We start from the raw sequence: 59,692 nt of genomic DNA on the forward strand, positions 1-59,692 counted from the left end.
CATCCATATTTAGTGTGAAACATCATTGGGGAAGGACAATTATTTTATGTATAAATGAGATAGGTCCGACCCCTAGGGGCTGGGAGTTGGGGCGACAAAAGGGCAAATTTTCTTAATTTAAGATTTAAAATCCTACTCCTCCTTCATCCTTGAGTTGATTTCATCCATATTTGTTGTGAAACTTCATTAGGGAAGGACAATCATATTTTATATAAATGAGCCTGGTCCGACCCCTAGGGTCAGAGGGGCGGGGCCCCAAAAGGGCAAATTTTCTTAATTTTAGCTTTAAAATCCTACTCCTCCTTCATCCTTGGATGGATTTCATCCATATTTGGTGTGAAACATTATTGGGGAAGGGCAATCATATTTTATATAAATGAGCCTGGTCCGACCCCTAGGGGCTGAGGGGTGGGGCCCCAAAAGGGCAAATTTTCTTAATTTAAGCTTTAAAATCCTACTCCTCTTTCATCCTTGGATTGATTTCATCCATATTTAGTGTGAAACATCATTGGGGAAGGACAATCATATTTTATATAAATGAGCCTGGTCCGACCCCTAGGGGCTGAGGGGTGGGGCTCCAAAAGAGCAAATTTTCGTAATTTTATTTTTAAGATCCTACTCCTCCTTCATCCTTAGATGGAGTTCATCCGTATTTGGTATGAAACATCATTTGGGAAAGACAATAATTTTTTATATAAATGAGTTAGGTCTGACCCCTAGGGATGAGGGGCGGGGCCCCAAAAGGGCCAATTTTCTTATTTTAGCTTTAACATTCTACTACTCCTTCAACCTTTGTATGGATTTCATTCATATTTGGTATGAAACATCATTGGGGAAGGACAAGCATATTTTATATAAATGAGCCTGGTCAGACTCCTAGGGGCTGAGGGGTGGGGCCCAAAAAATGGCAAATTTTCTTATTTTAAGCTTTAAAATCCTACTCCTCCTTCATCCTCGGATGGATTTCATCCATATTTGGTATGATACATCATTTGGGAAAGACAATCATTTTTCATATAAATGAGATAGTTCCGACCCCTAGGGGCAGAGGGGCGGGGCCCCAAAAGGGCAAATTTTCTTAATTTAATTAAGCTTTAAAATCTTACTCCTCCTTCATCCTTAGATGGATTTCATCCATATTTGGGGTGAAACATCATTGGAGGACAATCATAATTTTATATGTTATATGAACGAGTTAGGTCTGACCCCTGGGGACAGAGGGGTGGGGCTCAGAAGCTTAAGGGGGAACTTCAATGAAATTTATCTTTAAAATCCTACTCCTCCTTAACTCTTGAGTGGCTTTTTTCCATATTTGGTGTAAAACATCATTAGGGAAGGACAATCATATTTTATATTAAGATTTTGGTTATCCAAGATGGCCACGAGCACACTTCATGTTTTCAGGTTTCGGTCTCCGATCTCACTGAAAATGGGTCTATATATAGGGGTTTTAAAGGATGGCGAACAACATGCAAACATATTTGTAAAGATTTTGGTATTCCAAAATGGCCGCTGGCCCACTTCCTGTTTTCAGGTTTCAGTCTCTGATCTCAACGAAAATTGATCTATAATGGTTTCAAGGGATGGCAAACAATATGCAAACATGGGGATGGAACCGCGGGGGTCCAGAATGGGAGCTTTGCTGAAATTTGGCTTTAAAATCTTACTCCTCCTTAATCCTTGAATGGGTTACAACTATATATGGATGAAAGGCTACCAAGTTTGTTCAACAAATGACCTTTACCTATTTCAGAAACTTACATATTCAACAAAGGAGTTTCTTGTACTGCTTATATTAATTATTAACCACTACTTTATACTGTGACTTTGTTGTTTTGTGCCATGAGTCAGATGACCGTTAAGGCCCATGGGCCTCTTGTTTTTACAATGCAATGGTAATAAGCGCTACTGAATACATTATGGAAGCTGATATGTTATTTTACTGCCGATGGTGAGTTCTCGACTTTTGCTAGTAAGTTATTTTTTAAAAGTTACAAAAGACACGAGCTTTAGGGAGTGTCTTTTGTAACTTTAAAAAAAATAACTTACGAGTGTGGAATAAATTCAATATTCAACAACCATGAGTAGTGTAAACCTGTTTCTACCACAATCATATTCATTTTTAGCCAATAGAAATACGTTGGGGATATGGCAAAGTGTATTTACCGAAATTTGCAAATAAGGTGTAATAATATTTTCATCAGCAAAGATACACTAATTAGTATTCAAAAGTCATTGCTTAATAAAGAATCCATCGATATCAAATTCTTCTTATTGGGAACATCTTAAGGATTTAATAGTACTCATTTAACGTCTTATTGAGTTCAAATATTCAAAGTTGCTTCCAGAAAATAAAACTCAATGTCAGACTACATGACAATTGTGTACATGTAAAAGCATTTGCACGACACTGCATCGTCTATTTCCCGCCAGATAATTATCAAGCCATTACTATCAATATCAAGTTCGTTTCATAAACGTTAAATCTACGAAACTCATCAGTGAAATTTTTGTCTGTCAAGATGTATTATTAGTACTTAAGGTCAATTTAACATGTATGAAAATATGGGATAATAAGATAAAAAAAATGGAGAACATAATTAACACATGGAAAATGAGAAATTTGTCATTGGAAGGAAAAACTCTAATCATTAAATCACTTATTTGTTCTCAACTAACATATGAACTGGCACAAAATACCATACCTGAAGAATTTCAGAAAAAAATAAACCAGTTAATATTTGAATTCCTGTGGGGATGTAAAACAAATAAGGTTGCAAAAGAAACTGTTTATCTACAAAAAAATCAAGGCGGATTAAATATGACTGATGTGGATATAATGTTAACAATTAATAGAGTGAAACTTGTATACAAAATAATACATAGTGAAACCCAGTCCTGGAACATACTAGGAAAGTATTTTTTGCAAAGATATGACAGAATTTATGACATAAAATTTTTCTTGTGTAGATGTAGCAATACAAATAATTTAGAGTTAAATAAGATTCCGACAATTTATCAAGAAGGAATCTTTCACTGGCAGAAACTGTTAAAAGAAAGACAAATAAGCACGTCTGAAGATGTCCTTAATGAAAACTTATTTGGGAATAATAATTTACTATTCAAAAACAGCCCCATTTTCTTTAAAAATTGGGCAAAGAGTGGAATAACAAAATTGGAACATATTTGGGATACAGAGCAAAACGACTTCATTTCATCGGAACAATTACTGGAAAAGTTAAAAACTAAAAATAACTGGATATCAGAATTTGCAAAAATCAGAAGGGCAATCCCTTCAGAATGGAAAACTTTACTGCGAAACAATAATGAAAATGATAATAAAATTCTCCAAATCTCAGATGACCTAGTAGTTAAATATAAAAACAGTCTTCTGATTTTAAACAAGCATTTTAACAAGTGTATTAAGTTGATAATTTTTAACAAAGGTAATGAAATAAAATCCATCAAAAAATGGAATGAAAAATTTATTCTAAATTGGAATGCAACCTGGCTATCTTTAAATGATAAAATAATCGATAGAAAAATCAAGGATTTTCAATGGAGAAGTTATCATAGAATTTTAACGACTGAGTATAAACTTAAATTAATGCAAAAATCAAATGGTCTATGTAATCTATGTAAGAACGAAGAAGAAACACAATATCACCTCTTTAGCAATTGTTTTTTCAATGAATCAATATGGAACAAAATGGAAAAATTAATTAACGATTCCATTGCAACAAGCAATATTAATGGACAAAACTATATCAATCTATACGAAAAAGAAAGAATTTTCGGAATCTGTAATTATGCGGATCATATAAATAAATGGTGTAATTTTGTAATATTCAACACCAAATGGCAAATTTGGAAAGCAAGGAATCTAAAGAAATTTGAAAATGAGGAACAAAACGCAGATTCTGTAGTGAAGGAGATAAAAAAACAATTGAAACTTAAAGCAGATAATTTACTTACATGTACAAATATTATTAAAAATCCTGTAATCATTGTTTTAATAAAGGCCTTAAAATTACATCTAAATAGCTAGTTAAATATGGTCAATTATATATTTTACTTTTTTTTTATGTTAAATTTAAGAAGGTTGTATGTAAAATAATGAAGTGTGTGGTGAAATTGACAGAAAACAATTCTAGGGAATGAAAGAATAATGGATTGTTGAATGACAGAACTCAATGCTATTAAATGAGTGAAAGGGTGAGATTCCAAAATGTGTGATTTTCTGTGAAATTTAAGAAGGCTGTATGTAAAATATTGAAGTGTGTGGTGAAATTGACAGAAACAATCTATGGAATGAAATATAATGGATTGTTGAATGACAGAACTCAGTACTACTATATGAGCGAAAGGGTGAGATTCCAAAATGTAATATTTATACAAATATTAATTGATATTGATACAAAATAGTAATTCATAAAGTATGAGAGAATGAAATAAGAATGTTGTATATGTATCTGTATTTGCTGATTATTGAATAAAAATATATTTAGAAAGAAAAAAAAAAAACATGTATGAAAACTCACGTATATTGACACAACAACTACGACGCATACGCTTTCCAACATCAGTTTTGGACATCAAGCGGAGATCACAACATAGAATGACGTCATTTGATTATTGATGACGTTGACAATGATGACCTGACACTGAGAAAGAAGTAGTTTGGTCAAAGTTCACTGTGTCAGCCAATCAGAATGCTTACAGAGTGTGGTATAAACATATTGTTAATCAACAGCTGCCATGTTTATTTAATGTCCTGAGAGTTGAATAACACCGCCTATTGAAATAACATTTTAATTACAACATATTTAAATTGTTTGTAGATGTACTATGCCAGTTCCTTACATATGTGCTTGCTTTCTTTGTCCACAGGAATGGCATTTAGATTTCAGGGTCGGCAGAAAAAAGCAGGTTTGTTCGTTGTTTTTAAGAAGCTAGTTAGAAGCTTGTGATAATTAAATTCTGCTCACCACTTTGAACTTATGAATTTTACCTTGCTTGAATCACTTGTACTTCTGGCAAATACTCTCCTGGCTTATGATATCCCACTATGTTTTTGACAGCAAATTTGAAAGTTTTACTTGATAATAGCATCAACATTTTCATTGAATATATCTTTGTTTAGTATTGTTCAAATCTTCACTATTTCAACAAAAAATTATTTTGTTGTGTTTAAATTTAGAGATTCCATGCGCTCTGTGACTGTAATTTTTTGGCACCTAGTATGATCTGAACAAAAGATGAAAATTCTGAAGATTTACTTGTTTTGATTACATATTCACATTATTTTCTTCTCTATCGACATAAAAATCTCATGAAATTTTAGTCTTCAATTGGTCATGAAAGATTAATAGTCACATACCTAAACTTGAAGGCATGAGAACATTTCTTGTAGCCACGAAAATCTAGTAAAACATGTCATGAATACCATATGTTTATAATGTATTCACACATTTTGAAATTAAGATAACATAATGGTTTTCAGGTTGATGTACCATTTATCTCAATGAAATCAGCTATGTCCTTGGCACCATATGTTACAGAGATCGTTATGTATACTGTCCCCAAGCTATACATTTGAGCACCCAGTTGTACCATATGTGAAGTCATGGCCATCAATTGGTAAAGCACCGGCTAGTGTTCGGATGGTCTCGGTATACCTGTATAGCGGTTATATAGTTCATTTGTTTCACATGCGTGACTTTGGCTCGGATATGGGTACAGCGTACATATATATATTGTACCTGCTTAATCATATTGATCAACGATTTGTAATTACAACCGTATCAATTAAAATACTAAATAATGACGTGGAATTTGTCAATATTTTATGTTAAATATTTCATAAGAAATGTAGAACAATACATTTATGCCATATTTTGCTTCTTGGTTATGTATTAGAATTAGCCTGAGTGAATTGTCCCTTTAAATACATACATAAGGCATAAAAAAACAAGAATTTTACATTGCATAAAGTCGATGTAACTAATGTTTATAAGGCATCATGAATGTTTTTCACAGCTTAATTAATTCATCAAATCTTACGGTTTTATATATATTACTGAAGAAAAAAATATCATGTCAAAATTTTTGCCGAATTACGGCATATATTACTTTAATGTAACTAAGGCCTTTTTCGTTTATTCAGAACAACCGGTTCGACCGTTGGTTAAAGTCATTATTTCAAGTATAAAACCTGACGGACCCGCAGTTTTTTATACAGGCCTGTGAGGGCTTCGTCAAGGCTCATCTGAAAACAATTTAAAATCAACAGGTCCGTCTTTAATTAATAACCAAACAACTAGGTCCAACCAGTCGAACCGTATAATTGAAAACGGCCTAACTGTACAGATTTGTGTGAATTTGACAGTGATATTTTAAGTTATTATATATCACAAAAACAAAACAGACTAGTCAAGCCGTTTAAAATGTTTTATTTAATCTGATGACATGTCACTATTTCTTGGTAACAAACAAAGTGTTTCCCAAAATAAGTCAACTTTGGGACTTCTTGATCCTTCAAGCCAGATGATTTAACAAGATGCCCAAAGGGCCTTAACTGTCATCTGACTACCTTGGCAATAGTAAAATTAATTATATATGGTGTCACTTTGTCAGGACCATGTCAGGATCATTTTCAATATCTTTCAACAAATTTTATTTCAAACAAGAGGCCCAACGGCCTTAACATATAGGAAATTAATTAGATATAGTGTCATGGTAGCCATCTTCGATTTGGGATCAACCAGAGATGTAACAATACTTTGTCGGGACCATGTCAGGATCATTTCATGCAAGTTTCAGCCAAATTGCATCGGTAAAACTTGAGAAGAATTTCAAAATGTTTTTTCAAGATGGCGGCTGTGGCGGCCATCTTGGATTTCGGATCGACCCGAAAAATAACAACACTTAATCAGGAACATGTCAGGATCATTTCATGCAAGAATCTGCCAAATCCCAATGGTAGAACTTGAGAAGAAGTTCAAAATGTGTTTTCAAGATGGCGGCTGTGGCAGCCATCTCAGATTTCGGATTGACCCGAAAAATAACAACACTTTGTCGGGACAATGTCAGGATAATTTCATGCAAGTTTCAGCCAAATCGCACTGGTAGAACTTGAGAAGAAGTTCAAAATGTGTTTTCAAGATGGCTGTGTGACGGCCATCTTGGATTTCGGATCAACCCGAAAAATAACAACACTTTGACGGGATCATGTCAGGATCATTTCATGCAAGTTTCAGCCAAATTGCACTGGTAGAACTTGAGAAGTTCAAATTGTGTTTTCAAGATGGCGGCTGTGGCGGCCATCTTGGATTTCAGATCGATCCGAAAAATAACAACGCTTTGTCGGGACCATGTCAGGATCATTTGATGCAAGTTTCAGCCCAATTGCACCGGTAGAACTTGAGAAGAAGTTCAAATTGTGTATTCAAGATGGCGGCTGTGGCGGCCATCTTGGATTTTGGATTGACCCGAAAAATAACAACACTTTGTCAGGACCATGTCAGGATCATTTCAAGCAAGTTTCAGCTAAATCGCATAGGTAGAACTTGAGAAGAAGTTCAAATTGTGTTGTCAAGATGGTGGCTGTGGCGGCCATCTATGATTTTGGATCAACCCGAAAAACAACAACACTTGGTCAGGACCATCTCAGGATCATTTCAGGTAAGTTTCAGCTCAAACCCACTGGTCAAACTTGAGAAGAAGATTGAAATGTGAAAAGTTTACGGACGGTGCATGGCGGACGGCGCACAATGACGGACGAAGCATGATGGCTATAGGTCATCCTGACCCTTCGGGTCAGATGACCTAAAAAACCAATAAATTGATGATGTATAGTGAATATTGAGCAACTGAACGGAGTTTAAACACTATGATAGCAAGCACAGAGAATTAAACAAGTATAAACTACATAAGATATAAACCAGTTACACACACACAAAAAAATAAACAAGATTCATAAGGTGGAAATGTCTTGTGTCGCACATTCTTAAGGACTTCATAATATCTTCTAGTCTTGCAAATTGGTAACAAAGAGTTAATAAGAAAGATTCTCAGTTGTTTACCATTATCTATAATCACCGGTTAGGATATAAGTAAATAATTATGGTAAATCTCATGGGTTTATGGAGCAAAATATATACACAATGGGACTAATTCACGTACCATGTGATACCTGATATCGTTTAATTTGTGCGGGACTATTATGTCTAGTAGTGATGGAAGGTATTTCTTTGTAAATGTAATCTTCCCGCTGCACGGGATATCATTTTTTAACATCATTCCATTACCGATAGAAACAAAAGTCTCGCATAAATTAAATGTTATCGGGTATCACATGGTACGTGAATTAGTCCCATTGAAATTTTTTAAGAATATTTGACATTTTCATAGTTTTTTTTCTCATGTCAAAAATTTCTTGTTTGTCATGGTTTCATGGGTTTTGTGGTGACATTCGCAACTATAAAGGCCTCTGGTAACTTAACAACTCAGCTAAGTATCACAATTAATGCAAAAAGAAGGAAAATTATAAAGCTTTCTTATCAAATAAAATAAATTACTAACAGACAAAAGCATGGGACTAAAATCAGAAATGGGAAAATATCACTCCAGAAAAAATGGCTATTTCTAAAAACATTACAAAGAGGTCAAGTAATTGGAAAAGCTAAATAGACTTCAAGCAAATAAAACAATATAGCACTAATATATAACTCTTAAATTTCTTTGGTAAGCATATATATATAAAGCAATATGTATCAACGTGAAATATAATATTTTACAAAACGAATGTAATTAATTAAAAGCATATTATGTTTTCTGTCACAATATTTTAGCAATTATCGGTATATCAGTATGATAATAACACGATATATATGCTCAAAAGAGGTACAAAATGACACCAGTAACATGGTAGCACTTTCATAACAAAAGGACAGTTCATACACTAGTGATAAAATATTTAGAAATGGGACCTTCCACGAAACTTACTTCAGCCTACCAACTGCAGTCTGGGTCAGCTAAACGTATACAACAACTACCATGTAATGTTAATTGTTAACAAAAGTTGTTTGATGCTTAGGCTCTAACTTTACTTGAATGTATACATGTATTTTTCATTTTGTTTTCTGAAGATTTTCTAAAGTTTTTGCAAGATTATATGTAATAAACACAAACGCTAAGATACTGTTTCTCAAATGACTTCTACAACCTACATATTGAAGGATTTCAACGACAAAAGTGACTTAAGTATTACATACACTCAAGTGAGTTTGGAATGAATGAATAGCACTAAATCACGTACTGTAGTACCTGAACTGTATTTAGCCGTAATTAGCGTCAAGGGTGCATAACCCTCTTGCTGCCAGAACTCTGAAATATGTGACATCACTGCCAGAACTAATGACGTAACGTCAAGTTCATGACGTTGTTTATTTACATGCAGCTGCAGGTGCAGGACCAGTTCAGTATTGACAATCCCAATCATTTACGTCATCAACCACAATGATATTTTACAATGAAATAAAGAGAAGAACTAGGACTGTACAATGTGCATTATTTATTATATTTGTTAAGCACGCTTGAAGTTTCGCTAAGTGCTATTTCCTAAACATTTTTTTCCTGAACACAGTCCAGCCGCACATGGCCTATGTGACAAAATTTCTCTTGGATCTTAGGCCTAAAATAAACCCCATTAGTACCACTTACATGTACTTTATATTGACATTTACAATAGGGGTATTGAACTCCTTTCTTCTTTTAATGTTGCAAGCAATAATGACGATTTGTCAATGAATACAAATATGATAATGATTTATTGATCTTTTGATTCTCCTTGTCGCGTCATATTTGTATATATTTTAAAAAAAAAATTATTGAAAGGTTTGTAATAGTAATTTGTAGTTTCAAAGATTTACCGTGGGGATGCCATTGGAAACAAAATGTCAGTTTTCCAGACGCCATAAACAAGGACCATTATGTTTCTGCACTGTACATGTAGCTTCCAAGTGTTTTCAGAGAAATAAAAGCAGCTGTATCCGACTTGGCCAAAACGGGTCAAATATTTTGTACTTTTGTCTTTCTATAATAGAAAATGATAATTATCATATATGCAAAGCAAACTCGCGTTTTCTTATGAGCGCGGAGACATTAAAATTAAGTTAAGTTAACAAATGCGCTTAGGTTTAGCCTATGCGTATTTCATGTTTAGACTACACTGTGTGTCTAGGAACTCTACACTTTCCATGCTCCAACAGAGTTCAACTTTTATGTCCTGATGAATGGAGTTTGTTTGGTATGTGAATTCTTGCAAACCAAGCAAACTACCAGTCCATATACCAAAACCATCATCAATGAAACGCTTATAAAAATATGGTTTTGCTGGGTAGGAGTGTAATTTCTCATCCCACTTCCGCATTTATTCACAAAAAATTCCTACTAAGACGTGACCCAATCACCACATCCTTATTCTGAATATAATGGCAATCTCCAAAACCAAAGTTTTTATGGCCTAAAACTGTCTCTATCATTTGTAAGGCATATGATGTGGGGATAACAGGATTCGACCTCTTCTCTAATGCGTCTTTACAAGCTCCCATACTTTCCTGTCTCGGTATCGATGGGTACAGCTTACAAACATCGAAACAGAAAAGTATAGCACCTTCCGGGATGTTCTCCTTAACACTGTTTAACTTTCTGATAAAGTCTGTAGTATATCTAAGATAGCTAGGAGATTCCGTCACATACTGATCCAGTTCAAACTCTACAACCTCAGCCATCTTCTCTGTCGCTGTTCCGATACCACTCACAATAGTACGGTAAGGATTATCTTTCTTATACAGTTTTGGGTAACCTTTTAAAGATCCAGGCCCGACATATATAGGTATAAGGTATTGTTGCATGTCATTTTTTTTACGAACTGCTTGACTGCTTTAAGTGAAGTTTGAGTATGATCTGATTCTACTTTTGTACACGTGGTGTTCTTTGCCATTTCCTCCTCAAGCCCGCGAATGTTGGCACCTTATCTACAACAACTATACCAGATCCCTTGTCTATCTGACGGACAATAATGTTATAATTTAATAACAAGAGGCCCAAGGGCCTTAACGGTCATCTGACTACCTTGGCAATAGCTGTATAGGGAATTAGATATATGGTGTCATGGTTAAAATATAAAAACACTTGGTCATGACCATGTAAGGATCATTTCATGCAAGTTTCAGTCAAACTGCATGGGTAGAACTTTAGAAGAAGTTCAAAATGTGTTTTCAAGATGGCAGCTTTGGTGGCCATATTGGTTTTTGGGTCAACCCGTCAAACAACACTTTGTTGGGACAATGTCAGTATCCTTAAAATTAATCAGACAAGTTCCAGCAAAATCGCACTGGAAGAACTTAAGAATAAGTTCAAAATATATTTTCAAGATGGCGGGAGTGGTGGCCATCTTGGATTTCAGATCAACATAAAATATAAAAACACTTGGTCAGGACCATGACAAGGATCATTTCATATGCAAGTATCAGCTAAATCACACTGGCAGAATTTGAAGTTCAACATTCAAGATATAAGCCTAATTGACCCCTGACCTTGAAAGAAAGTCAAGGTCATTCATTTCAATAACTTTGGTAACCCTTCATCCCAGCATGCCACAGGCCAAATATGAGTACTCTGGGCCTTATGGTTATTGAGAAGAAGTCGTTCAAAGATTTCAGCCTATTTGACCCCTGTGACCTTGAAAGTAGGTCTAGGTAATTAATTTTCACAACTTTGGTAGTCCTTAATCCCAGCATGCTACAGGCAAAATATGAGTACTCTGGGCCTTATTGTTATTGAGAAGAAGTCGTTCAAAGATTTTAGCCTTTTTGAACCCTGTGACCTTGAAAGTAGGTCAAGGTCATTAATTTTCACAACTTTGGTAGCCCTTCATCCCAGCATGCTACAGGCCAAATATGAGTACTCTGGGCCTTACAGTTATTGAGAAGAAGTCGTTCAAAGATTTCAGCCTATTTGAGCCTTGTGACCTTGAAAGTAGGTCAAGGTCAATAATGTTCACAACTTTGGTAGCCCTACATCCCAGCATGCTACAGGCCAAATATGAGTACTCTGGGCCTTATGGTTATTGAGAAGAAGTCGTTCAAAGATTTGAGCCTATTTGACCCCTGTGACCTTGAAAGTAGGTCTAGGTAATTAATTTTCACAACTTTGGTAGTCCTTAATCCCAGCATGCTACAGGCAAAATATGAGTACTCTGGGCCTTATTGTTATTGAGAAGAAGTCATTCAAAGATTTTAGCCTTTTTGAACCCTGTGACCTTGAAAGTAGGTCAAGGTCATTAATTTTCACAACTTTTGTAGCTCTTCATCCCAGCATGCTACGGGCCAAATATGAGTAATCTGGGCCTTATGGCTATTGAGAAGAAGTCATTCAAAGATTTGAGCCTATTTGACCCCTGTGACCTTGAAAGTTGGTCAAGGTCATTAATTTTCACAACTTTGGTAGCCCTTCATCCCAGCATGCTACAGGCCAAATATGAGTACTCTGGGCCTTATGGCTATTGAGAAGAAGTCGTTCAAAGATTTGAGCCTATTTGACCCCTGTGACCTTGAAAGTAGGTCAAGGTCATAAATTTTCACAACTTTGGTAGCCCTACATCCCAGCATGCTACAGATCAAATATGAGTACTCTGGGCCTTATGGTTATTGAAAAGAAGTCGTTCAAAGATTTCAGCCTATTTGACCCCTGTGACCTTGAAAGTAGGTCTAGGTAATTAATTTTCACAACTTTGGTAGTCCTTAATCCCAGCATGCTACAGGCAAAATATGAGTACTCTGGGCCTTATTGTTATTGAGAAGAAGTCATTCAAAGATTTTAGCCTTTTTGAACCCTGTGACCTTGAAAGTAGGTCAAGGTCATTAATTTTCACAACTTTTGTAGCTCTTCATCCCAGCATGCTACGGGCCAAATATGAGTACTCTGGGCCTTATGGCTATTGAGAAGAAGTCGTTCAAAGATTTGAGCCTATTTGACCCCTGTGACCTTGAAAGTTGGTCAAGGTCATTAATTTTCACAACTTTGGTAGCCCTTCATCCCAGCATGCTACAGGCCAAATATGAGTACTCTGGGCCTTATGGCTATTGAGAAGAAGTCGTTCAAAGATTTGAGCCTATTTGACCCCTGTGACCTTGAAAGTAGGTCAAGGTCATAAATTTTCACAACTTTGGTAGCCCTTCATCCCAGCATGCTACAGATCAAATATGAGTACTCTGGGCCTTATGGTTATTGAGAAGAAGTCGTTCAAAGATTTCAGCCTTTTTGACCCCTGTGACCTTGAAAGTAGGTCTAGGTCATTAATTTTCACAACTTTGGTAGCCCTTCATCCCAGCATGCTACAGGCCAAATATGAGTACTCTGAGCTTTACAGTTCTTGAGAAGAAGTCGTTCAAAGATTTCAGCCTATTTGAGCCCTGTGACCTTGAAAGTAGGTCAAGGTCATAAATTTTCACAACTTTGGTAGCCCTTCATCCCAGCATGCTACAGGCCAAATATGAGTACTCTGGGCCTTATGGTTATTGAGAAGAAGTCGTTCAAAGATTTCAGCCTTTTTGACCCCTGTGACCTTGAAAGTAGGTCAAGGTCAATAATTTTCACAACTTTGGTAGCCCTTCATCCCAGCATGCTACAGGCCAAATATGAGTACTTTAGGCCTTATGGTTATTGAGTAGAAGCCGTTTGAATGGAAAGTTTACGCACGGCGCACGGCGGACGCCGACGGACGGTGCATGATGACGATAGGTCTTTCGGGTCAGATGACCTAACAACTAAAAACTTACTTATATTTAGAGTCTCTGGGAATAAAGAATTAACTAAAGATCATTAATAAAAAACATCTTAATATCTGATTTAAGAAATTTAAAAAGCCTGTAAGACATATAAAAGCCCTGCCTCAATATCAGACCAGTATCAATCTCTTGATATATTGGTTTGTGGGTATAAAATTGAAACTTGATGATTCAGTTGTAATATAAACATATTTAACAACAAGAGGCCCATGGGCCTTAACGGTCACCTGAGTTAGAATATATAATGAAACAAATAATGAAACAAATTAAAGACATATAAACACTATATGCTGGAAGTTGGTCAGTGATTTATAAATTTGACTTTTTAGACTATGAAGAGCATTTGCTTTCATCAAACCTGTGAACTTAGAGGTATTTTTTGAAATTTTAATCATTTTGACCCTGTTTGGTCCTGCCCTTCTGTTTCCCCAGGGGGTCATCGAGGACGGATATGGATGTTAAAATGCTATATCTTAGGCTAATAATTATGGTCAAGTTTCTAATTTCCTACGAAAATTGGGCAAATAATGTTCACAAATATGTTTTTCCTATATAAACTAAAGTAAACTTGACCCCTCCCCATGGGGTAAAATGAGACCCCAAGGTCATATAATTCACATTTTTTATAAAACACCTTAAGACCTTTCCATCCATAATTATTTGATTCTACTATATCCAGAATTTTAGAAGATTTTTGAAGTTTTAGCCTATTTGATCCTTTTTTTGCCCCGCCCCTCTGCCCCCCAGGGGGTCGGCCTAGACCAATATGGATATGATATTAAAATGCTATATCAGGCTAATAATTCTAACCATGTTTGACTAATTTCCAATGAAAATTGAGCAAAAAATGCTCATAAATGTGTTTTCCCTATATAAACTATAGTAAACTTGACCCCCTCCCCAGGATTTTAGGATCTTATTTTTTCTTTTCTTACTAACTGACTTTATCTTTCCTAATGCCTCCCTTGGCACCACCTCACTTTTGGCCTCGAGTTGAGCTTTCGCCCCTGTGAGGAAGGCCCTGGGTTCTGTCCCCTGGCCGAGACACACCAAAGTCTGTAAAAGTGGTAGTTTCTGCTCCTGCTTAGCGCTCAGCAAACGGGGAGTGGAACGACTGGTTCGCCCGTTGTCAGTATAATGTGACTGGGCGGGGTGTGTTGCTTGGTGTCTTCGGCGGCATGCTTCAGTGATATAGCACTATAAAAAGGGCAATAGTTCCACTATACAAGAAGACATAACATGAATTTACCGCAGTCTCCCAAAACACTCACCTCGCACAACATACACGCAACACACCGCATACATGGGAGGCCGTCCTTACATGACCATAGCCGTTAATAGGACGTTAATTAATCAAACAAACAAACAAACCCCAGGGGGAAACGTGAGACCCCAGGGTCATATAATTCACAATTTTTGTAGAGGACCTTAAGACCTTTCTATTTATGAAAAGTATTTGATTCTACCATTTCCAGAATTTCAGAAGAAGATTTTTGAAGTTTTAGCCTATTTGACCCCTTTTGACCCCGCCCCTAAGGCCCCTGGGGGTCAGTCATAGAAAATTTGTTAATAGGATTAAATGGCCATCTCATACTGATAGTTCTGACAACATTTGACTCATTTCCTATTACAAATGACCAAATAATGCGCAAAAATGAGTTTTCCCAATATAAACTATAGTAAACTTAACCCCCTCCCCAGGGGGATACTAGAGACCCCAGGGTCATATAATTCACAATTTTTGTAAAGGACCTTAAGACCTTTCTATCTATGAAGAGTATTTGATTCTACCACATCTGTGAGTAGAGAAGAAGATTTTTGAAATTTTACTCAATTTTACCCCTTTTGGCCCGTCCCACAGCCCCCGGGGGGATAGGGACCATATAATTCACGATTTTGATTGGCCTTATGCCTTAGAAGGTTTGTGCAAAATTTCATTGAAATTGCTTCAACAGTTTTGGAGAAGAAGTCGAAAATGTAAATTGTTTACAGACATACGACGGACGACGGACAACGGACGACGGACAAAAGGCGATTAGAATAGGTCACTTGAGACTTCGTCTCAGGTGACCTAATAAAAGCCAAAACATACCATTAAGGCAAAATAGCTGCCATTTGTTGTATATACCACACACAACCGATTAACAATGGAGAATGGCGCTCCTGAATCAAATATGGGACAAGACACAATGTGATTGAACTGAACTAACAATGTAATACATTTGTACAATTTGTACATATGTATGCAACCCCATTCCATGTCATTTTATGTACGCACAATAGATACTGTTCATCTATCAACAACAGTTTGACTAAAATTGTGAACAACATTACAGTTTATGTTTGTTTTTGTCCTCTCAATAGCCAGTCAGTTAAAGATGTACGTGACAGGTCTGAGAAATGAAGTGAAGCAGGAGTACCACAAGTGGCCACCTACTACCAGTACCTAGCAACTGTCCAATTTGAGATTCAAACTTATATACAATTATGGCCCTATGAGGAGGGAAACATATACATGCACCTGGTAGAATTTTCTCACTGGAAAGTGTTGTTTTCTCGATGGCAGAGCCCAAGTTATCTCTTTCCAGCAATAACTCTTTCCATGGAGATAATTCTAGAAGTATCCCGACACAAAGGGACATAATTATTTTATTTGTTCAGTATAATAAAATACTTATGTCACGATGTGTCGGGATACATCTAGAATTGTCTCCCTCGAGAATATAACTCTTTCCAGGGAGACAATATTAATCTACCGATAGATGTATTCCTCCATAGAGGGCCATACTTGTTTAACATATGTTTGTAAGCTGGGATCATAGAGGGCCATACTTGTTTAACATATGTTTGTAAGCTGGGATCATCTAACAATATACAAATGTGTAGGCTAATACAACAAAACATATTGAATTAATAATACTCGGTATACCGATACTGTGCTCTAGCTTTAACAAATATATAGAATAACAATAGGTCATCCTGACCCTTCGGGTCAGATGATCTAAAAACTGTAATTATATTGCTAAAAAAAGGCAAGAATGAATTAAAGTTTAAAGTAAATTACCAATATTTTTTATCTTTAAAGATGCTCCACCGCCAACAGAGCATAAACGATACTCATAATTTGAACAATAACTGAAGTATAATTGTGTTTATATGTGTCTAATTAACACAAAAATGCATATTAAATCATATATTTTGCTTTTAGTGTGTGCACAATCAGTATTTAATTCCACATATATAGGGAATAGTGCCATCAAGTTTTTTCAGGATGCAATTTATTATCTTTAATATTTTTATCTTGAAGTAAAATAAGAAGCTCAAACTTTTCAATAATGGTAATGATGTAAAGTAAGTAACTTTTGTAACTGAAGAAAAATACCAATTCTTTTGCTCCTGTTTTTGATAGAGAACAAGAGGCCCAAAGGGCCTAAACGGTCATCTGACTACCTTGGCAATAGTAAAATTAATTTCATATGGTGTCACTTTGTCAGGACCATGTCAGGATCATTTTCCATTTCCTTCAACAAATTTTATTTCAAACAAGAGGCCCAAGGGCCTTAAAATGTAAGAAATTAATCAGATATAGTGTCATGGTAGCCTTCTTCTATTTGGGATCAACCAGAGATGTAACAACACTTTGTCGAACCATGTCAGGATCATCTCATGCAGATGAAGTTGCAGCCAAATCACATAGGTAGAACTTGAGAAGAAGTTCAAAATGTGTTTTCAAGATGGTGGCTGTGGCGGCCATCTTGGATTTCGGATCGACCCGAAAAATAACAACACTTTGTCGGGACCATGTCAGGATCATTTCATGCAAGTTTCAGCCAAATCGCACCAGTAGAAATTGAGAAGAAGTTCAAAATGTGATTTCACGATGGCGGCTGTGGCGGCCATCTTGGATTTTGGATCGACCCGAAAAATAACAACACTTTGTCGGGACCATGTCAGGATCATTTCATGCAAGTTTCAGCCAAATCGCATAGGTAGAACTTGAGAAGAAGTTCAAAATGTGTTTTCAAGATGGCGGCTGTGGTGGTCATCTTGGATTTCGGATCGACCCGAAAAATAACAACACTTTGTCGGGACCATGTCAGGATCATTTCATGCAAGTTTCAGCCAAATCGCATAGGTAGAACTTGAGAAGAAGTTCAAAATGTGTTTTCAAGATGGCGGCTGTGGCGGCCATCTTGGATTTCGGATCGACCCGAAAAATAACAACACTTTGTTGGAACCATGTCAGGATCATTTCATGCAAGTTTCAGCCAAATCGCACTGGTAGAACTTGAGAAGAAGTTCAAAATGTGTTTTCAAGATGGCGGCTGTGGCTGCCATCTTGGATTTCGGATCGACCCGAAAAATAACAACACTTTGTCGGGACCTTGTCAGGATCATTTCATGTAAGTTTCAGCCAAATCGCACTGGTAGAACTTGAGAAGAAGTTCAAAATGTTAAAAGTTAACGCACGGCGGACGGCACACGGCGGACGACGACAGACAAAACATGACGACTATAGGTCATCCTGACCCTTCGGTTCAGATGACCTAAAAAATACTGTTCGTCAGCAGTGGAGCATCTTTTACTAATTTCCCTGAGATTGTGGAAATAAATTTTGGCAGCTTGAAACCATTGTCAGAGCATGCACCTTATCAAATATTGCTCAATATGATATGATTAGCAGCCCAAGTAACCATAAAGCTATATAATATTACATATTAGCAAGCCATTCTGGTTTTTTTTTTGGTCATGGATGATATATTTCTGATACACAAAAGACCGATCTCCGAAATAAATAGCTAGATTTTGTTATCTGAATTTGTTAGCAAAATTTCCTTTTGTTGAAATGGCTTTAAATGAAAATTGTGAAATTGTTTATCCACAAAAATGACATGCTATTGATAATGTGTAAAGCATGATTGCTCTGGAATAGTATATAAACATGACTATATCTACCACTGTGAAACACAGTAGTATTGTTATATTTGTTCAAATTTGCACTTAAAACATGTAGAGAAAATTCAACATGCATTAATATTTTTGTTTAACATTCACTGATGAGTTTGATGTTGAAGTCTGTGATGTGGTGATTATGTCCCTGATCTATCCAACTTGTGATGTTGACTGTGTCATAGATAAACTGAAGACATTTCAGGAGAAAAAAGACTGACCAATCACAGATACTTCTTTTAAAGATAACAAATGAACGACTCCTGACTTCAAAACCCGTCTTATGATGTGCATCACAGGACTAAACTACCCTGTCTCATCTTATGCACAAGTTGTCTCACAATGCGCCTTCAGTTTTACTGTGACATAGTCCAAGGGTGGATACAATGACAGTGATTTAACCCCTCGAGTATCATGGATGAGTACAAATATCATGATAGAACATCTACATAGTATGTCCCATATGAAGTTTTGGACTTCTAAGACCTGAAATATCACACAAATGCTGGGATGATGGCTCTCTCTTTCTCTCTCACACCTAAGAACTAGAATTTCCTGACTGTCCCTCGCGAATCTTTTGTTCTATAAGTTGTAGAATTTCCTCGTATCCTGGTTTTGAGGCCTGCATTTCTGCTGTGTTTTCAAAAATGTCTTTTGTGTCCCACTTCGCACCATTTTCCAGTAAGTAGCGAACAGAATTCAGCTTCTTGGTACTCACTGCCTGCAACCAAACCAAATCCAATCAATATCATAATTACCTCCCTTTAATACTACATAGTTCTTATCAGCTAAAACTGTGGCTAAAATACATGAATGTATTTTCTTTCATATCTACGGGTGTAGTACTGGCTGGTCTAGGGCAATATACTCCTGCCTCCTGAGGCTGTATTGCATGACTACCCATGCAATAAAGCCTTGTGATGTCACAGAGTCAACAAAATTTCTATTTCCTCGGTAAAATTTTAACATTTTTTTCACAAACTTGACTGGTTTTACTATAAAGATGCAAACAACAGAATTTTTTTTGAAAATGTCAAGTAATTTTTCATGTATAGAAAATTGACTTTCAGCTGTGGATTTCTTCGAATTTATTTCGAAATGGCAGGATATTATAGTTGTAACATTGCAATGAAACGTCGAGGTATGAAAGAAAAATACTCTTTCATAAGTGGATATGAAGGATAGGGATATTCAAGCCTCGGGTTTTACTACATTTTGTGACCCTTGGGTAGAATATCCCTATCCTTCATATCCACATATGAAAGAGTCTTATAGTATGTAATACTGGTGACCATTCATTGAAACTACTTTAACTGGAACAGCCTAGATGTCTTCTAAAACAATTTAAATTACAATAAATCAAACGTTAATCTTCATATCACGAGACATCTTATGTTTCCCCTCATTATCCTTATTACTGCGCATTAATTGACTATCACAGTACCTGACAGTAAAAAAGCGAAATTAATCTTCACTTTTAACATATTAGGTTCCACGGTGTTCAGTGTTGCTCATCTTAGGTCATGGACGTTTTCTTTTGTTTTTTAAGAAACTTTTGTCATTTGTCTCGGAAAGATAGTGGGCATTTTAACCCTAGCTCTACTGCATTGTTGTGATGATGGTGGGCTAAAAATGGCTATTTATTAATGTTTTCAATACATTTGCAAAATTTTATTGACAATGACTTAATTTCTGAATTAAAAAAAACTCTATTGTACTTGTAGTTGAAACTTTTTGTGATGATTAGTTTTCACAAAATCTTAATCCCCATGAAAAATGTGAATTTTATTCACACACAAAAATAAGCTGGTTTACTTTTGCGTATTTGTCCTGTTTAACCTAACATAAACACACTTTTTATATACAGTAAAACCCCTCTAACTCGAACATGGATTCCTCGAATACCCCCTATTCGCGAACGGGTCGTACGGTCCCGACCGTTTCCCTATATAATCTATGTAACAAAACCCTGGATAGCTCGAACAGCTATTCGTCGAATACCCCGTATATCTCGAACAGAAATATATCCCCTTTTCAGCAAATACATAGCATCTACCCATGCATTCGTCGAACAGGTGTTCGACCCTTGATAATTTTTACCTGTGTCACACCTGACTGCATCGACCATCACGGATAATAACTCACGACCTGTAATTATACAGGTGTCGTATCAAGCCTTTTGGTAATTAAGGGATTAAAGGTGTCAGCATTACCTTCCTACACGATCGCCAGTCGTTGTTTGATGCAAACTTAATTTGAATATTTCAGAAAAGGCATCAAATAATCGATGTCTCTCTCTTAATAATCTTCACTTAAATACGAATATACGGAAGATGTTGATTCGTGTTAATAGAAAAAAAATTTCTTTTAAATTTCTGTGGGTTTTTTTTTTCAAAAGACATAAACGATACCAAAATTTGATAAAGCTAAGTAACAAGAGACCCAGAGGGCCTGTATCGCTCACCTGGTTTGTAATGCCAAGTAATGTTCTGAATACAGGTTCATTGTTTCTTTTTTGAAGGAATTTAAAGGATTTACTTCTATTTCCCCTATTGGGCCCCACCCCTCCTGCCCCCAGGGGGTCAGAGCCAAAGTTCTGTTCTCCTTCCCCAAAGGATGTTTATGGCCAAATTTGGTCACAATCCAAGCAAAACTCTAGGACAAGTAGCGATTTATAGGATTTACCTCTATTTCCCCTATTGGGCCCCACCCGTCCTGCCCCCGGGGGGCCAGAGCCAAAATTTATACAAGTTCTGTTCCCCTTTCCCCATGGATGTTTGTGGCCAAATTTGGTTACATTCCATGCAGAACTCTATGACTAGTAGCGATTTAAAGGATTTACCTCTATTTCCTCTATTGGGCCCCACCTCTCCTGCCCCCAGGGTGTCAGAGCAAAAATTTATACAAGTTCTGTTCCCCTTCCACCAAGGGTGTTTGTGGCCAAATTTGGTTAAAATACGTGCAGAACTCTATGACTAGTAGCGATTTAAAGGATTTACCTCTATTTCCCCTATTGGGCCCCGCCCCTCCTGCCCCCAGGGGATCAGAGCCAAAATTTATACAAGTTCTGTTTCCCTTCCCGCAAGGATGTCAGGCCAAATTTGGTTACAATACGTGCAGAACTCTATGACTAGAAGCGATTTAAAGGATTTACCTCTATTTCCCCTATTCGGCCCTGCCCGTCCTGCCTCCGGGGGGTCAGAGCCAAAATTTATACAAGTTCTGTTCCCCCTCCCCCAAGGATGCTTGTGGCCAAATTTGGTTACAATCCATGCACAACTCTATGACTAGTAGCGATTTAAAGGATTTACCTCTATTTCCTTTATCGGGCCCCACCTCTCCTGCCCCCAGGGTGCCAGGGCAAAAATTTATACAAGTTCTGTTCCCCTTCCACCCAGGGTGTTTGTGGCCAAATTTGGTTACAATACGTGCAGAACTCTATGACTAATAGCGATTTAAAGGATTTACCTCTATTTCCCCTATTGGGCCCCGCCCCTCCTGCCCCCAGGGGATCAGAGCCAAAATTTATACAAGTTCTGTTTCCCTTCCCGCAAGGATGTCTGTGGCCAAATTTGGTTACAATACGTGCAGAACTCTATGACTAGAAGCGATTTTAAGGATTTACCTCTATTTCCCCTATTGGGCCCCCACCTCCTGTCCCCGGAGGGTCAGAGCCAAAATTTATACAAGTTCTGTTCCCCCTCCCCCAAGGATGCTTGTGGCCAAATTTGGTTACATTCCATGCAGAACTCTATGACTAGTAGCGATTTAAAGGAAATGTTGACGGACGGACGGATGGACGGACGACGGACGCCGCGCCATGACATAAGCTCACCGGCCCTTTGGGCCAGGTGAGCTAAAAATCACATTGACCCATGTTCGTTTTTATCGGTGCGTTTCGTATCTTTTTCCGCATATTGTATTTTTGTAACTTTCCTTATGAACACATGTAACCTAACGCTTTTACAAGGTAGACATAGGTATCGTTGTTTGTTCGTAACAATGCTGTTTAATAACTTTATAGTGTGTATATATTTTGTAATGGTGTTAAATGATTTTTGATAATTAAATCATCAAAATTGTACACATTGTCTGTTTTAAACAATACGGTATATTGTACCACGTTTGACGATTGTTTACATTTCGTCAGTATTTTCAAACCCTCATTTTATGTAATACATATTTTTTTCAACTTGATATTGCTATCAAAAATACTTTCATAAAACATCCAAAATGCTGAAATTACTGTCATTAAAATGTCATTGCAATGCATTGTTTGTCATAGGGAGACCGGACATTTTGACTGTCAACAATCGATCATGACCAACCTCGGATGAGTCGAATACCCTGTATTTCTCGAATTATTGATCTGGTCCCCTGCTGTTCGAGTTATAGGTGTTTTACTGTACTTCAGCCTAATTAATTACTGGCGCAGTATACATTATGGTACACAACAATGATTTACCACGTGTAATGGTGTCCTTTTGTCGTAGTCCGACACGTTGAGGTCCGCTCCTGCAGCCCTCCAGGCCTGTAGAGTGCTCACTTCGTCTCGGGCAGCCGCACTGACAAACAAACAATTTGTAATGTTTGTAAACACAATTGAAAAATAAAATATCCAAACGTATTATCATTTTTGTATTCCTGATAACAATAAACTGGTCCTACTGCGAGAAAAAATCTTTAAAAAAATCATCAACCTCAAACAAGAGGCCCAAAGGGCCTTAACGGTCATCTGACTACCTTGGCAACAGTAAAATTAATTTCATATGGTGTCACTTTGTCAGGACCATGTCAGGATCATTTTCAATTTCTTTTAACAAATTTTATTTCAAACAAGGACATAGTCATTCAGATCCCCCGCCAATGGAGATATCAAAGCTGAAGTAAGTTTGATTGTGGAGACTTATGTGTATGAAAAAAACCCAGGAAAAAGGAAGTTGAGCTAAAGAATGATGGAGTATAATTCAAGTAGAGCGGAGCTGCAATTGTTGAATCAGGCATACAGCCTTGACATTTATATTAGACTATATACACAAAGATGGGTGGAGTTTTGCAAAGTAACATTTATCATTTACCATGATATTTTCAGCAATGTTTCCATGGTAACGGAAAAGTGCAAAAAATGAAAACCTAAAAATAGCAAAAGGTACTACTAGACCATAAAAAGAATGTGTCTATGAAGTTTCATGGAAATATCTCTGCTGGTTTTAGAGTTATGCTCCGGAAATGAACCTGGTACAAAAATATGATATTTTCAGCAATGTTTCTATGGATACAGAAAAAAGCACAAAAAGTGAAAACCTAAAAATAGCAAAAGGCACTACTAGACCATAAGACTAATGTGTCTATGGAGTTCCATGCATACATCTCAACCGGTTTTCCAGTTATGCTGCGGAAACGAACCAGGTACAAAACAAGAGGCCCAGAGGGCCTGTATCGCTCACCTGGTTTGTAATGCCAAGTAATGTTCTAAATACAGGTTCATTGTTTCTTTTCTGAAGGAATTCGAATATTTACCTCTAATTCACCTACTGGGCCCTACCCATCCTACCCCCGGGGGGTCAGAGCCAACATTTATAGAAGTTCTGTTCCCCTTCCCCCATGGATGTTTGTGGCCAAATTTGGTCACAATCCATGCAGAACTCTAGGACAAGTAGCGATTTATAGGATTTACCTCTATTTCCCCTATTGGGCTCCACCCCCCTGCCCCCCGGGGGGTCAGAGCCAACATTTATAGAAGTTCTGTTCCCCTTCCCCCAAGGATGTTTGTGGCCAAATTTGGTCACAATCCATGCAGAACTCTAGGACGAGTAGCGATTTATAGGATTTACCTCTATTTCCCCTATTGGGCCCCGCCCCTCCTGCCCCCAGGGGTCAGAGCCAAACTTTATACAAGTTCTGTTCCCCTTCCCCCAAGGATGTTTGTGGCCAAATTTGATTACAATCCATGCAGAACTCTAGGACAAGTAGCGATTTATAGGATTTACCTCTATTTCCCCTATTGGGCCCCGCCCCTCCTGCCCCCGGGGGTCAGAGCCTAACTTTATACAAGTTCTGTTCCCCTTCCCCCAAGGATGTTTGTGGCCAAATTTGGTTACAATCCATGCAGAACTCTAGGACAAGTAGCGATTTATAGGATTTACCTCTATTTCCCCTATTGGGCCCCGCCCCTCCTGCCCCCAGGGGGTCAGAGCCAAACTTTATACAAGTTCTGTTCCCCTTCCCCCAAGGATGTTTGTGGCCAAATTTGGTTACAATCCATGCAGAACTCTAGGACAAGTAGCGATTTATAGGATTTACCTCTATTTCCCCTATTGGGCCCCGCCCCTCCTGCCCCCAGGGGGTCAGAGCCAAACTTTATACAAGTTCTGTTCTCCTTCCCCCAAGGATGTTTGTGGCCAAATTTGGTTACAATCCATGCAGAACTCTAGGACAAGTAGCGATTTATAGGATTTACCTCTATTTCCCCTATTGGGCCCCGCCCCTCCTGCCCTCGGGGGGTCAGAGCCAAACTTTATGCAAGTTCTGTTCCCCTTCTCCCAAAGATGTTTGTGGCCAAATTTTGGTCACAATCCATGCAGAACTCTAGGACAAGTAGCGGTTTATAGGATTTACCTCTATTTCCCCTATTGGGCCCCCGCCCCACCTGCCCCCGGGGGGTCAGAGCCAAACTTTATACAAGTTCTGTTTCCCTTCCCCCAAGGATGTTTGTGGCCAAATTTGGTTACAAACCATGCAGAACTCTAGGACAAGTAGCGATTTATAGGATTTACCTCTATTTCCCCTATTGGGCCCCGCCCCTCATGCCCCCAGGGGGTCAGAGCCTAACTTTATACAAGTTCTTTTCCCTACCCCCAAGGATGTTTGTGGCCAAATTTGGTTACAATCCATGCAGAACTCTAGGACAAGTAGCGATTTATAGGATTTACCTCTATTTCCCCTATTGGGCCCTGCCCCTCCTGCCCCCGGGGGGGGGGGGGGGGGGGGGGGGGTCAGAGCCAAACTTTATACAAGTTCTGTTCCCCTTCCCCAAAGGATGATTTGTGGCCAAATTTGGTTACAATCCATGTAGAACTCTAGGACAAGTAGCGATTTATAGGATTTACCTCTATTTCCCCTATTGGGCCCCCGCCCCTCCTGCCCCCGGGGGGTCAGAGCCAAACTTTATACAAGTTCTGTTCCCCTTCCCCCAAGGATGTTTGTGGCCAAATTTGGTTACAATCCATGCAGAACTCTAGGACAAGTAGCGATTTATAGGATTTACCTCTATTTCCCCTATTGGGCCCGCCCCTCATGCCCCCAGGGGGTCAGAGCCTAACTTTATACAAGTTCTTTTCCCCTACCCCCAAGGATGTTTGTGGCCAAATTTGGTTACAATCCATGCAGAACTCTAGGACAAGTAGCGATTTATAGGATTTACCTCTATTTCCCCTATTGGGCCCTGACCCTCCTGCCCCCGGGGGGTCAGAGCCAAACTTTATACAAGTTCTGTTCCCCTTCCCCCAAGGATGTTTGTGGCCAAATTTGGTTACAATCCATGCAGAACTCTATGACTAGTAGCGATTTAAAGGAAATGTTGACGGACGGACGACGGACGGACGACGGACGACGGACGATGGACGAAGGACGCCGCGCCAAGACATAAGCTCACCGGCCCTTCGGGCCAGGTGAGCTAAAAATGATATTTTCAGCAATGTTCCATGGTTACGGAAAAATTACAAAAAATGAAAACCTAAAAATAGCAAAAGGCACTACTAGACCATAAGAACAATGTGTCTATGAAGTTTCATGGAAATATATCAGCTGGTTTTAGAGTTGTGCTCCGGAAACGATTCTTACACAAAAATCTGCCATTTTCAGCAATGTTTCCATGGTTACAGGAAAAAGTACAGAAAGTGAAAACCTTAAAATAGCAAAAGGCACTACTAGACCATAAGACCAATGTGTCTATGAAGTTTCGTGGAAAAATCTCTTCTGGTTTTAGAGTCATGCTCCGGAAACGAACCTGGTACAAAAAATATGATATTTTCAGCAATGTTTCCATGGTTACAGGAAAAAGTACAAAAAGTGAAAACCTTAAAATAGCAAAAGGCACTACTAGACCATAAGACCAATGTGTGTATGAAGTTTCGTGGAAAAATCTCTTCTGGTTTTAGAGTTATGCTCCGGAAACCATTCGTACGGACGGACGGACGGACGGACGGACGGACGGACGGACGGACAGAACCCATTTGTATATCCCCCGCCAACTTCGTTGGGCGGGGGATAACAAGAGGCCAAAGGGCCTTAACATGTAGGAAATTAATTAGATATAGTGTCATGGTAGCCATCTTCGATTTGGGATCAGCTAGAGATGGAACAACACTTTGTCGGGACCATGTCAGGATTATTTCATGCAAGTTTCAGCCAAATCGCACCGGTAGAACTAAGAAAAAGTTCAAAATGTGTTTTCAAGATGGCCGCCATCTTGGATATCGGATCGACCCAAAAATAACAACACTTTGTCGGGATCATGTCAGGCATTATTTCATGCAAGTTTCAGCCAAATCGCACAGGTAGAACTTGAGAAGAAGTTCAAAATGTGTTTTCAATATGGCCGCCATCTTGGATTTCGGATCGACCCGAAAAATAACAACACTTTGTCAGGACCATGTCAGGATCATTTCATACAAGTTTCAGCCAAATCCAACTGGTAGAACTTGAGAAGAAGTTCAAAATGTGTTTTAAAGATGGCGGCTTTGGCAGCCATCTTGGATTTCGGATCGAACAGAAAAATAACAACACTTTGTCAGGACCATGTCAGGATCATTTCATGCAAGTTTCAGCCAAATAGAAACTGTAGAACTTGAGAAGAAGTTCAAAATGTGTTTTCAAGATGGCGGCTTTGGCGGCCATCTTGGATTTCGGATCGACCGAAAAATAACAACACTTTGTCGGGACCATGTCAGGATCATTTCATGCAAGTTTCAGCCAAATCGAAACGGTAGAACTTGAGAAGAAGTTCAAAATGTGTTTTCAAAGATGGCGGCTTTGGCGGCCATCTTGGATTTCGGATCGACCCGAAAAATAACAACACTTTGTCGGGACCATGTCAGGATCATTTCATGCAAGTTTCAGCCAAATCGAAACGGTAGAACTTGAGAAGAAGTTCAAAATGTGTTTTCAAGATGGCGGCTTTGGCGGCCATCTTGGATTTCGGATCGACCCGAAAAATAACAACACTTTGTCGGGACCATGTCAGGATCATTTCATGCAAGTTTCAGCCAAATCGAAACGGTAGAACTTGAGAAGAAGTTCAAAATGTGTTTTCAAGATGGCGGCTTTGGCGGCCATCTTGGATTTCGGATCGACCGAAAAAATAACAACACTTTGTCGGGACCATGTCAGGATCATTTCATGCAAGTTTCAGCCAAATCGAACGGTAGAACTTGAGAAGAAGTTCAAAATGTGTTTTCAAGATGGCGGCTTTGGCGGCCATCTTGGATTTCGGATCGACCCGAAAAATAACAACACTTTGTCAGGACCATGTCAGGATCATTTCATGCAAGTTTCAGCCAAATCGAACACGGTAGAACTTGAGAAGAAGTTCAAAATGTGTTTTAAAGATGGCGGCTTTGGCGGCCATCTTGGATTTCGGATCGACCCGAAAAATAACAACACTTTGTCGGGACCATGTCAGGATCATTTCATGCAAGTTTCAGCCAAATCGCAACGGTAGAACTTGAGAAGAAGTTCAAAAATGTGTTTTCAAGATGGCGGCTTTGGCGGCCATCTTGGATTTCGGATCGACCCGAAAAATAACAACACTTTGTCGGGACCATGTCAGGATCATTTCATGCAAGTTTCAGCCAAATCGAACAGGTAGAACTTGAGAAGAAGTTCAAAATGTGTTTTCAAGATGGCGGCTTTGGCGGCCATCTTGGATTTCGGATCGACCCGAAAAATAACAACACTTTGTCGGGACCATGTCAGGATCATTTCATGCAAGTTTCAGCCAAATCCGAAACGGTAGAACTTGAGAAGAAGTTCAAAATGTGTTTTCAAGATGGCGGCTTTGGCGGCCATCTTGGATTTCGGATCGACCGAAAAATAACAACACTTTGTCGGGACCATGTCAGGATCATTTCATGCAAGTTTCAGCCAAATCGAACCGGTAGAACTTGAGAAGAAGTTCAAAATGTGTTTTCAAGATGGCGGCTTTGGCGGCCATCTTGGATTTCGGATCGACCCGAAAAATAACAACACTTTGTCGGGACCATGTCAGGATCATTTCATGCAAGTTTCAGCCAAATCGAACTGGTAGAACTTGAGAAGAAGTTCAAAATGTGTTTTCAAGATGGCGGCTTTGGCGGCCATCTTGGATTTCGGATCGACCCGAAAAATAACAACACTTTGTCGGGACCATGTCAGGATCATTTCATGCAAGTTTCAGCCAAATCGAACCGGTAGAACTTGAGAAGAAGTTCAAAATGTGTTTTCAAGATGGCGGCTTTGGCAGCCATCTTGGATTTCGGATCGACCCGAAAAATAACAACACTTTGTCGGGACCATGTCAGGATCATTTCATGCAAGTTTCAGCCAAATCGAACGGTAGAACTTGAGAAGAAGTTCAAAATGTGTTTTAAAGATGGCGGCTTTGGCGGCCATCTTGGATTTCGGATCGACCCGAAAAATAACAACACTTTGTCGGGACCATGTCAGGATCATTTCATGCAAGTTTCAGCCAAATCGAACTGGTAGAACTTGAGAAGAAGTTCAAAATGTGTTTTCAAGATGGCGGCTTTGGCGGCCATCTTGGATTTCGGATCGACCCGAAAAATAACAACACTTTGTCGGGACCATGTCAGGATCATTTCATGCAAGTTTCAGCCAAATCGAAACGGTAGAACTTGAGAAGAAGTTCAAAATGTGTTTTAAAGATGGCGGCTTTGGCGGCCATCTTGGATTTTGAAATGACGCGAAAAATGACAACACTTTGTCGGGACCATGTCAGGATCATTTCATGCAAGTTTCAGCCAAATCGAACCGGTAGAACTTGAGAAGAAGTTCAAAAGTGTGTTTTCAAGATGGCGGCTTTGGCGGCCATCTTGGATTTCGGATCGACCGAAAAATAACAACACTTTGTCGGGACCATGTCAGGATCATTTCATGCAAGTTTCAGCCAAATCGAACCGGTAGAACTTGAGAAGAAGTTCAAAATGTGTTTTAAAGATGGCGGCTTTGGCGGCCATCTTGGATTTCGGATCGACCCGAAAAATAACAACACTTTGTCAGGACCATGTCAGGATCATTTCATGCAAGTTTCAGCTAAATCGCACTGGTAGAACTTGAGAAGAAGTTCAAAATGTGTTTTAAAGATGGCGGCTTTGGCGGCCATCTTAGATTACCGATCGACCCGAAAAATAACAACACTTTGTCGGGACCATGTCAGGATCATTTCATGCAAGTTTCAGCCAAATCGAAACGGTAGAACTTGAGAAGAAGTTCAAAATGTGTTTTCAAGATGGCGGCTTTGGCGGCCATCTTGGATTTCGGATCGACCCGAAAAATAACAACACTTTGTCGGGACCATGTCAGGATCATTTCATGCAAGTTTCAGCCAAATCGAAACGGTAGAACTTGAGAAGAAGTTCAAAATGTGTTTTATAGATGGCGGCTTTGGCGGCCATCTTGGATTTTGAAATGACGCGAAAAATGACAACACTTTGTCAGGACCATGTCAGGATCATTTCATGCAAGTTTCAGCCAAATCGAAACGGTAGAACTTGAGAAGAAGTTCAAAATGTGTTTTCAAGATGGCGGCTGTGGCGGCCATCTTGGATTTCGGATCGACCCGAAAAATAACAACACTTTGTCGGGACCATGTCAGGATCATTTCATGCAAGTTTCAGCCAAATCGAAACGGTAGAACTTGAGAAGAAGTTCAAAATGTGTTTTCAAGATGGCGGCTTTGGCGGCCATCTTGGATTTCGGATCGACCCGAAAAATAACAACACTTTGTCAGGACCATGTCAGGATCATTTCATGCAAGTTTCAGCCAAATCGCACTGGTAGAACTTGAGAAGAAGTTCAAAATGTGTTTTAAAGATGGCGGCTTTGGCGGCCATCTTGGATTACCGATCGACCCGAAAAATAACAACACTTTGTCGGGACCATGTCAGGATCATTTCATGCAAGTTTTCAGCCAAATGCACGGTAGAACTTGAGAAGAAGTTCAAAATGTGTTTTCAAGATGGCGGCTTTGGCGGCCATCTTGGATTTCGGATCGACCCGAAAAATAACAACACTTTGTCGGGACCATGTCAGGATCATTTCATGCAAGTTTCAGCCAAATCGAAACGGGTAGAACTTGAGAAGAAGTTCAAAATGTGTTTTAAGATGGCGGCTTTGGCGGCCATCTTGGATTTGGATCGACCCGAAAAATAACAACACTTTGTCGGGACCATGTCAGGATCATTTCATGCAAGTTTCAGCCAAATCGAACCGGTAGAACTTGAGAAGAAGTTCAAAATGTGTTTTTCAAGATGGCGGCTGTAGCGGCCATCTTGGATTTCGGATCGACCCGAAAAATAACAACACTTTGTCGGGACCATGTCAGGATCATTTCATGCAAGTTTCAGCCAAATCGAAACGGTAGAACTTGAGAAGAAGTTCAAAATGTGTTTTAAAGATGGCGGCTTTGGCGGCCATCTTGGATTTCGGATCGACCCGAAAAATAACAACACTTTGTCGGGACCATGTCAGGATCATTTCATGCAAGTTTCAGCCAAATCGAACTGGTAGAACTTGAGAAGAAGTTCAAAATGTGTTTTCAAGATGGCGGCTTTGGCGGCCATCTTGGATTTCGGATCGACCCGAAAAATAACAACACTTTGTCGGGACCATGTCAGGATCATTTCATGCAAGTTTCAGCCAAATCGAAATGGTAGAACTTGAGAAGAAGTTCAAAATGTGTTTTCAAGATGGCGGCTGTGGCGGCCATCATGGATTTCAGATCGACGCGAAAAATAGCAACACTTTGTCGGGACCATGTCAGGATCATTTCATGCAAGTTTCAGCCAAATCGAAACGGTAGAACTTGAGAAGAAGTTCAAAATGTGTTTTCAAGATGGCGGCTTTGGCGGCCATCTTGGATTTCGGATCGACCCGAAAAATAACAACACTTTGTCAGGACCATGTCAGGATCATTTCATGCAAGTTTCAGCTAAATCGCACTGGTAGAACTTGAGAAGAAGTTCAAAATGTGTTTTAAAGATGGCGGCTTTGGCGGCCATCTTAGATTACCGATCGACCCGAAAAATAACAACACTTTGTCGGGACCATGTCAGGATCATTTCATGCAAGTTTCAGCCAAACTGCACCGGTAGAACTTGAGAAGAAGTTCAAAATGTGTTTTCAAGATGGCGGCTTTGGCGGCCATCTTGGATTTCGGATCGACCCGAAAAATAACAACACTTTGTCGGGACCATGTCAGGATCATTTCATGCAAGTTTCAGCCAAATCGAAACGGTAGAACTTGAGAAGAAGTTCAAAATGTGTTTTATAGATGGCGGCTTTGGCGGCCATCTTGGATTTTGAAATGACGCGAAAAATGACAACACTTTGTCAGGACCATGTCAGGATCATTTCATGCAAGTTTCAGCCAAATCGCACCGGTAGAACTTGAGAAGAAGTTCAAAATGTGTTTTCAAGATGGCGGCTGTGGCGGCCATCTTGGATTTCGGATCGACCCGAAAAATAACAACACTTTGTCAGGACCATGTCAGGATCATTTCATACAAGTTTCAGCCAAATCCAACCGGTAGAACTTGAGAAGAAGTTCAAAATGTGTTTTAAAGATGGCGGCTGTGGCGGCCATCATGGATTTCAGATCGACCCGAAAAATAACAACACTTTGTCGGGACCATGTCAGGATCATTTCATGCAAGTTTCAGCCAAATCGCACCGGTAGAACTTGAGAAGAAGTTCAAAATGTGTTTTCAACATGGCGGCTTTGGCTGCCATCTTGGATTTCGGATCGACGCGAAAATAACAACACTTTGTCAGGACCATGTCAGGATCATTTCATGCAAGTTTCAGCTAAATCGCACTGGTAGAACTTGAGAAGAAGTTCAAAATGTGTTTTCAAGATGGCGGCTTTGGCGGCCATCTTAGATTACCGATCGACCCGAAAAATAACAACACTTTGTTGGGACCATGTCAGGATCATTTAATGCAAGTTTCAGCCAAACTGCACCGGTAGAACTTGAGAAGAAGTTCAAAATGTGTTTTCAAGATGGCGGCTGTGGCGGCCATCTTGAATTTCGGACGACCCGAAAAATAACAACACTTTGTCGGGACCCTTTGGGTCAGATGACCTAAAAATGCCCTTGTCACTAAAATTAAAACATCATTGATTGTCATTTTTCTTCGTTTGAGGCTTCAAATTCAATAACCTTGAATTTGGTCTCATTCCATTTTCTCAAATACGTAAGTGTCCTGGACACTGATTCAGTCTTACACAGAATCAGAACAAACCCGAGTATTGGGCTAAAGATCATCATTTGAGTTGAGGGGGGGGGGGTGTGTCTAGTGCTAAATTGTCAGATGCTATAATCACTTGATTTCAAAGCCGATAAATCAATAAACTCACTGAAAAAGTACAATGAGGTACAAATTCATCTTGCCTATCTTATATGGTGAAGAATATAATTTCCATTTGACAAAAGACATACAAACAAATGTATGATTGCTGTTGAAAACATTCAGAATAGGTTTAATTGTTGATAATTGTAATGGAATTTAAAACTGTAATATTAATTATCATGGGGTTGATGTTTTTTTCCATTTTGGTGAGGGGATATAACTACAAGAGAAATACTGTCATCTAACAAAATCTTTTTTTCAATCCTTGTCCACATAAGTTACACACATTGAATTATTATAGTTCATTGAAATTCAACACCAACAAGAGATCCAAGCGACTACAACCTTTCCAATTTATATATCAGTTAATGGGAATAATCTATATGCACCATGTGATACCCGATAACATTTGTGCGGGACTATTGTTTCTATTGGTGATGGAATGATGTCAAAAGATGATATCCCGTGCTCATGTCATTTCAACGGGAAGATTACAAATATTTATGTTCCATCAGTACTGGAGATACTAGTCTCGTACAAACATTATCGCGTATCACGTGGTATGTTAATTATTCCCATTGAATTAGGAATCTTTTTCTCTCCTTTTCCGTATGTACGTTATAAAGCACTATTGTTACCTGCAGAGCTCCATGGCAATGCGTATAGGATGCATGGTAAGATGGGCACCCGTACGAACCAGCAGCGTAATGATCTGATGGTGTTTACTGATGATGGCGTCATTTAGAGGTGTGTGTTCGTGCTGGTCCTTGGTATGTATTGTCGCCCCATGATGAAGGAGGTACTGCACCACAGGCAGATGTCCTTCACGAGCAGCTACATGGAGTGCTGTTCGGCCATCTTGATTTCCAGCTGACAAATTGCCACCCTGATAAAAAATAAATAAATCACAGCATAGTAGGCTCTATTAATTACAACAGGTTACCTAGATATCTTATGATAAGGATCTAATGATTGAACCCTGAATTGTTTTGTTTCCTTCTATGTTTTTAAACTACCGATGACATAAACCAATATATCGTTATCAATTTTAGAGTTACAACTTTAAGCCACATTGATAGTAAAGAAAGGATCCCTTCAGTACTTTCTGATCAATAGCGATAACAAACTTCAACTGTCAAAATCACAGATGTCTGCAGGTTGGCCATCATGTTATCTGATCGTTCCGAAATGCAAACATACAAAATTTGAGAACACCTTCTGAGAAATATCAATAACAAGAATTGTTTACAGATAGATGGATGGTATAGAACAGAAGAACGATGGATCATAGTTACAAAACAATTTCATAAGCTCACCATCTGACAATTTTATTTTGTTTACAGATAGATGGATGGTATAGAACAGAAGAATGATGGATCATAGTTACATAAGCTCACCATCTGACAATTTTATTTTGTTTACAGATAGATGGATGGTATAGAACAGAAGAATGATGGATCATAGTTACATAAGCTCACCATCTGACAATTCTATTTTGTTTACAGATAGATGGATGGTATAGAACAGAAGAACGATGGATCATAGTTACATAAGCTCACCATCTGACAATTCTATTTTCTGTTACTATTGCAATTAAAACTTCCATCAATTTTTCATATAAATTTCCATTGAACTGTAAGTAGTACATATTCCTTTTTTCTCGGCCCTGCTTCCAAAGTTACAAAGGACTACTGTATGTAAGATTTGGGTTCTTTTTGGCCCCAAACCCATCATTTTTTTAAACTAACTATTAAGAAATAATTGAATTATTGCATTTGAACTATTCAGTACATCACTGATTTAATTGTAATAAAAGTTTGATAATATTGCACCTTTAAGTTGCCATGGTAACCATCCGAAATATGCATAAATTAAATGAATTTGAAAATTTTGTAATTTTTTGCCTATTTTATTTTACAGTTTTTGTCTTTGAAACAATAAAGCGCAATCTTGAACAAACTTAACATTTAATATGTAGATACTTCAGACACATCTTCAGAAGAAATATAAAGTCTGTTCAAAGATGAGCTTTATGGTATCTAGATGAACAAGAGGCCCATTGGCCTTAACGGTCATCTGACTATTAGTACAATACAACATAGTTGTTTAAAAATTTTAGCCTATTTGACCTCTGTGACCTTGATTGAAGGTCAAGGTAATTCATTTGAACAAACTTGGTAGCCCTTCATCCCAGCATGCTACATGCTCAATATCAGTACCCTGGGCCTTCTGGTTATTGAGAAGAAGTCATTTAAATATTTAAGTCTATTTGCTGCCCGTGACCTTAAATGAAGATCAAGGTCATTCATTTGAATAAACTTGATAGCCCTTTATCCAAGCATGCTACATGCCCAATATCAGTACCCTTGGCCTTCTAGTTCTTTAGAAGAGGTCATTTAAAGATTTTAGCCTTTTTGACCCCCATGACCTTGAATGAAGATCAAGGCCATTCATTTGAACAAATTTGATAGCCCTTCATCAAAGCATGTCAAAGGCCCAATTTCAGGCCTCTAGGCCTCTTAGTTATTCACAAGAAGTTGTTTAAAGGATTTTAGCCTATTTGACCCCTGTGACCTTGAATGAAGGTCAAGGTCATTCATTTGAACAAACTTGGTAGCCCTTCATCCCAGCATGCTACAGGCCCAATATCAGTACCATGTGCCTTCTCGGTCTTGAAAAGAAGTTGTTTAAAGATTTTAGCCTTTTTGACCCCCATGACCTTGAATGAAGATCAAGGCCATTCATTTGAACAAATTTGATAGCCCTTCATCAAAGCATGTCAAAGGCCCAATTTCAGGCCTCTAGGCCTCTTAGTTATTCACAAGAAGTTGTTTAAAGGATTTTAGCCTATTTGACCCCTGTGACCTTATATGAAGGTCAAGGTCCTTCATTCGAACAAACTTGGTAGCCCTTCATCCCAGCATGCTGTAGGCCCAATATGAGTATCCTCGGCCATTTAGTTCTTGAGAAGAAGTAATTCAAAGAATTTAGCCTATTTGACCCTCATGACCTTGAATGAAGATCAAGGTCATTCATTTGAACAAACTTGGTAGCCCTTCATCCCAGCATGCTACGGGCCAAATATCAGTACCCTGGGCCTTCTGGTTCTAGAGAAGTCATTTAAAGATTTTAGCCTATTTGACCCCCTTGACCTTGAATGAAGATCAAGGTCATTCATAGGAACAAACTTGGTAGCCCTTCATCCCAGCATGCCACAGGCCCAATATCAGGTCTCTAAACCTCTTCATTATTCAAAAGATGTTGTTTAAATGGTTACAGCCTATTTGACCCCTGTGACCTTGAATGAAGGTCAGTGTCATTTATTTGAACAAACTTGGTAGCCTTTCATCCCAGCATCCTACGGGCCCAATATCAGTACCCTGGGCCTTCTGGTTCTTGAGAAGAAGTCGTTTAAAGGATTTTAGACTATTTGACCCTCGTGACCTTGAATGCAGGTCAAGATCATTCATTTGAACAAACTTGGTAGCCCTTCATTCCAGCATGTCACAGGCCCAATATCATTACCCTGGGCCTTCTGGTTCTTGAGAAGAAGTCGTTTAAAGATTAGACTATTGGACCCTCCTGATTGAATTCAAGGTCCATTTCTTGGTGATCCAGCCTTGCCAAATGATCAGATCTGGTTTTGAGAAGAGGTAAAGATTTTTTATTTGAACCCTTGAAATGAAGATCAAGGTCATTTATTTGAACAACTTGGTAGCTTTTCATCCCAGCATGCCAGAGGCCTAATATCAGGTCTCTAGGCCTCTTAGTTATTCACAAGAAGTTGTTTAAAGGATTTTAGCCTATTTGACCCCTGTGACCTTGAATGAAGGTTAAGGTCATTTATTTGAACAAACTTGGTAGCCCTTCATCCCAGCATCCTACAGGCCAAATATCAGTACCCTGGTTCTCGAGAAGAAGTCGTTTAAAGATTTTCGCCTTATTGACCCCTGTGACCTTGAATAAAGGTCAAGGTCATTCATTTGAACAAACTTGGTAGCCCTCCATCCCAGCAACCTACAGGCCAAATATGAGTACCCTTGGCCTTCCGGTTATTGAGAAGAAGTTGTTTGAATGAAAAGTTTACGCACGGCGCACGGCACACAGTGCATGATGACAATAGGTCATCCTGACCCTTCGGGTCAGATGACCTAAAAACTGACTAAATTTGCACATTTTCACTGATAATTTTTGCATACTTAGGATAGTTACCATAGCAATAACAGCTACAATGATACATAAGTATCATATCTATTTTATCAAAGATGTAGTGACTATTTGATAATTAAATTACTAATTAACAAGTTTGAAAATTGATGGATTTGGGGACAAAAAGCGCCCAAACCATATAAGTCCTTTCCCATGTAATTAGATTTGCCAATCATTAGTTTACATCTCAGGTTAATACTTCGACCTGCTGTTGTGAGAGACTTATATACATACGGTGGATCGTAGTCTCTTCAGTGCTTCGATGTCATTGCTCTTTGCAGCAGCACACATGAGGTTAGGATACAGAGCGTCGCGTAATTTCAAATTTTCTTCCTTCGTGCTAATACTGAGAGCCTTAGCTACACAGTCAATGAGTTCAAAGTCCAACAAGGAAATATCCTCAATGTGTATGGACCGTACTTCTCCTCGGAGATTTCTCTTCATCATCTGAAATAAAGATTAAATAAAAATTCAAGCTAATGGCTTCTGTATCTGGATTTTCATAAAAAAAAATATACAAAACACCTCCATGTGTTATACATAAGCCTAATACATCCTTTATACTCCAGGGGTATTATCACTGCTATTATATCCACACCTGGACTATCTCACAGTAAAACTGGCGGCAGTTTAGAAGAAAATAACTGACCAGTCACAGGCCTGCATTGACTTCCTTTGGAGAGCGACTCCCAACTTCAAAACAACACAGTCAACCATAGGGTACCGTTATCCAATTCCTTCGAAGTACATTAAATGATCAAATTACATGTGTCGTCTGTGACCTCCAGTTTTACTATGAGATTATCCAGAGGTGAATATATATTATATAGTTACTCCTGGAGTATCGAGGATGAACCTAATATTGTTACACATTTGATTGAGTCATGTCAAACATTAAAAGGAAGCACCATCGATGTTGTGTTCAAACCCTGTTGCTTACCTTAGCCTTAGTTTCTATTGTCCAGTTGGATTTACTGAGAAACGTAGGAGAGCTTGGTTAGAGCAGCTTCAGCAGTCATATCACCGCCCGGTATCACACCTTTATCATACAACGCCTGTAAAAACAAATAGTCGAAGAAGTCCTGGGGGAATCAAAGATAGTCCTGTAATGGACATCCTGTTTACTGATTGGTCACAACATGCAACTGGCACATCTAGAGCTCAAGAAAAGGAAGCTACATAAGTAAGAAACCTTCAGTACTTTCTGGAAAATAGCAAAATATTTGTTATTTTATGATTTTTTATTTTTGAATCATTTTCCATTGTACCAATCAGTGGCGTAGGAAGATGAAACGTAATGGGGGGGGCAAAGGTCCCCAATATTTTGTAACACCCCCCCCCCCTAAAAGGAAATTAAAGAATACGCAAATTGGCCAAATTAGCATTTGAAAATTGAAATTTTGGTGTTTTAGGGGTCTGAAGGTGACCCCCGGGGAAAAATATTGTAATTTAGAATGGCTGAAATGAGTTTTACAATGTATTTTGATGATTTTGCGAGTGCCCGAAAGCGCGAGATTTTGGTGTTTGGGGGGGCCAAGGCCTCCCCCGGGAAAAATATTATGATTTAGAATAGCTTAAATGAGTTTTGATGAATTTGCAAGCGCCTGAAAAGCGCGAGATTTTGGAGTTTGGGGGGTCCGGGGATCACCCACAGAAAAAAATTTCGATTTAGAATGGCTTAGATGAGTTTTACGATGCATTTCAATGAATTTGCGAGCGCCCAAAGGCGCGAGAATTTGGTGTTATGGGGTCCGGGGGTCTCCCCGGGAAAAAAATTACGATTTAGAATGACTGAGATGAGTTTTACGATGTATTTTAATGATTATAAAGCGTTCTAAACATGGTAGTTTTTCGATTTAAAGCTACCTGCATTTAGAAATGATAATTGTGTCGTCATAACATTATGCAACCCTACTCGATCTGAATACACCGGCTTCACACCATCGACACATTGTTGTGTAACATAAACAAGAGGCCCATGGGCCTTAACGGTCATCTGACTCATGACATAAAACAACAAAGTCACAGTATCTATTAGAGGTTAACAATTAATATAAACAATACAAGGAACTCCTTAGTTGAATATGTAAGTTTCTGAAATAGGTAAATGTCATTTGTTGAACAAACTTGGTAGCCCTTCATCCATATATGGTTGTAACGAATTCAAGGATTAATATAAGGAGTCGTCAGATTTTAAAGCCAAATTTCAGCAAAGCTCCCATTTTGGACCTCCGCCGTACTATCCCCATGGGTCTAAGCTCGGTCCTTTATAAAATATGATTGTCCTCACCTAAAGTTCCCCCTTCTGAATCAATTAAAACCCCTATAGACCAATTTTCATTGAGATCGGAGACTGAAACCTGAAAACAGGAAGTGGGCCAGTGGCCATCTTGGAATACCAAAATCTTTATGAAAATGTTTTCATGTTGTTCGGCATCAATTAAAACCCCTATAGACCAATTTTCATTGAGATCGGAGGTTGAAACCTTAAAACAGGAAGTGGGCCAGCGGCCATCTTGGAATACCAAAAATCTTTACGAAAATGTTGTATGTTGTTCGGCATCAATTAAACCCCTATAAAATCATTGAGATCGGAGACCGAAACCTGAAAACAGGAATTGGGCCAGCTAAAATTAAGAAAATTTGTCCTTTTGGGGCCCCACCCCTCAGCCCCTAGGGGTCAAACCAGACTCATTTATATAAGATATGATTGTCCTTCCCCAATGATGTTTCACACCAAATATGGATGAAATTCATCCAAGGATGAAGGAGGAGTAGGATTTTAAAGCTAAAATTAAGAAAATTTGCCCTTTTAAGGCCCTACCCCTCAGCCCCTAGGGGTCGGACCATGCTCATTTATATAATATATGATTGTCCATCCATAATGATGTTTCAAACCAAATATGGATGAAATCCATCCAAGGATGAAGGAGGAGTAGGATTTTAAAACTAAAATTAAGAAAATTTGCACTTTTGGGGCCCCACCCCTCAGCCCCTAGGGGTCGGACCAGGCTCATTTATATAATATATGATTGCCCATCCCAAATGATGTTTCACACTAAATATGGATGAAATCCATCCAAGGATGAGGAAGGAGTAGGATTTTAAAGCTAAAATTAAGAAAATTTGCCCTTTTGGGGCCCCACCCCTCAGCCCCTAGGAGTCGGACAAAGCTCATTTATATAAAATATGATTGTCCTTCCCCAATGATGTTTCACAACAAATATAGATGAAATCCATCCAAGGATGAGGAAGGAGTAGGATTTAAAATCTAAAATTAAGAAAATTTGCCCATTTGGGGCCCCACCCCTCAGCCCCTAGGAGTCGGACCAAGCTCATTTATATAAAATATGATTGTCCTTCCCCAATGATGTTTCACACCAAATATAGATGAAATCCATCCAAGGATGAACAAGGAGTAGGATTTTAAAGCTAAAATTAAGAAAATTTGCCCTTTTGGGGCCCCACCCCTCAGCCCCTAGGAGTTGGACCAAGCTCATTTATATAAGATATGATTGTCCTTCCCCAATGATGTTTCACACCAAATATAGATGAAATCCATCCAAGGATGAGGAAGGAGTAGGATTTTAAAGCTAAAATTAAGAAAATTTGCCCTTTTGGGGCCCCACCCCTCAGCCCCTAGGGGTCGAACCAGGCTCATTTATATAAAATATGATTGTCCTTCCCCAATGATGTTTCACACCAAATATGGATGAAATTCATCCAAGGATGAAGGAGGAGTAGGATTTTAAAGCTAAAATTAAGAAAATTTGCCCTTTTAAGGCCCTACCCCTCAGCCCCTAGGGGTCGGACCATGCTCATTTATATAATATATGATTGTCCATCCATAATGATGTTTCAAACCAAATATGGATGAAATCCAACCAAGGATGAAGGAGGAGTAGGATTTTAAAACTAAAATTAAGAAAATTTGCCCTTTTGGGGCCCCACCCCTCAGCCCCTAGGGGTCGGACCAGGCTCATTTATATAATATATGATTGCCCATCCCAAATGATGTTTCACACTAAATATGGATGAAATCCATCCAAGGATGAGGAAGGAGTAGGATTTTAAAGCTAAAATTAAGAAAATTTGCCCTTTTGGGGCCCCACCCCTCAGCCCCTAGGAGTCGGACAAAGCTCATTTATACAAAATATGATTGTCCTTCCCCAATGATGTTTCACAACAAATATAGATGAAATCCATCCAAGGATGAAGAAGGAGTAGGATTTTAAATCTAAAATTAAGAAAATTTGCCCTTTTGGGGCCCCACCCCTCAGCCCCTAGGAGTCGGACAAGCTCAATTTATATAAATATATGATTGTCCTTCCCCAATGATGTTTCACACCAAATATAGATGAAATCCATCCAAGGATGAACAAGGAGTAGGATTTTAAAGCTAAAATTAAGAAAATTTGCCCTTTTGGGGCCCCCACCCCTCAGCCCCTAGGGGTCGGAACAGGCTCATTTATATAAATATATGATTGTCCATCCCCAATGATGTTTCACACTAAATATGGATGAAATCCATCCAAGGATGAGGAAGGAGTAGGATTTTAAAGCTAAAATTAAGAAAATTTGCCCTTTTGGGGCCCCACCCCTCAGCCCCTAGGAGTCGGACAAAGCTCATTTATATAAAATATGATTGTCCTGCCCAATGATGTTTCACAACAAATATAGATGAAATCCATCCAGGATGAGGAAGGAGTAGGATTTTAAAATCTAAAATTAAGAAAATTTCCCATTTGTGGCCCCACCCCTCAGCCCCTATGAGTCGACCAAAGCTCATTTATATAAAATATGATGTCCTTCCCCAATTGATGTTTCACACCAAATATAGATGAAATCCATCCAAGGATGAACAAGGAGTAGGATTTTTAAAGCTAAATTAAGAAAATTTGCCCTTTTGGGGCCCCACCCCTCAGCCCCTAGGAGTTGTACCAAGCTCATTTATATGAAGATATGATTGTCCTTCAAATCCCAAATGATGTTTCACTCACCAAATATAGATGAAATCCATCCAAGTGATGAGGAAGGAGTAGGATTTTAAAGCTAAAATTAAGAAAATTTGCCCTTTTGGGGCCCCACCCCTCAGCCCCTAGGGGTCGAACCAGGCTCATTTATATGAAAATATGATTGTCCTACCTCCCCAATGAGTGTTTCACACCAAATATGGATGAAATATCATCCCCAATGAAGAAGGAAGTGAGTAGGATTTTAAAGCTAAAATTAAGAAAATTTGCCCTTTTAAAGGCCATACCCCTCAGCCCCTAAGGGGTCGGACCATGCTCATTTATATAATATGATGTAATTGTCCATCCATAATGATGTTTCAAACCAAATATGGATGAAATCCAACCAAGGATGAAGGAGGAGTAGGATTTTAAAACTAAAATTAAGAAAATTTGCCCTTTTTGGGGCCCCACCCATCAGCCCCTAGGGGTCGGACCAGGCTCATTTATATAATATATGATTGCCCATCCCCAAATGATGTTTAGAACACACTAAATATGGATGAAATCCATCCAAGGATGAGGAAGGAGTGAGGATTTTAAAGCTAAAATTAAGAAAATTTGCCCTTTTGGGGCCCCCCCCCTCAGCCCCTAGGAGTCGGACAAAGCTCATTTATAACAAAATATGATTGTCCCTTCCCCAATGATGTTTCACAACAAATATAGATGAAATCCATCCAAGGATGAGGAAGGAGTAGAAATTTAAAATCTAAAATTAAGAAAATTTGCCCATTTTGGGGCCCCACCCCAGCATCCCCCTAGGAGTCGGCACCAAGCTCATTTAAACTAAAAATATGATTGTGTCCTTCCCCAATGATGTTTCACACATCACACCAAATATAGATGAAATCCATCCAAGGACGAACAAGGAGTAGGATTTTAAAGCTAAAAATTAAGAAAATTTGCCCTTTTTGGGGCCCACCCCTCAGCCCCTAGGAGTTGGACCAATCCTCATTTATATAGAGATATGATTGTCCTTCCCCCAATGATGTTTTCACACCAAATATAGATGAAAATCCATCCAAGGATGAGGAAGGAAGTAGGATTTTAAAGCTAAAATTAAGAAAAATTTGCCCTTTTGGGGCTCCCACCCCTCAGCCCCTAGGGGTCGAACCATGCTCATTTATAAAAAATGTATCTTGATTGTCGGTCCTCAATGATGTTTCACACACTAAATTATGGATGAAATCCATCCAAGGATTAAGGAGGAGTAGGCTTTTGTATAAATAGTCTTACGCACGACGCACGACTACGGACGGCGCACGGCGTACGGCGCAAACACGGCGCACTGACGACGGACGAAACACGATGACAATAGGTGAAGGAAAAGGGATAAGGGGGGGGGGGGGGTTTAATAAAAAGATTAAAAAAAAAAAAAGGGGGGGGTCATCCTGACCTTCTTCTCGGTCAGATGACCTAAAAATGAATAATTTTTTCTAGTTAAGACAAAATGATCTTTTAAGTGACATTTTTTAAATAGTACACAGAATCCCTTGATGGACATTTAGTCTATTTTGTGTGGTATTGAATTTTTACTATTTAAGGTTTGACATTATGTGCTTGAACGTTTTAGGAAATGCGCTGTGCAGCGGAAAATTTTCCAGAATGAAGTACGAAAAAAAATGTACAGGAGGACCCTTTTTTTTCTTTCTAATTAAGCATTTTTATGAAAAATTTCAGTCGGCGGGGGTGGGGGGGGCAGATTTTTCCCCACCTGCCCCCCGCGCTTCCTACGCCCTGCCAATGCAAGCAAGTACAAACAAATACAGGAACAGTTTAAATAATAACCATAACATGGACTTTAGCAGTGACAATTGAGTTCGTGATACAGAATGAAAACAGAGACATATAAATACTACAAATTGGCCCATCGGGCCCTTGAAATCAGTCAGTGATTTTAAATAAATTAGACATTTTAATCTATGAAGAGTATCTGTTTTCCATCAAATCTATGGATTCAAAAGAAGATTTTGAAAATTTTAGTCATTTTTGGCCACATTTGACCCCGCCCTACTGGTCCCTGGGGGTCAGCGAGGACCAATATGGATATGGTAAAATGCTATATCTCAGAGAAATATTTCTAACCAAGTTTGACTCATTTCCTATGAAAATTCTGCAAATAATGCTAGTAAAAGTTTTTTTCCTATATAGAATATTGTAAATTTGATCCCGTTCCCAGTGGAAATTCTAAGATCCCAGGGCTATGAAATTCATAATTTTTGTAAAAAGGGCCTTAACCTAAGACCTTTAAAACTATGAAAAGTTTCTGGTTCCATCAAATCTGTGAATTCAGAAAAAGATTTTTGAAATTTTAGCCCTTTTGGCCCCGCCCCTCTGGCCCCAAGGGGGTCAGTCAGGACCAATATGGATATGATGTTAAAATACTATCTCAGGCTAATAATTCTAACAAAGTTTGACTCATTTCCTATCAAAATTGAGCAAATAATGTTCATAAATGTGTTTTCATATATAAAATATAGTAGACTTGAACCCCTCCCAAGGGGGAAACGTGAGACCCAAGGGTTATATAATTCACAATTTTTGTACCTTTCTATCTATGAAGAGTATTTGATTCTATCATTTCTGGAATATTCAAAAGATTTTTTGAAGTTTTAGCATATTTGACCCCTTTTGGCCCCACCCCTCAGGCCCCTAGGGTCAGTCCCTGGAAAAATTATTGATAGAATTCAATGGCCAATTATACTGATAATTCTGACAACATTAGACTTATTTACTATAACAAATGACCAAATAATATTTAACAAGAGATCCCAGAGGGATCTTGGCGCCCACCATAGAATGATCTATGTCTGACAATGGAAAGAAGGATCTTTTCCCTGCTTTTCAAACTTTTTCAAATATACAACATATGATATTTAAGACAAATCGCTTTATTGTTCTCTGAGAATCAGCGGTGAAATCCAAGATGGCGACAGGTTGGCCATCATGTTGACCAATCAGTCCCAAAGGTACTATGCACAACTAAAGCCCAAGGGGAAACTATGCATGAAATATGAGAGATATCCCTTCAGTAATTGCAGACAAATAGCGATAACTATCCAAATACAAGATGGCTGCCTGAGTACTTTCTGAGAAATAGCGGTAACAAACTTTAACTATCAAAATCCAAGATGGCCGCCGGTCGGCTATCTTGTTGACCGATCTTTCTCTTTCTCAAAATGTGAAATATGCACATCTTGTAGTCCTAGGGGATCCTACATATGAAAATTTGATTAAGATCCCTTCAGTACTTCTGAGAAATAGCGTGTAACAATCTTTAATTATCAAATCCAAGATGTGCCGGCCAGGTCACGCCCTCTTGTTGATCGATCGTTTCCAAAAATGCAATATGCACAACAAGGGTCCCTAGGGGAACCTACATACAAAATTATGAGAAATGATTGCTTCAGTACTTTCTTGAGAAATAGAGCGGTAACAAACTTTAACAATCAAAATCCAAGAAGGCCACGTCGGTCGGTCCATCTTGTGGAGCGATCGTCCCAAAATGCAATATGCAAAACTCAGGGTCCTAGGGGAACCTACAAACTGAAATTATAGAGCAATAGATAACGACTGTCAGTACATTTGCTACTGATAAATAGCGGTAACAAATCTTTTAACTAAGCAAAATCCGTAGAAGTCGCTGGGCGCGAGCAATATGGAGAGTTCAGAGTCGATTCATTGCTTAGAGCGATCCGTCGGGAGTCCTCGCAAAAATGCATATAATTCACAACTAGGGACCTAACAGGGGAGAACCTACATATGAAATATTAGAGGAAATGAAATTCCCTCCGAACATTTCTGAGAAATAGCAGGTAGTCCAACTATAAACTCAACAAAATTCCAAGTATGGCTGCTAGAGTCTGTTCTGATGTAAGTGGCCATCTTGTTGAGCAGTAGGATTCTGCAGGATCGCCCACATAATAGCAATATGCACAGACAACAGTGCAACCATAGGTTGTATATCTGCGTCACTCCATATGAAACTATTGTAGCACGAATAACCATTCAAGTACTTACTTCTAGAATAACATATAAGCGTTAACACACCGCTTTTAAACTATACCCAAATCCCCGATGGGACTCCGCCATGGTTGATCGTATGCGGGTCGCCGAAAAGCTGCAATAGTGTCAACAACAATGGACCCTATGGGAAACCAACATATAAAATTTTGAATGAATGATCCCTTATAGTAAACTTTCAGAGAAATAGCGTAAACAAAGAAATTGGTTAACTGTGACGGACTGGACGTACGGACGGCCGTGAAGGACGGTAACGGACGGACGGAATGACTGACCGGATGGACGGACGTGATCGACGGAACCACGGACGAAATTGATAATTGAATAGGCCCACCAACTGATGATGGTGGGACTAAAAATGTGTTTCTACTATAAAAACTATAGTAAACTAGATGACACCCTATCTCTAGGGGAAAATCGGGAAAACCTAAGAGGTCATATAATCAACGATTTTTGTAAAGGAACTTAAGACCTTTCCATCTAATGTAGAGTATTTGATTCTATCATTTCTGGAATTTCAGACGAAGATTTTTTGAAGTTTTAGCCTATTTGACCCCTAGGGCCCCTAGAGGGCTGGGTCCATATAAGTCAGTTTTTGGTTGACATTTGGCCTTAGAAGGTTTGTGCAAAATTTCAACAAAATCATTTCTTTTTTAAAATAAAGTTGGAAGACGATAATCTATGTTCATTCTGTAGTAGAGAAGAAGAATCATTGGAACACATCCTCTTCAACTGCTATTTCTCTAATGAACTTATACAGGAATTTAATGCATGGTACTGTGAAAAGTGATGAAGTTGAACATTTTTTAATTTTAAGTGAATCTGATGTCATATTTGGAAATGCTAATTTTAAAAACCAGACTAAACCACTTTTTGTTACTGATAAAATACCATATTTATACACGCAAATGTAAAAACCTACTTCCTCTCTTTCAGTTATGTAAATTGTCATTCACAGAAGTCATCAAATTAGAAAAGTACATTTTCTAAAAAGCAACAGACTGAGCAAGTTTTTCTGGAAAAATGGGGCCATTTGCTTTAATTTAAGTACCTATATATATAGCTAGTTTATGAATTATCCATGTCAGAGTGCTTTCCCCTTATGTTTGTAAATTAAAATTAATACCTGAATAACACTGTGCGCCTGTTATGTATGATAAAATGACTATGTTTTGATGATTTCTGAATAATTTTTTAACCTTCTTCAATATTAGTGGAATGATATGAATCTGTATTTATGTCTAAGAACTGATATACATCTGTAATAAACAGTCATTTATATTATGTTATACTTGTGATATATACAAGATACAGTGCACATAATCGGCGCAAACATAATAATTTTTTCTTCTGTTATAATATATATATGCATGTTATCTGTACCAGAGAGGGTCTGAACCATCTACAATCAATCCAATTATAATTAATTTATATATAATTATATCAACCATGGCAATTATTGTTATTATTATTTTTTTTTTTTTTTTTTTATTTATTATTATTATTATAACTACTTATTTATGTATTTGTTTTTCATTTATGAATTTACTTATCTTATTTATTTATTAACCTATTTATTTTTATGAATTTATCATTCAGTTATTTTCATACTTATTCCTATTTTTTTTTGTTTATGTTTTTTGGTTTGTGTAAACATACATGTATGAAAGAATGATAGCGTGAAACAGATGGAGTGAGAGCCAGGATAAATGTTTTGTTGATGTTGAATATGTAAGTTATGTACTTGAGAATGAAAGGGTTGAGAGTTGTTTATGTGTTTAGGTGGGAATGAATGTGTGTGTGATGATTGAGAGCCCTCGTGTGTGGGGACATTTGTTTGTAAGGAGGCTGACCCCAGGGCCCCAACCCTGGCAGTTTCTATGATAGAATAGTCTGGCCAATAAATTTTTTTTTCCACCAAAAAAAAAAAAAAAAAAAAAAACAAATTTGGCTCAGCAGTTTTTTAAGAAGAAGTCTTAAAATGTAAATTGCTTATCGCTATACGACGGACAACGACGGACAAAAGGCAATTAGAACAGGTCACTTGAAACTTCGTCTCAGGTGGCCTAAAAACTACAAGAACAAAAAGCATTCCTTTCTTACCAGTTTGCATAATATTTACACACACATACTCACACATACCTGAGTTTACATTAATTCAATATTGCATACATCCAGAAACTTTCCATAGCCAGATTCATACAGACAAATAACATTTAAATAAGAGGAGAGGATAGGTTGGATAAGAAAAAGTTGTACAGGAGGATCGAGTCAAGATGTATATTATATAGGAAAATAAGCAAAATCATTGTCAAAATCCCATTGGTTCAAGTGTCAAAATCCCATTGGTTCAAGTGTCAAAATCCCATTGGTTCAAGTGTCAAAATCCCATTGGTTCAAGTGTCAAAATCCCATTGGTTCAAGTGTCAAAATCCCATTGGTTCAAGTGTCAAAATCCCCATTGGTTCAAGTGTCAAAATCCAATTGTTCAAGTGTCAAAATCCAATTGGTTCAAGTGTCAAAATCCCATTGGTTCAAGTGTCAAAATCCCATCGGTTCAAGTGTCAAAATCCCATTGGTTCCAGAATGCAATTGGCAACCAGCACGCCAAGTAAGCTACATATAAACTTTCAGAAACATATCACTTCAGGATTTTCTGAGAAATAGCAAAAATAAAATCAAAGATAGAAAACCTGTTGACCATCCTCTTTTTCGACTTTTTCCAAAAATACAATCGGCACCAACAGTAACCTTAAAATGAAATTTAAGAAAGATCCCTATGGTATCTCAGAGAAATATATTCAACAACTTCAATGGTCAAAATTTAAGATTGTCTCCCCTGGGCCATCTCGTTTTCAGATCAGAATGGAAATGCAATAGTAACAAATTTTGATAATCGCATTATTGAAATCAGTTTTAAAAAGAACCCTTCAGGACATTTTTAGAAATTTTGATAACAGGAATTGTTTTTTGTATAAATTGACAACAAAGGTTGGACAATGGATAACCGTTCAGGGAGGACAAATGAAAAGTGATTTTTAATGCATTCCTTTTTGACCATTAGATATCACATTTTGATTTCTCATCTATCATACAATATTTTTCTTAGTGAACATTTAATATAACAGGAAAGATGATATAAAGAAATTGTGCATGAAAAATACTAAAAGCCTTTTATACCTTCCCTGTAGCATAGGTAGCGTCCACCATTCCTCGTGTACATTGTGTGATGTTCACGATAATAACTCCAATATTGATGGCATCCTCAATGACCTTGAGAATCTCAGGGCGGTTATCTGGAGCATTACCAGCCCCGTAGGACTGCAGAACCACTCCTTGCATTGGTGGTTGAAGAAAAGACTTCACCTGAAGAAATAAAGTTAGTGTGAGTAATGTAAGTGGGCCTATTCATTAATTCAATAAGCAACATTCTTCCTTTGGCACATGACACACATACACCTCAACAGGATAAAACCATTGCATTGGAATATTGGTCCCGAGACTAAATCTAAAAGATTTATTGGTTATTCTGTCTATGCATTATACAGAGTTATCTGCCTTTGCGGGTAGATATTGTTGTGACGTCATGTGTTTGCGAGTGTTACATCATACTTTTTAGAGAAAACAACATAATCTGTGCACACAAAGTAATGACATGACAATCAATACCTGCCCACAAGGGAGATAACTCTAATTACAATATGCAAATAAGGAATAGGAGATAGAATCTGGATAAATGCTTTCTTTGATTTACCGTATTTTCCTGAGTATAAGCAGCGACTTTTTTCCCTGAAAATCGGGAGTGCGGCTTATACACCAGTGCGGCTTATCCGTGGACGAAAACCAAAAATCTGACAATGTTTTTTTGCATTATTACGTCGTGATTCACATGTTTTACTCGCCAGTTTTGTAAAGTTTTTCATTGAACAAATCGCTGTAAAAGTGTTTAAAAGATAAAATATGCAATGAAAATATATTTAAGATGAAAATAATTACGTATCAGATGCATGTTCATTCATAAAATTTTTAATTCAAGGAAATCCGCCGACTGAAACGTGTTTGTTTACAATCACACCACAATGGCGGTTTAGTAAAGTTATACACCGAAAAAATCACTGTAAACGTGTTTAAACGATATCATATGTGATGAAAATATAATAAAGATAAAAAGTAATAACGTACCCGATACATGTTCAATTGTAAAATTGTTTAATTCACGGAAAATCGGCCGACTGAAGCATGGTTGTTTACAGTCACAACACAATGGCGGACTGATTTCGTTATCAATTTGCTGCAGGATTGTTACCAAGAAAGATACAATGTAAGCGATGTTAAGCAATCTTACCAGCTGTACCGAAATGCCAGGGAAGAGCCGTAACAGACCGACATTCTGACACATCTCACAGTGTACACGGAACTTCTCAGTCGTACCACTCCGAAACACAAGGGACCAGTCAACTAGAAAAGGTGAATAGGAAATAACACGGTCATATCAATTTGATGTCCAGATTACTAATGTAAATGCACCATTTTAATCCAGTCTTGATATTTTGACATTTTAAAATAAACTAGGTAAAATAGACCAGAAACATTGACAGAATATCCAAAGGGGTTTGGTCAATCCATATATAAATACTTTAAATTAAAGGTAGGTTTCCCACAACCAAATAAATATTTTTTTGTTATATCCGATAAACAGAAGAAAATTTTAAAAAACGTAATTATTAAAAATACCTCAATTTAATTTCTTAATGCGTATAAGATTGAACAAATATATCTTGAATAAAAAATTGAAGGAAATCATTGATTAATTACGATGTCAGGCTGACAGGATAGTATGCAAATGAAGCTGCGATGGATTGTGTTGTTGAAGTTTCACGCATACACATATTTACGCATTAAAAGTAAACAAAATGGCTGAACGAAAAGCGTGTGAGAAACAAGAGGCCCATGGGCCTTAACGGTCATCTGACTATTATTACAATACAACATAGTCGTTTAAAGATTTTAGCCTATTTGACCTCTGTGACCTTGATTGAAGGTCAAGGTAATTCTTTTGAAAAACTTGGTAGCCCTTCATCCCAGTATGCTACATGCTCAATATCAGTACCCTGGGCCTTCTGGTTCTTGAGAAGATTTTAGCCTATTTGACCCCCCTGACCTTGAATGAAGATCAAGGTCATTTTTTTAACAAACTTGGTAGCCCAGCATGCCACAGGCCTAATATCAGGTCTGTAGGCCTCTTAGTTATTCACAAAAAGATGTTTAAAGGATTTAAGCCTTTATTTTAACAAACTTGGTAGCCCTTCATCCCAGCCATCCTACAGGCCAAATATCAGTACCCTGGGCCTTCTGGTTCTTGAGAAGAAGTCATTTAAAGATTACAGCCTTTTTGACCCCTATGACCTTGAATGAAGGTCAAGGTCATTTATTTTTAACAAACTTGGTAGCCCTTCATCCCAGCATGTCACAGGCCCAATATCAGTACCCTGGGCCTTCTGGTTCTCGAGAAGAAGTCGTTTAAAGATTTTAGCCTATTTGACCCTCATGACCTTGAATGAAGGTCAAGGTCATTCATTTGCACAAACTTGGCAGCCCTTCATCCCAGCATGCCAGAGGCCTAATATCAGGTCTCTGGGCCTCTAAGTTATTCACAAGAAGTTGTTTAAAGGATTTTAGCCTATTTGACCCCTGTGACCTTGAATGAAGATCAAGACCATTCATTTGAACAAATTTGATAGCCCTTCATCCAAGCATGTCAAAGGCCAAATATCAGGTCTCTAGGCCTCTTAGTTATTCACAAGAAGTAGTTTAAAGGATTTTACCCTATTTGACCCCTGTGACCTTATATGAAGGTCAAGGTCCTTCATTCGAACAAACTTGGTAGCCCTTCATCCCAGCATGCCAGAGGCCTAATATCAGGTCTCTAGGCCTCTGGTTCTTTAACAAGAAGTTGTTTAAAGGATTTTAGCCTATTTGACCCCTGTCATCTTGAATGAAGGTCAAGGTCATTTATTTGAACAAACTTGGTAACCCTTCATCCCAGCATGCTACAGGCCCAATATCAGTACCATGTGCCTTCTCGGTCTTGCAAAGAAGTTGTTTAAAGATTTTAGCCTTTTTGACCCCCATGACCTTGAATGAAGATCAAGGCCATTCTTATTTGAACAAATTTGATAGCCCTTCATCCAAGCATGTTAAAGGCCTAATATCAGGTCTGTAGGCCTCTTAGTTTATTTACAAGAAGGTTGTTTAAAAGGATTTAGGCCTATTTGACCCCTGTGACCTTGAATGATGGTCAAGGTCCTTCATTTGAACAAACTTGGTAGCCCTTCATCCCCAGCATGTCACAGGCCCAATATCAGAACCCTGGGCCTACTGGTTCTTGAGAAGAAGTTGTTTAAAGATTTTAGCCTATTTGACCCCTGTGACCTTGAATGAAGATCAAGGCCATTCATTTGAACAAATTTGATAGCCCTTCATCCAAGCATGTCAAAGGACCAATATCAGGTCTTTAGGCCTCTTAGTTATTTACAAAAAGTTGTTTAAAGGATTATAGCCTATTTGACCCCTGTGACCTTATATGATGGTCAAGGTCCTTCATTCGAACAAACTTGGTAGCCCTTCATCCCAGCATGCCAGAGGCCTAATATCAGGTCTCTAGGCCTCTGGTTCTTTAACAAGAAGTTGTTTAAAGGATTTTAGCCTATTTGACCCCTGTCATCTTGAATGAAGGTCAAGGTCATTTATTTGAATAAACTTGGTAGCCCCTCATCAAAGCATGCTACAGGCCCAATATCAGTACCATGTGCCTTCTGGGTCTTGCAAAGAAGTTGTTTAAAGATTTTAGCCTTTTTCACCCCCATGACCTTGAATGAAGATCAAGGCAATTCATTTGAACAAATTTTATAGCCCTTCATCCAAGCATGTCAAAGGCCCAATATCAGGTCTCTAGGCCTCTTAGTTATTTACAAGAAGTTGTTTAAAGGATTTTAGCCTATTTGACCCCTGTGACCTTGTATGAAGGTCAAGGTCCTTCATTCGAACAAACTTGGTAGCCCTTCATCCCAGCATGCTGGAGGCCCAATATGAGTATCCCGGGCCATTTAGTTCTTGAGAAGAAGTCATTTAAAGATTTTAGCCTATTTGACCCCTGTGACCTTGAATGAAGGTCCAGGTCATTTATTTTAACAAACTTGGTAGCCCTTCATCCCAGCCGTCATACAGGCCAAATATCAGTACCCTGGGCCTTCTGGTTCTTGAGAAGAAGTCGTTTAAAGATTTTAGCCTATTTGACTCTCATGACCTTGAATGAAGGTCAAGGTCCTTCATTCAAACAAACTTGGCAGCCCCCTATCCCAGCATGCCAGAGGCCTAATATCAGGTCTCTAGGCCTCTTAGTTATTCACAAGAAGTTGTATAAAGGATTTTAGCCTATTTGACCCCTGTGACCTTGAATGAAGGTCAAGGTCATTCATTTGAACAAACTTGGTAGCCCTTCATCCCAGCATCCTACAGGCCAAATATCATGACCCTGGGCCTTCTGGTTCTTGAGAAGAAGTCGTTTAAAGATTTTAGTCTTTTTGACCCCTGTGACCTTGAAGGAAGGTCAAGGTCATTCATTGGAACAAACTTGGTAGCCCTTCATCCCAGCATGCCACAGGCCCAATATCAGGTCTATAAATTTCTTCATTATTCACAAGATGTTGTTTAAATGGTTTTAGCGTATTTGACCCCTGTGACCTTGAATGAAGGTCGAGGTCATTCATTGGAACAAACTTGGTAGCCCTTCATCCCAGCATGCCACAGGCCCAATATCAGGTCTCTAAACCTCTTCATTATTCACAAGATGTTGTTTAAATAGTTTTAGCCTATTTGACCCCTGTGACCTTGAATGAAGATCAAGGTCATTTAAATAGGTAAATGTCATTTGTTGAACAAACTTTGTAACCCTTCATCAATATATGGTTGTTACCCATTCACGGATTAATATAAGGAGGAGTCAGATTTTAAAGCCCAATTTCAGCAAAGCTTCCATTTTGGACATCCGCCGTACTATCCCCATGGGTCTTAGCTCGTTCCTTTATAAAATATGATTGTCCTCACCTAAAGTTCCCCCTTCTGAATCAATTAAAACCCCTATAGACCAATTTTCTTTGAGATCAGAGACTGAAACCTGAAAACAGAAAGTGGGCCAGCGGCCATCTTGGAATACCAAAATCTTTATGAAAAAATTTGCATGTTGTTCGCACCTATAGACCAATTTTCATTGAGATCGGAGACCGAAATCTGAAAACAGGAAGTGGGCAAGCTAAAATTAAGAAAATTTGCCCTTTTGGGGCCCCACCCCTCAGCCCCTAGGGGTCGGACCAGACTCATTTATATAAAATGCAATTGTCCTTCCCAATGACGTTTCACACCAAGTACATGGATGAAACTCATCCAAGGATGAAGGAGGAGTAGGATTTAAAAGCTAAAATTAAGAAAATTTCCTCTTTTTGGGCCCCGCCCCTCTGCCTCTAGGGGTCTGACCTATCTCATTTATATAAGATATCATTGTCCTTACCCAATGATATTTTACACTAAATATAGATAAAATCCATTCAAGAATGAAGGAGGAGTAGAATTTTTAAGCTAAAATTAAGAAAATTTGCCCTTTTTGGGCCCCATCCCTCAGCTCCAAGGAGTCGGACCAGGCTCATTTGTCTAAAATATGATTGTCCTTCCCCAATGCTGTTTCACACCAAACATGGATGAAATCCATCCAAGGATGAAAGAGGAGTAGGATTTTAAAGCTAAAATTAGGAAAATTTGCCCTTTTGGGGCCCATAACCCAGCCCCTAGGGGTCGAACCCAGCTCATTTATATAATATATGATTGTCCTTCCCCAATGATGTTTCACACCAAATATGGATGAAATCCATCCAAGGATGAAGGAGGAGTAGGATCTAGCTTAAATTAAGAAAACTGCCCTTTTGGAGCCCCACCCCTCTGCCCCTAGGGGTCGGACCAGACTCATTAATATAACATATGATTGTCCATCCCAATGATGTTTCACACCAAATATGGATGAAATCCATCCAAGGATGAAGGAGGAGTAGGATCTAGCTTAAATTGAGAAATAAGCCCTTTTGGAGCCCCGCCCCTCATCCCTAGGGGTCAGACCAGGCCCATTTATAAAAAATATGATTGTCCTTCCCCAATGATGTTTCACACCAAATATGGATGAAATCCATCCAAGGATGAAGGAGGAGTAGGATTTAAAAGCTAAAATTAAGAAATTTTCCCTTTTCAGGGCCCCACCCCTCAGCCCCTACGGGTCAGACCAAGCTCATGTATATAAAATATGATTGTCCTTCCCCAATGATATCTTACACCAAATATAGATGAAATCCATTCAAGGATGAAGGAGGAGTTGGATTTTAAAGCTAAAATTAAGAAAATTTGCCCTTTTGGGGCCCCACCCCTCAGCCCCTAGGAGTTGGACCAAGCTCATTTATATAAAATACAATTGTCCTTCCCCAATGATGTTTCACACCAAATATGGATGTAATCTGCTCAAGGGTTAAGGAGGAGTAGGCTTTTGTATAAATAGTCTTACGCACGACGCACGGCGCACGACGCACGGCGCACGACGCACGGCGGACGAAACATGATGACAATAGGTCATCCTGACCTTCGGTCAGATGACCTAAGAAGAGGCCCAAGGGCCTTAACGGTCATCTGACTATCTTGGCAACAGCTATATAGGAAAATAATTAGATATGGTGTCATGGTAGCCATCTTCAATCTGGGATCAACCAGAGATTACTTACTACCACTGGTAGCCCTGTTCTGTTAATTTTCGTTCTTAAACTGTTATTTTATCCATATTCGTGATTTTTAAATATTTATGTTGGTTATATCTGTTTTACTGTTATTATCCAAATTTTAGTTATCTTTAACTAAAAGCATGTCATTATTTTCTAGCACACATTATATTTTTGCTGCTGTGTTATCTCTATCTTTGCATGCGTTTGTCTTTTTTAAATGATGTTAGACTTATTGGCTGATGTTATTATATATTTTGCATTGTTATTCATTTCATTTCACGTGTTAGTGTCAGCAATGATTGTTAATGATTTTGTTTCCCATGTTATTGCCAGAATGTTACGTGATTTTTATGTGAAACTTTGTTAGCATCAACAGAACATGTGATTTTTTACGTGACCACGTTACGAGTATCGTTGGAAACGTTATTTTTTTTAAAGCGTTATTTTTTTCGTGGAAATACCACTGCCTATTGTTCTCATTGACCCCCTACGGCGACAGCGCAGTGAGCCGGCGGGCGAGCTTCGCTAGTGTGTTGACCACTCACCCATAACGAGAGCACGGCTCCCAATATATAGTCGACTGGTGGTATCGCTGTCACTGTATTGCTACCGTATCGCATGTGCTGTGCAACTGAGCATGGAATATATATAGTTTTCAGTTACTATATTTACAGTTCTAGCTACTCTATCCTGTATAAATAGACCCTTAGTACTAGTTACTATATGTTACATCCGTATTCTTAGGTTAGTAAATTTCCGAATTCTTAGGTTAGTAAACGTCCAAATTTGTCAAGCTAACCAGTCACTTCTAGTTGTGTTCAACTACCTAACACAAATGCGGTCACTCCACGAGCTTGCTTTGGACCATATCAAATCGATATGTTGCATCATCAAGGTTACTATGTCATCGCGAAATATCAGCTCTAAAACAGTATGAGACAAATCTTCATGGTCGTGTTAGAAGTCCCCCTTCAAAATTATGAAGATAGACGACTAAGCCCACAGAAAAAACAACCCCCAGGACATTAAAGGGCCGCTTGTTACTGAAGTCGGGTCGGAATAAAATGAATTGAAAAAATTGTCAATTCAAGATTCAGCGAGAGAAGTGATGACATGGGGCGGAGTCAATTAATACCAACTTCAAGGTACGCTTCTTATGCGATTGGGTAATAGTATTCATGACATAGCCAATGAGGCACGGTGACATTTTTCATAAAGAATAATGTTCATTTTTCAGACAATTTTAAACATTATAGCCAGTCAGGTGATACGACTTCTTTAATTGACTATTTGTAGACTTCTTTCAATCAAGGATTTATAAGTGAGATACGTCCTTGTTTCAATTAACTGTACGGATAAGCAAAAGATGTAATGTCGTCCACGTGTTCTCACAGCATGTCATCACTCAACTACTGTACTAAACGATACTGATTTAACGGAGCAGTGGTTTTAAAAGTAGTATGCAGTTTTGACAAAAACAATAATGTATTCATGGACTTTATGCAGCAGATTTTGGACCTAGAAGATATGACAAATATGGACTCACACAATTGTTTTTTTTTTATCGTGGAAGGAATTTTAGCACGCATGAAGATATTTATGGATTGTATCGATTGATCTACAAAAAAAAGTACAGCTAAACGACCCATGTCATCTAGTTTTAATTATTCTCATTAATTTGATGTGTTTTGTCGATGTACATGAAACACTAAATGCTTTTGAAACCACTTTTTACCTAATTGTTTATAATCGGTCCGCAGGTTGAATCATTTAGATTGATCAAAGATCGTATTAAACTTGAAATAAAAAAAAAATGAACAAATGAACTTTGTATATCAAGGATGTATTAAAAGGACCCCATTCAATCTGAGGACCTCAGTTATGGAACACTAGCGCAAACCCAGTAATGATAATGATATATATTATTTTATACTCGGCCGTTATGTCTTTTGGTCAAACTCACTTTACAAATTTCTTTACTATTCATAAAATCCACCGACTTATTGCGTTACCTGTTATATTGTATCGTGTGCATTTATGGAACTATATTTCTGGTTATATACATATTTTTAGCGTGAATTGCCTGGTTAATTGTATATATATATATAATATAAAAAAAAATAAAAATCGATATCTCAAAAAAACAAAAAAATATTATTTAGCAAGAGGGATATTTAATCCAATCTATCACTAAAATTTCTCTTTTAACCTCATGTTTACGGACCATGGACAAAGGTTGGCGATTAACCGCCAGCGGCAACTCTCTAAATCACACGCGTGGCCATTCCAACGAACCCATAACGAAAATTGGCGAAGTCGTGTACACAGCATGTAAATCGCAGCGGGGTTCTAGCGTGACCAAGACAACGGGGTCATACCTCACGAAAACACGTGGAAAGCCCACCTGTCGTGCTTTTGATTCACACACTTGCCTAACCAGTGTACGGTACTATAATATGTAATTAATCCACGTCACTGCAACTCAGAAGATAGCTTCAGACACATTAAAATATGTTACATGGATTATACAAGTTACATTTTTAACTACACGTGGCAGGATGGACAATATATATCATTACCAATTACTAAAATATGGAAAATTAATTTGAAAATTAACAATACTTATACCGTACTGCTATCATAGCTTTTATTCACATCTACAAAAATACTATCATTTTTCTAATTAATAGAGACACCTTCTTCAATAATTGGATATTACAAATACCTATAAAGCCACCCATCTTATGAAGACTGGGATTACTATAATAATACTGTGGGATATATTTAATACGTATATTTTTTTTTATTTCTTCGTGTTTACATACAAAAAGATAGTGAAATTCATCCCCGATATTTTCATTGCATAAATGGCATATTCTTTCACGTTTCTCAACATTACGCAATCTTCCAGTCTCAATTGGAATTTTTAAATTTGATGTACGGAATTTAGTTATGTATACTTTATTCATTTCCGATAATTTTATAAGATAATTTTCAAATCCAAATTGTTTTTTATATATTAGATAAGTCTGTCTCTTGAGGAGTTTTCCACACCTGAGAACCATTTTTGTATAAACTGATCTTGAAGGCGCTGTTTCATAAAACTTTTATAAAAACTGTTAATAATTTGTATTTCATTGAGAAAGATATTTGACTGACCAGATTCGTCAAAAATATTTTTAATGAAAGATATCCATTAAAATGT

General features: G+C 38.4%; 1 pseudogene; it reads right to left on the bottom strand.

Annotated features, from left to right (window-relative positions):
- Window positions 1-16,676: 16,676 nt before the first annotated feature.
- On the bottom strand, window positions 16,677-51,134 carry LOC138317245 (L-asparaginase-like; annotated as a pseudogene).
- Between the last annotated feature and the right edge of the window lie 8,558 nt (window positions 51,135-59,692).

The sequence above is a fragment of the Argopecten irradians genome, chromosome 3 (genome assembly GCF_041381155.1).
Source record: "Argopecten irradians isolate NY chromosome 3, Ai_NY, whole genome shotgun sequence".
Lineage (NCBI taxonomy): Eukaryota > Metazoa > Mollusca > Bivalvia > Pectinida > Pectinidae > Argopecten > Argopecten irradians.